The 71,829-nt window shown below is 32.9% G+C and overlaps 6 protein-coding genes, 1 non-coding gene and 1 pseudogene across 29 annotated transcripts in view; 4 read left to right on the top strand and 4 right to left on the bottom strand.

The window, feature by feature from the left end:
• The window catches only part of LOC130805408 (uncharacterized), an 8,661-nt gene extending 599 nt beyond the window's left edge, over positions 1-8,062 (top strand). Inside the window, exons 2-6 of the mRNA XM_057670179.1 lie at positions 988-1,214; positions 4,904-5,014; positions 5,441-5,596; positions 6,128-6,369; positions 7,423-8,062. Coding sequence (XP_057526162.1) covers positions 988-1,214; positions 4,904-5,014; positions 5,441-5,596; positions 6,128-6,369; positions 7,423-7,746 — 1,060 coding nt within the window. The 3' untranslated portion in view covers positions 7,747-8,062. The remainder of the gene's footprint in view (positions 1-987; positions 1,215-4,903; positions 5,015-5,440; positions 5,597-6,127; positions 6,370-7,422) is intronic.
• Positions 8,063-8,897: 835 nt separating this feature from the next.
• On the bottom strand, positions 8,898-10,413 carry LOC130806169 (germin-like protein subfamily 2 member 4). The gene is made up of 2 exons (XM_057671123.1): positions 10,206-10,413; positions 8,898-9,594 (listed from the first exon to the last, which is right to left on the bottom strand). The coding sequence occupies exons 1-2, from the start codon at positions 10,312-10,314 to the stop codon at positions 9,056-9,058; spliced, it is 648 nt and encodes a 215-aa protein (XP_057527106.1). The 5' UTR covers positions 10,315-10,413; the 3' UTR covers positions 8,898-9,055.
• Positions 10,414-14,044: 3,631 nt separating this feature from the next.
• Positions 14,045-23,410, top strand: LOC130805115 (uncharacterized). 11 transcript variants are annotated; one of them, XM_057669763.1, is made up of 10 exons: positions 14,045-14,415; positions 15,824-16,050; positions 16,740-16,850; positions 17,706-17,861; positions 17,956-18,194; positions 18,465-20,734; positions 21,025-21,489; positions 21,610-21,728; positions 21,981-22,137; positions 22,324-23,409. In XM_057669763.1, exons 1-6 carry the CDS (start codon positions 14,132-14,134, stop codon positions 18,786-18,788), a joined length of 1,341 nt encoding a protein of 446 aa, XP_057525746.1. In that variant the 5' UTR covers positions 14,045-14,131; the 3' UTR covers positions 18,789-20,734; positions 21,025-21,489; positions 21,610-21,728; positions 21,981-22,137; positions 22,324-23,409. The 11 variants fall into 11 exon arrangements, with proteins under 11 accessions (XP_057525746.1, XP_057525747.1, XP_057525739.1 ...); XM_057669764.1 differs by having other exon boundaries at positions 21,025-21,223; positions 22,324-23,408; XM_057669756.1 differs by having other exon boundaries at positions 21,610-22,137.
• On the bottom strand, positions 17,273-17,408 carry LOC130807177 (U4 spliceosomal RNA). The gene has a single exon (XR_009040542.1). It is a non-coding gene; the product is annotated as a U4 spliceosomal RNA (small nuclear RNA).
• A 2,364-nt stretch (positions 23,411-25,774) lies between the features above and the next one.
• Positions 25,775-35,240, top strand: LOC130806900 (ferric reduction oxidase 4-like). Its single transcript, XM_057672127.1, has 8 exons — positions 25,775-25,925; positions 26,812-26,914; positions 27,320-27,520; positions 30,453-30,687; positions 31,614-31,941; positions 32,352-32,589; positions 33,666-34,378; positions 35,101-35,240. The coding sequence occupies exons 1-8, from the start codon at positions 25,775-25,777 to the stop codon at positions 35,238-35,240; spliced, it is 2,109 nt and encodes a 702-aa protein (XP_057528110.1).
• Positions 35,241-37,052: 1,812 nt separating this feature from the next.
• LOC130805403 (germin-like protein 1-1) lies at positions 37,053-39,744 on the top strand (annotated as a pseudogene).
• A 1,067-nt stretch (positions 39,745-40,811) lies between these two features.
• On the bottom strand, positions 40,812-47,544 carry LOC130806687 (uncharacterized). 11 transcript variants are annotated; one of them, XM_057671865.1, is made up of 6 exons: positions 46,144-47,544; positions 45,928-45,986; positions 45,249-45,393; positions 42,983-45,149; positions 42,511-42,886; positions 40,812-42,398 (listed from the first exon to the last, which is right to left on the bottom strand). In XM_057671865.1, exons 1-6 carry the CDS (start codon positions 46,192-46,194, stop codon positions 41,036-41,038), a joined length of 4,161 nt encoding a protein of 1,386 aa, XP_057527848.1. In that variant the 5' UTR covers positions 46,195-47,544; the 3' UTR covers positions 40,812-41,035. The 11 variants fall into 11 exon arrangements, with proteins under 11 accessions (XP_057527848.1, XP_057527845.1, XP_057527849.1 ...); XM_057671862.1 differs by having other exon boundaries at positions 42,511-45,149; positions 45,249-45,547; positions 45,928-45,990; XM_057671866.1 differs by having other exon boundaries at positions 42,511-45,149; positions 45,928-45,990.
• A 6,199-nt stretch (positions 47,545-53,743) lies between these two features.
• On the bottom strand, positions 53,744-60,812 carry LOC130806686 (uncharacterized). 3 transcript variants are annotated; one of them, XM_057671856.1, is made up of 5 exons: positions 59,383-60,812; positions 58,466-58,610; positions 58,055-58,376; positions 55,861-57,976; positions 53,744-55,499 (listed from the first exon to the last, which is right to left on the bottom strand). In XM_057671856.1, the coding sequence occupies exons 2-5, from the start codon at positions 58,538-58,540 to the stop codon at positions 54,095-54,097; spliced, it is 3,918 nt and encodes a 1,305-aa protein (XP_057527839.1). In that variant the 5' UTR covers positions 58,541-58,610; positions 59,383-60,812; the 3' UTR covers positions 53,744-54,094. The 3 variants fall into 3 exon arrangements, with proteins under 3 accessions (XP_057527839.1, XP_057527837.1, XP_057527838.1); XM_057671854.1 differs by having other exon boundaries at positions 55,861-58,376; XM_057671855.1 differs by having other exon boundaries at positions 55,861-58,376; positions 60,402-60,812.
• Between the last annotated feature and the right edge of the window lie 11,017 nt (positions 60,813-71,829).

The raw sequence follows: 71,829 nt of genomic DNA, 5'->3' as shown, positions 1-71,829 counted from the left end.
ATAGATTTCTATAATTTTGACTTTATTTAGTATATTTAACACCTTGATTTCTAACATTCTGGAATTTTAGGAGTTTCTACGTATTACTTTTCATTGAATTGTCATTTGATGTTGCTTTTGATAATGAAGCATGTATGATGGAACTGTATGAATAACTCTAAGATTTTTTATTTCAAGTTCATGTCAAATTGTTCACTAGGAGGGTGGAGCAGTAAGATACATGTACTTCTTCCTTCCTATAAAATCTGCTACATTTGTAGAGTTGTACTTTTAAAATTTTTGGTTGGGTGTATCTATCAAAATAATTGGTTGGTTCTAGCGTGGAAATTAAGAAAAAATTGATATGTGAATGGAATGAAGAGACAGTTTATGAGTGGATGAGAGAATATGGAAAAAAGTGCAGGTGTAAGGTATAAGGTGACAAGAGGTCAATGGATTTATGATGCTGTATAAGGGCCAAAACATCATGCATTGACCGAAGAAACTTGTGTTTTTCTTAAATTAACTTATTTTGATCACGATATCTTAAAGTTTGTAGGAAAATCTAGCACATTATATTCTTAAGTCATATGACAGTAGCTGCTTTGAAGTCATGCTTCAGAATGTGTCCCAAAAGGAATTGTGTGCTGTTATGATATTGTGCCAAGGGCCTAAGACTATTGATGAATGGCACATATCTTAGAATACTTCTTTTAGCCTCTAGTTAATTTTATTACAATTAATTCAATATCCTTATCACAAAGTGGAATAAAAGAATTTGTACATTTGTTTCTCCTAAAGTGGGATAGTTTAGTGAATTTAGTTCCTGAGACCTCCAGATCATAACTTGAGGTAGTAAAAAAAATTGTGGATTATCATTACCATGTAATTTCTTTCCAAAATGTGCAATATATTAGAAAAGTCCTGAAGGTGTATGCTATGGAATATTATTTGTTTTGAGATGGGTATATTTGTTGTGAGTTGCGGAAGTTGTTATCATGGTTCCAGGTCAGAGAAGACCAAGATAGGGAGTGCATTAAGTGGTCCATTAGTTGCTACACTTGTTGGGCTTGCTGCAAGCAACTTGGGAATAATTGCTTCGGAAGCAAAAGCATATTCCGTTGTCATGGAGTTCCTGCTACCTTTGGCTGTCCCATTGTTGTTATTTAGAGCAGATTTACGTCGTGTGATACAATCCACTGGGAAATTGCTCTTGGCTTTCTTGATTGGTTCAGGTAATATTCTTTATATGTATGAATAGTTACTTTGATTTAAAAAGATTTCTGACAATTTAAATCTTAGGTAGTGGATACAAAACAATGATAACTTGTCTTATATGATAAATATCCTGGTTAGGGTGATCACTTTCGGGGTAAATTTAGGTATTTGTCTATTTGTTGTTTTGTACCCATACCTTAAGCATGCTCTTCTTACTAACCACTTGATTGCTTAGAACTTGGTTAATTATGTTAAATTTCTTTGGGTGGAAATGTTAGCTACTGTATTCTTTTAGCTAAAGGCAAGTGCATTGCAACAGAAAACTAAGATTTCTAAGAACGAGGAGCTCTCATCAAAGCAAAGCCAAAAGGTTAAGGGGATCTAGAATTAGGCTGCTGCAACCAAGAGGACACATAAAGTGATAAGTTCAAGGGTGTCATCTAAAATATATTGAGATATTCCCTTTCATAGGTTTGTAGGATTCTTACATGGCTATTTGTGTTTTTTCTGGTCTAATTTGATACATATAGAGAAATCATTTAAGTGAAGTTTATGTAGATCTTGTTACGAATTGAGATGTAAGACTTTGACCATTGATGGAATCTACTTGACATTTGCGAGTTTAAACAAAGAGTAAATAACTTATTAATTCTTGTCATGATTCTATGTCCTGCAACTTTATTCTAATAATACGAATGCTGCATCCCTTTTCTCTTTTATGCTGCCTTTCTGTTTACTCAATTAAGCTGCCTCTCAACTGGTTTGATCTTTGTTCATCAAGCTTATTTAGCTGCATTATGAACTAAAAACCGTCATGCCCTCTCCTGATGCCAATTCCTAGCACACCTTCAAATTAAGTTCAATATCTTTGACAAAAGAATAACGTGGATTTTTAATCGTTCGATGTCAGATCAATCTGGGATGATATATGGAAAGATTGGTTTCACTTGCCGCGAATTGTACATAACGAGACATTATATTTATTTGGGACTCCAAATCGGTGACTTGCAAGGAAAGTATGGTGGGAGCTTCGCTGCTCCTAGACATTACACAAAAATGATCTTCTAAAATTCTGTGGTGTATAGGCCTTCGAGGCCAAGGGGTAGATGGGAAATTTTTAGAAGAACTGGCAGATATTTAGGGTTATTGTTCACCTTGTTTGATAGTTGGAGGTGACCTTTACGTATTCCAAAATGCTTCAAAAACGAAAGGAGGAGGCAACCAAACTTCAAAAAGCATTGGACAGAAGAATAAGGCCAACAAAATTGATTGATATCTGCATATGGGTGGTGTGATGGTGTCATGCTTTCCGGATCTTTCTTTATTCTTGGGCTCAAGATTAGTTTATAATCATTTCCCACTATTGCTAGAATCTGTAAATTCAAGAATGGGCCCAATTCCTTTCAGATTTGAAAATATGTGGTTAGAGTACCCGAATTTTCAGACACAAGCAAGAAATTGGTTGAATGAATTAGAGGAGGAGGGATGGGAAGGTTTCAAAATAATAGTACGTCTCAACTTATTGAAATGTGAGCTGAAAGTATGGAATAAAGAAGAGTTAGGGGAGCCGAGAAAAAGAAAGATTTACAAGAAAAATCGGTGAAGTGGACTGTAAAGAGAGTGAAAAGTTTTTGTTGCAAGGGGAGATTGCAGATAGGGAAGGATGGAAAAATGAATCGGAACACTTGAACCTCCTAGAAGATATAAGAAGGCAACAAAAAAATGAAATTGAGATAGGCAAAAAATGGTGATGCAAATTCTAGACCTTTCTTTAAGGTTTTGAATGGAAGGTGAAGGAAAAACTTCATTGGCAAATTGGAGAGTGAAAATGGTCAAATTTTAGAGATGACAAAGAGATTGGGAGGGAGCTATCAAATTTTTATAAGCATATATTTTCAATAGATCACCATGAGAGACCTTTTGTGGATGTCCTGAATTGGAGCCCTATTGACTATAATCAGGCTAAATACTTGAAAGGCCTTTGAGTTGGACTAAATTTAAAAAGGTGTTTTTAAGATGAAAGGATATAAATACCCCGGTCTTGACGCTTTCACTAAAGAGTTTTTCAAAAGATATTGGGAGTAGATTAAAGACAATCTGCTTAAATATTTTTTATTAAATTTCATGACAATGGGATAGTTTGTCAAAGCATGAATTCAAATTTCGTTCACGTTATTCCCAAGAAGCATGGGGCTCTGAAGGTAGGCGATTTCTGGCCCATTAGCCTCACAACTAGTGTTTACAAAATTTTAAGCAAGGTGTTGGCGAGAAGATTATGTCATGTGATTTCAAACACGATTTTCAAAGAGCAGTCTTATGATTGGAGATCGTCACATTCTTGATGCAGTCTTAATTACCGCAATCAAAAGGAGATAAATGAATGATTTTCAAGCTTGATTTTGGGAAGGCTTATGATAAGGCCGATAGGAAATTCTTAAATAAGGTCATGGAAAAGAAGGGCTTTGGGAGACTATGGAGAATGGATCAATGAAGGCCTTAATTCTTCTGGCATTTCAGTGGTTGTGAGTGGTTCTCCTAGAGAATTGTCCCATTTGATTTTCGCACGTTTGCTAATGCACATATTCTATTATAAATGTCTCATATTGTGTTTAATTAAAATTATAAAATGTTGATGTTAATTAAATTTAATTGAGATGCATCAAATAAGATTTCACTTGGCTATATTTTAACTTATATATTAAGAATAATATACAAATTAAGAATAATCGATGCATCGATGAATAGTAACAAAAAATCAAATGAGACAATAATAGTGAATATGAGGGAGTATTTTGCTGCTATGTTGAATTCTTTTGGACATCATTGATATTAAAGATTGCTGTAAAGAGTAGTAGCTAAAAATGCAATTCTAAAGTGATTCATTTAGCTATTATGAAAACATGATTTTGTAGGCTCTATGTATCCATCAATTTGGGGAAGCTACATAACTTATTTCATGAGGTTTACCTTACTACTGGAAAATAGTACAATTGCTTGTGAAGCAGGTTTTGGTTCTCAATTAGGCATCATTGATACTTGTTCCCGTGGTTTGTCTTGTTGGGTTACCCATTTATATATGACATGTTTGAGTGTAAGTGCTCTCGGTTGCATTGAACTTCCTTATTGCACATTGTTCTTTCATACCTTATCTAGAATGTAACTATGATACTGAAATAGAAAAGATATATCTAGAGATTCATTTTCCTTTTCTTATTGTGCCAAATAAAAATTGTGAACACTGCCTCTTATATACCACTTTACAAACTAACTTTTAGATGAGTTCTCTTAAGTGTTTCTGACCTTGAAATGTGTAATATGACCGAATCCCATAACATTGTCATAAGGGCAAAAGGGATGGAACTAGTTTTGTTGGTCACAATTAATATCTTAAGTTCACGAAACCAGAAATATTAGTGCTAATTGAGCAAATCCTCCTTTAAGGTTTTATTTTCATAGAAGAAATTCAAAGGTAAACATAAGAGCACCACTTCTATTTAGCTTCTCTAATTTTCCTTCAAGTGGTAGGCTATGAGGCAACATGACATGAGCAGAAACTACCGTGTGAAGTCTTTATGTCTAAATTGTCGAGGATTTTCTCATCAATATGAAGCTATTGTGGAGTTGTTTTATTGGTTAACTTGCATCAGTAATCAGTTTTATGTTATAGGTTTTCATAAGACTAAAAGTTCTCTTTCATTCTGTGTAGTTGCTACTACTCTGGGCACTGTTGTGGCATTCTTTCTGGTGCCAATGCGATCTCTTGGTGGAGATGCATGGAAGATAGCTGCAGCTCTAATGGGTAGACATATTGGCGGAGGTAAGGTACTTGCTGCGTTACTGGTGCTTGCTGCTGTGTCTTTATAGTTGTTTAAGGCTGTTATTTCACCTGCATACTTAGCGAGTTTCTCTCAATGAATTAGTGTGGGGCAGTTTAAATTCGTCGTGGTTATTTAAATTTTGTAGTTTGTACCTACATTTTATTGTTTCTCTTAATTTTTAAGGAGCGGTTGTTTGGTTAAAGTAGAGGCTAACATGTTTTCAGCCTGAAAATTGGCAGTAGAATGATTAGAAAAATAAGATTTTATTTCTCGATGCACTTTCGAAACTTTGTTTGTCTGCTGTGGTCATTCTTATAGAAATTTAATGTTCATTACTGTGTTATTTAAATTTTGATGATTGAATGTCTTAGTTAGCTGTCAAATGTTGTTCATATAACCAATGATCTTATTCGGAATGGTTGCAGCTGTCAATTATGTTGCCATTGCAGAAGCTCTTGAGATCTCTCCTTCCGTGTTAACTGCTGGACTTGCTGCTGATAATGTTCTATGTGCTGTGTATTTTACCACACTCTTTGCTCTAGCTTCTCGAATACCTTCAGAAACTGAAGCATCAACTAATGGTATGTCATTATCATTATTTGTTCACTGAAACTAAGATTACACTTTTGGTATTGCAAAATTTTCTTTTCTCTCCTTGTTTATTGGAAATGGGGGCAGGGGAGGCCGTGGGGCGTTTTATTGTGGTTCTTAACATGCCCTTCTATAATGATGGATGTTCATTTGTGAAGATATTTTCGACCTTCAATGATAATGACATTTTAATTCCTCTCGTTCTCCTAAACAAGAGGAATACACTCTTGGAAAAATAACCCACATGTGATCCTAAATCAAAGAATTAGAGAGAGGTTGACCAACATATAAGCTTGATGGGCTACACCTCCTATTACCAATTAGTTTTTGGATGGAGCCTCATCGGCCTCATGTGTAGTTATCTCTCCTTTTATGTGTGTCTTGTTGTGTACAAGCCTTAATAACAAATTTATCATACACCTTTTATATTACAGCATCTATTGCAGCTTTAGAGATTATTGTAAATTTGTAATGCATGATTCTGAAAATTTCCCTAAATGAAGCTGCTCTACTCTGATCAGATGACACAATGGACTTGAGATCTGGTGCTGGTGACAGGCTGCCCGTTTTACAGTCTGCAACTGCCATAGCAGTGTCATTTCTTATATGCAAAGCTGGAAGTTTTATTACGCGATATTATGGAATTCAGGGTGGTATGCTTCCAGCAGTGACAGCAATAGTGGTTCTCTTGGCTACTATGTTCCCAGGACAGTTTAATCAGCTAGCGCCTTCTGGAGAAGTTATGGCTATGATTTTGATGCAGGTACTATGTTTCTATTTTGCTCTGATATTTTGAATATGGTATTGTTCAATTGTTCCGACTTCCAACTTCCGTTGATGTGTGCTCTTACTGACATTCTCCTTTGAAGTGGTAGAATTTGGTATTTCGCTGCTTGAAAATATGTTAGTTTTCTGATGTCTGTTTTTGCTTACAATGAGCATTGTCTTCGATGAAAGTGATCTGCATGTATAATTTTTAAGAGTATATCTTTTTCCCTTCTTTTTTTTTTTTTTTTTTTTCTGTATCTTTTTGGTACCTATGAAAATCTTGAGTGTTTCAGCTTATGGTTCCTGTTATTACCGTTTTTGTTCTGCTGGTTTTTCCTGCAATTCGATTAGACATGTTGCGTTCTCCTGTTCACTTCATTGTAAACTCTTTCATTCATGTCAAGACGTTTGGTTGAAAACTAATAAACTTGTAGCCAAGATTAGCTAATTTTGATGTCCTATTTATTTAGGCTCATTGTGTATCTGTAAAATAAAGATACGACGCTTGAGATAAAATTGTGTTTTGATGTGAAGAGAATAGGCTTAACTTTTTAGTTCATACCTCTAGAAAGGCATTACAGTACAGCAGATAGCTCATGTAGTTTGATGCGTCCATTCTCGATGGAGTCAAATATTTATTTTCTTTTGTTTCAAATTATGATGGAAAATAGTAAAATAGTTAGTTAAAATATGTGCACTTCTTATTTACTCAAAGTTAAAAACGTTGTTTGATGGTTAATCACAAACAACTTTTTTGTTTTTACAAGGGTAAGGGTGCATACGTCTACCCCAAAACCCTGTTTAGATAGCCTAGTTAAGAGCAATTAAATGCCATTGAGACTTGAGTAATGGAACATTCATGTCATCTGACATGGTATGATGGTTTGCACTTGTACACTAGTGGTGCGTGAATCATTTTCAACCCTTCTAGTCTTCTACCACATCTTAAATGAATTATTCTGACGAATACCAACTATCCCAACTCTCTGTACTCCAGTCAAGCTGTATGCATCAGCTGACATCTGTATTTCCCCTGCTCTATACACAGATATTCTTCACTGTTGTGGGTGCGAGTGGGAACATTTGGAGCGTCATTACAACTGCACCCAGTATTTTCTTGTTTTGCCTGGTCCAAATTTCCGTCCATCTCGCTGTGATTCTAGGATTGGGCAAACTGTTTGGGTTTGAATTGAAGCTGCTGCTAATAGCCTCAAACGCCAATGTAGGGGGTCCCACGACAGCCTGCGGTATGGCAACTGCAAAAGGGTGGCATTCCATGGTAGTTCCTGGTATTCTTGCTGGAATATTTGGAATCGCCATCGCTACTTTCTTGGGTTATGCATTTGGTTTTATGGTTCTTCAATACATGTGAACAAGTTTCTTAAATTTCGATCACAAGTACAAATTGGTGGCCTTAAACGCTAGGTTTGTTTTATTCTTCTAAATCTTATACATTTGATTCTTGTGTTTATTTCAGCCTCCATTTGAATAAGTGTAAAGACTGTTCATAAAGGCTGCGTTTTATTTATCGGTTGGTAATTTGCCCAAAAAGGTTCACACTCCGTCACTCCCCCTATGAGAGAGTATAATAGTACACGGATTTCTGTTAATACTTCATCTATCTCATTTTGCTACATTTATTGCAAAAAGCTTTATGATTAATTTTTTTTAACGATATAACAAACAAATTTGAAGGGACTTTGCTATAAGTATGTAGTAGTTCTACATTTGCCATGTGTGACTTGTAACTCCTGAGGTGGGAATAAGATTTTGTTTGCCCAAGCTACCTTCACACTTTGTCTGAGTTGAAAGGAATAAAGGAATTCGGAGATACAATATTCTTTGTTTTCTCATTGATTTTGTTTCAAATCACTATGGATTTAAATTGTCTTTGAGTTGTGTCTTTTTACCTTAAATTGAACTATATTATATTTTAGTTGAGTTTAAGTCTAGTCATGCCATATTTTTCATTCGAGTTGATTATAATTGCTTTAATTTTTGTTTTGTAAGATATCAAATCAAATAATTCTGAATTGAGATAACAAAATCATGTTTGATCAATTAAAAAAGATTTAGTTAATTTTATTCGGATCTATTATGTGTTGGGTGGATATCATTCAAGTTGAGTTGATTATATGTCTATTCAAATTAGATCTCAAAGCATTTGTTATTTGACAATTTTACACGTCATGTTAATCTTTTAAAGCCCTATATGATATCCTTCAATAATTTTTTTTAAAGAAATATCCTTCAATAATTCAAAAGTATAGAGATATAGTAATTATTTTATTGTGTTTGTCTCACTGTGAAATGACTTTATTTGGGTCAGTCTAAAAGTTTTTAAAAAATATTCTCTTCATGTATAAGTGAAAATTCAATTTTCACTATTTATTTTAATGTTTTTACTAACAAATCTTTTATATGAACTCGTCTCACAGTGAGACGGTCTCATATAAGATGTACCGGATAGATATAGATAAATGGATAGACAAATCATATAAAGAACAACAATAGTCTCAACAATTAAGAAACACATATGAACTCAAAACATTTCATTTAGTTTGTAAAGAAATCAAATAAACAAAGCTCAATAACCATTATTTTCAACCAACATATATTAAGATCCATAAACTCAAACTTTCATGAATATTTTTAACTTAAAAATTAGTGTAAAGAATAAATTAAGAAAGTCCAGCCCTAATCATTTCAACTTTCTTTGTATTGATGTTGAATGCCTGAGCCAATATATCGTTAGGCACATCAGGTTTAGACGTAAAAAGCGCGGCAGCAAATTGCTGAGTGCCGGGGAGTTGACTATTAAAAGCAGCTATAACAGCAGTTGGATATTTGGACAAGTTCTTCTGGAAGTGAGCCAAACCTCTTGGGAATACAAATGTTTCACCAATCTTAACAACCTTAGAAATGAGCTTATTATTGGTAGTTATAAATCCAACATACAATTCACCCTTAAGAACAAAGATCATCTCGGTGGCACGAGGATGAATGTGAGGTGGGTTTAGACCATAAGGAGCAAAATCGACTCGAGCCATCGAGACTCCTAACGTGTTTAGGCCGGGAATGTCTTGCACGTTTGCGCCGGTTACTTTGGATCCTAATATGTTGTTGGTGATTTTGCCTGGTTGAGCAATCCCAGCAAAGAAAAAGTCTTCTGCAGTTATCATACTTATGTTTTTGCAGGGAAATCCATTGACAAATATTCCTGTGAAATTGATCATAAAATGGTTTAAATCTTATAACGTGGATAAAATTAAAATAGAATTAAAATGTATGGATATAAGATTAAAAAAAAGTGGTGGGCTATTGTCCAAAAAAATGATACAAAATAAGTAAAACGGACTAAAATGACAATTGATGCAAAATAAGTGGAATATAGAGAATATAAGATTTTTCAATTTAAAAACATTGAAATTTTATTTTGCCTATAAATTACAAATTATTATTTAATTAGTGCACTAGTTATATTTTACTATTTTGCCTCCTAAATTTAAATTTTTAATATCATCCCGACGCCAGCCAATCTAAGTCGTGGATGTGGCTAAAAAATGTTGAGCAAACCAATGTGGAGACTGGAATCCTCAAAGCATAACCCGACATATAAAGGTATTATTAAGAGACGCACTTCATTCATACATAATTAAATCTCCCATCTCATATATGAGAATATAGACTTTTTATTCGAGGCCGTCTCACCGAGAAATATTTTCTCGATCACTAGAGTAGCTCAATATATGTTGAGGTTTATGAGTGCATCAACTCTAGCCCAAAAAAGCAAAAAATGTGGCATTTTAACCAAAAGATAAAGTAATTTACCCGATTCACGATCAGCAACACAAACATCTTGAAGCATATCAGAGTCATTGGCAAAGACCCCAATTGTAAATGCTAGTAGCACCAACAACACCGCCCCGGTCGCCGCCATCGGAAAGAAAGAACCACCGTTGAAATTAATTAATACTATATGTATATATATGCTAAGTTTGGACAACAATATTTGTACTCAATTTTGGTTTAGGCTGGTGATTAAATAACTAGCTCTATTATGCTATATATAACACCCACTTTGTAGAAGTCTATGCATCCAAATTTCTTTTATAATTCACTAATCAGGCAAGTAACATGCCTTCTTAAGCTTGACTATTTCAAAAAAAAAAATTAATAATTTTAGTAAAATAAAAAAAGTCAAATAAGATACAAATTGAAGTGTTCTTTTAGATGTTATTAGTGTAACTTCACAAATTCTTAAATGAAACGGTCTCATAGTAAGACTATCTATAGTGAGCTGACCCAATGTACATTTTTAGTTTTAAATTGATTACTTTTAACCTTAAAGTGATCACGTTTAATCTTAAAGTGACCAATTATAACCTTAAAGTGACCATTTTTATAGTTTTAATTAAATAATTACTTATAATCTTAAAGTGATAACTAACAATTTTAAAGTGATCAGTTAAAGAACTAGACTGATTGTATGGGTCCGTCTCATGTTGAGACTTGAGACGAACTCATATAAGATATTTTAAACTATGTCCGTTCAATTTTTTTTTTTGTGTTTACTGTATTTTTAACATGTCAATTTGATTTGATTTTAATGTATTTGTAAATTTTAGATTGAGTCATGTTTTTTAAGTTTGGATCAATTAAATTAGAAGTTGAACAACTCTAAATCAAAGATTTAATGATAAATGATCTAGGACTATTTTTCTAATTACAAATTCTACTAGTTAACCATATGATATTATTAGCAATTTTATCTTCAATTGGAAGAATTAAGATTTATACTTTTAATAACCTTAAAAAAATGACAAGATATAGGTTGAAGCTCGCCCTCACTTGTCAAGAATATTTTATTCATAATATGATATTCTAATATCCTAATGTCAATAAATAATTTCCATTAAATAAAATATTTAAGGACTGAATTTATACAAATTTAACTCTATTTTAAATTATAACAACATTATTTATAATTGATTTTTAATAACAAACAATATTTACAAGTTTAAAAGAGGGTAACACATTTAAAATTGTAGATTTAGTAGTAACTAATTTATTTAAAGGGTAATGATTAACAAGTTCACTTCCATTATGGAGTTGACCATGACCTAGCTTAAGCTAGCTACTCTACTTGCATTATAATTCGTTTAATGATTCTTGCTTTTAGCCGGTGATTATTAGTGGTAATCCCAAATTTGTGCTAAATCATGTGGCTAGATGCCTTTTTTTGGATAAGTATAATATAAGAAGCTTAAAGTATAAAAATATTAAAATTGAATAAGTATTAACATTATTAACTTATTGATTGATATATAAGAGATCATAGGCCGAGTCCTTACTCATTATTTTAAGTTTTCGGTTGACTTGTAGGGGAGGTTTTGAGCATTATTCGATCGCACAGGGCCTTAAAAAATTAGAGGCATCAATATTAAATTATGTAGTATATATTAAGTGTTTAAAAATACAAATTTGTTCGAAATTATTATATTTATAAAAAATTGCACAAGGCCTTCAATTAATCTGTCAATTTTTGCTCCACCTCTGTTGAGTTGGTTCCTTGAAATGGTATTAGGAGCTAATATGACAAAAAGTTACGGGTTCGAATCTCAACCACTCTTTATTTAAAGTGGATTATTTATTGTCAGGTATAAGAAGGGCATGTGCTGCATCCACACTTATAACCCAAAGAGCTCTCATATAAGGGGCGTTATAATTTGTCTTAACTGAGGAATACTAATGTCTATTATATGTCCAAGTAGAAGTGTCCATGTGTCCAAATAAAGGGTTACCTAACCCAAATCATTGAGGTTGAATATGGTTCAAGGTGTTTAAACATCTCCAAATTAACCTACAAAACGAGTAAAGGTCACTAACTCGTGGGTGACTCCCCGGAAAGCCCCTTCATTGCTTAAGTCAGATGGAGGTTTGATATGAACATGAAATTAGAATTGTTTAAAGAGAATTTGAAAAAACTTATTATTAATATTTATGACTCGTAAAACTTACTTCACTTGAATTTTTAAAGGTATTTATAGTTACTAGGCTTGACTAGAAAATAAAATTAAATGAATTTGTATTACGAACCAACAAATGATGAAACTGAAATGAGAGACACTCTCACTCACCAAAAATCACAAACTTAGAGTCTAGATGAGTGTTTTAGGTGTGTGTTAATGTAGAAATTAAATTTGCATGTATATGATGAATAACAACAACGAACAAACAAATTATTAAAGAGACAAGATTTAAAGTGGTTCATCAATTTTGTGCTATTTTCATATTTTAGCCTAAGATTTTATTAATGTGTTTACAGAACAAATACAAAACTTAAATGAATTACAAATGGAGATTTAGTAGTGTAGGAAGAGAAAACTAATAAGGGAGTAAATTTAGCAATAAAAGCTCTATACAATGAGACTTTTGGCACACTAAACAATCACATAGGGCCAGATCAGTTTATATAACAAAATGTAGGGCATAGAGTGTTAAGAGTGTTAAGGGGTAGACCAATAGCACAACACCAAAAAACGAGGTAGTGAGTGATCTGTTCCCTGTGTTTGTTCGAGTACTCAACCGCTCATCTGAGCACAAGGGCTGACAACTCTTGTTTTCTCCTTTGTTGTGTGCAACGTGTCCCATGTTCCCCATTTGATTCCCCTCACACCTTTAGCACTTGTCCTATGTCTGATGGGATACACTCCTTGCTTTGTAAGCCTTCACCCATATTCAATGTACTAATGTACTACCTTGATACTCCCTCAACCAATCCCAAAGGTGTATTTTGGTACTCTTCTTACCTACATTAACATGTTTGATTAATACTCTTAATGTTGTCCTAATTTTTTGGTGAACCAACTTGCCCTTAATCTTAACAAAACCAAACTGATATCATATTGAAAATTGGATTTTGACTATCTCATAGACTAACTTTAACTTGAGTTTGACCAAGTTGAACTTTTTTTTAATTCATAATAAGATCCCGTTAATATTGAAACTTTAAACCCAAAATAAGTATACTTATAAAATAAAATAAACTAGTTATAGACTATCTCATAGATTACATTAACATATGTTATTTCATATTAAAGTAGGCATTTTGAGTAGTTGATGAAGATATTTTGAACTAGCTATAATAAGTATTTTTGCACATTGAAGTAGACATATAAATGCCTATAACACATAACATTACATAACAAAAACACCTACAAAAAATAACCTAAACGCCAACAACAAATAACTTAAACCCTTATAGCAAATAACTTAAATACATACAACATATAACACCTATTTGACAACTTAAGCATGTTAAAAACACCTACTTAACATACTGTGAAACCCCTACTTGACATATTTTTAATGCCTACTTAAAATATACTAAATCCTTACCAAGTAAGCGTACAATTATATTATTTTTTTATTTTTAATCACAACAATTTAATCCCATTTTTGGAAACAATAATTTTATTAGAAATTTGAAATTGGCTTAAATTTATTATTTGACAAATAAAAAATTTTCTAATTTGAATTTAAATTAAATTCCACCATTATTTTTGAAGTAATTTAAGTTAAAAATTTGAAAAATACTACCCACAGGCCACATCTTACCATTGTTAAATTCTTCATTTAGAAATTTATAATTGAAATTCATAATTTATTCAAATCAATCCAAATACACACGTCCAGATCCAGTTGGAGACGGACGAAACTGTTTTGGTCTCTCAGCAAAAATCAACATCGAATTAATGGCGTCATTAAAAAGCAGTACACCATCGTCATTCTCTATCCTGAAACCTCCATTACCAACAGTCTTCCTCCATACTTCACTTCTTTCATCTTCGAAACTTCAATTTCAAACTTGCAATGGTGTTGCAGCTTTTTCATATGGGAGGAACTTATCTTCAAAACTCAATAATGGGACATGTTTTCGGGTGAAATCACAATTAGAATTCAATTTTCCTGTCATTTCGCCGGATGATCACTGGGGCATATGGTCTGTTCTTTTCTCCACTGGAGCATTCGGTCTTTGGTAATTCTTTCTCTATTTTGGACAACGTATTCCGCCATTACTAATTTCTTTAATTGAATTCATTGTGGTGCCGATTTTTTTATATTTCATTTGTGCGGTTAAAATGATGATATTTGACACAAATTTAGTTAAACTATGTATAATTTGTACCATTTCAACACTTGTATGTTTATATTAAATGACAATAATGATAATGAAATTTGAATGGAAGCGATTAGAGTGGTTGATGCAAGCAATGAACTATTAAAATTGTGTAAGTAATTGAAATGAAATGAGCAGTAGGCAAGCTAAACAAACAACAAATTTACGATGGTTCACTAAATGCTATCTCCTCATTCACTGAGTCTGGTGTTCAAAGGACACAAGAGCATAAACTCAGAAATATGAAGGGATGACAATGGTAGAGCTTCTAATTTGTGAGTAAGGAGTACGGAAGAGAGAAGAGAGAGAGAGAGAGAGGGACACCTTCATTACTAAAAGTAGTTCTCACTCTATTCACATAAAAATATTAGATAATAATTTCACCACCAAAAGTAGGTTTGTCTATTGTTCATTTCCTTCTTTTCCAATTAGTGTTTATGGCCATAGTAGCAAAGAAGTCATGGACAAAAAAGCATTTAAAGATAGAAAGAGTGTGAAAGAAACACTTTATTAAAAAAAGTGAGAGTGTAAACATTAATTGAAAACAAGCTAAAACTAAAAATCAAACTTCTATGAAAAGATCAGAGGGATTACTTGATTATTATGGCCTATCTTTAGAATTTCTTTTACCCAACTTTTCACATGGAAAAAAAGAAGATTTTTATATATTAATGGCTGAAATGAGTGAGAATTTATTATTGCTCGAGTTGGAAAAATGGACTTTGATCGAATTTTATCTACTAAAACAATTTGTTTGTTAATTCATGGTTTTGTGGGCGAAAACGCTTGAACCTAGCCTACTTGTTTCTAGTAATGTTCAGAATGAGTTAACTTTATCCAACATCTTTAGTTTCTCATTTTTTTGGTTTATCCTACTTTGATAAAAAGCGCGCACATAATTGGTTAGAGTAGGACAAACAAAAATGGAGGTAGTAATTGGTAGATAGCTAAACATTAACTGATGAATGGAAAAAGTTTCAACAAGGCTGCAATTCATATTAATGAACTAATCTGTTAGGAATGCTAAAATGATATTCTAAAGTCATATATGACATGCAATAACTCTACTTCGTTTAATCATACTCTTCTTGGTCCCATGCTCTGGAAGACCATGGGAATTAAAATGCAAAAGGAACTAAGTTAATTATGTTGACTTTGTTTGTAAGAACCAAGAAGTATATATCTTTAGGGAAAAGGTAATACAAAGAAATTTTTTCTATGTTTCATCTTCTATCAAATTGTGGCAAATGAGTATTTTGGGTTGAAGGTCGGAGAGGACCAAGATTGGGAACATGATCAGTTCTGCACTCGTGAGCATTTTGATTGGCCTAGCAGCAAGTAATCTAAGGATCATTCCTTACGAAGCAACAGCATATTCCATTGTGTTGGAATACTTGTTACCTTTGACTGTTCCTTTGCTCTTGTTTAGAGCTAATTTGCGTCAAGTTGTTCAGTCAACTGGGAGGCTACTTTTGGCGTTCTTGCTTGGCACAGGTGGTACTATGTTACACCAGATTCTTCAACTTATTTTGTATTTTTAAGAGAAACTAGTTACTTTATAGTATAAACTGACCGGAACTTGCTGAAAATTGATGGCAAATTAGGTGAGCTAAAGTTATATCTGATATTCAACTTTTGAAGACTGGATATGTTTATGAGTCAAAGAATTGAAGCTGGACTTGAGACTGATCTGACAGGGTCAGAAAACCTAAATTTTTAAAAACTTATATTAATTTTCATTGTGGGATTTTTGAAAAATTGCTTGATAATATCTTATTTGTCTTAGGATGAGTTATCACTTTTTGATTTGTGCTTTAGAATATATATTTTGGACCTTTTAAACCAGCATAGGTTTATGGGTTGAATTGTCGTAAATACTTGCAAATTCACAAACTAGAATTGTCTGTCATTTAATAATGAAACAAAAAATTTGACAACAAGATCTTAACATCAGTCTTTAAAGAAATTATGTGGTTGCTTTGCTTCTTGAAGAATGAGAATGAAGAAACTTATTTTTAATCAATCAAATTGATTAAACTGATTGAAGAATGAGAATGAAGAAATGTGTTTTTTACTATATTCTGGAATTTATGCATGATGTGCCCATTTTAATCAATGAGAATCTCGTTATTGTATCTCACCCTTTGAATGTTGCTTTGTTTCTTGATATAAATATATTTCAGTGGCGACAGTTATTGGGACGGTGTTAGCATTTTTTATAGTTCCCATGCGATCACTTGGTGCTGATGGTTGGAAAATTGCCACTGCACTTATGGGCAGCTACATTGGTGGATGTAAGTTATGTGAAGCTATTCTTTCAATCCACTTTCTGCTTCATTGTATTTTTCTGGACATAGATTTCGTGTGAACATCATCAGATATCAATATCTTAATTTGCATTATATGAGGCACCCCTATCTAGTATTCCTGTGTCAGTTGATTGTAGGTTTCTGGCTGAAGAACCTAGTTTTCCTTCAAATGCTGTATGATAATCATAAGCCTTTTGTGTTTGAATTTGTGATCTTTTAGGTTAAAACCTGAAATATCATTTGATGTCTTACTTGTAGCACTACCAAGATTGTATGGCATCTATTGCTGAATTCTTTTTGTTCTGTGAACTTCTCTTGATTGAATTTTGTTTTTACTGTCTAGAATCTAGATGATGTAGAATTTAAGATCCCACAAAAGAATGTAGAAATTGAGATGACCCATCTTTACTTGACAGCCTTACTTAATTTAAAGGCCATCTTTTCACTGGAAAAAGTGGAACTAATATTCTCAATTTTCAAACAGCAATTGACGCGCCTCGAATATTACCTCACTAGCTGCGTCATTGCGCCAAGTGCAAAGATAAATATTTTCAATTTGATATAATAAATATTTATTGGAATCCACTTCTCTGTTCTTGCTTCATTTGCAACTGATTTTCTCTATTGTGTGTAATGCAAGATGGGAGATGAAAATCAAGTTCTGGGTACCTCACATCTTTCATAGCGATGTCGAGCTTTGTTTTACTTAAGCATTTAGTGTCTTGGTGCCATAAATGAATGCAGCTTGTAGAGAATTAATAAAAAAATTGGATTTTGGCATGGAAGCTGTGCCTTTATCAGTCACCATTACTAAGTGTATTGTTATTCCTCGCTTTGCAGCTGTCAATTACATTACAATTTCAGAGGCTCTTGGAGTTTCTCCATCAAATGTGGCTGCTGGCGTAGCTGCGGATAATGTCATTTGTGCTATTTACTTTATGGTAATATTTGCTATAGCGTCCAAAAAAACTCTTGTACCCTCCACTTCCGCTACAGGTATGCTTTTAATGTTTTTGTTTCTGTATATAGGTATTTCCTTATTTGTCTCAATTCATTATTAGTTCTATTTTTCTTATATATATATAAATAGATATGATTACTTCAGAGAGTAAAGCTGCAGTTAAGCTTTTTACACTACCTACTGCTACGTCTATTGCTGTATCTTCTGCTATTTGCTGCTGTGCCGTCTTCATCGCTAAACTTTCTGGAATCCAAGGAGGCACCATTCCTGTAGCTACCGCATTAGTAGTGGTTCTAGCTTCTGTCTTTCCCTCAGTGTTCAATCACCTTGCACCTTCTGCAGAGGCTTTATCTTTGGTTTTGATGCAGGTAAAAATGATTTTTTTTAGTTTATTAATGTCCATGTATAACATAATTACATGCTATTTTCATTTTTAGAATATTGATTTCAAAGCAGCTCATCTCCCTAAATTTACTTCAGAACTCATTTGCTGCTGTTTGAATATTTTATTGTTTATATTCTTCTATTCTGCTTCCTGAATCGGATTTGTTTTGACTGAATTACTGAATAAAGTTTCCACAATCGGATTTTGTAATAATTTGACATTAAGTAACATATCTTTTTGAACTCAATGATAGGTGTTCTTTGTTGTGATTGGTGCCAGTGGCAATGTCTGGAGTGTTATCAGAACCGCACCGAGTATATTTTTGTTTGCATTTGTACAAGTTACAGTCCATCTGGCTGTCATTCTGGGTTTGGGGAAGCTATTTCACTTTGATATGAAGCTGCTACTTTTGGCTTCTAATGCTAATATTGGAGGCCCGACCACAGCATCAGGAATGGCTACGGCCAAAGGGTGGGACTCTCTGATCATACCTGGAATTCTTGCTGGCATTTTTGGCATAGCGATTGCTACATTTGTTGCTATTGGTGTTGGAATAACAGTACTTAAGCACATGTAAAATTATGAATTTGAGGTATGCACATAATGTCAGATTCCTTTTTGAGTATATTACTGTTCAACATGCTGCTGAACTTGTGAAGTAGGGAGCTGGAATCATTCAATTCTGATTCTAACGCAGAATCTCTAACCGCTAGCCCCCACTCTCTCTCCAAAGACCTGCGAAACAGAAGCTCGCTTAAGGTCATTCAATTACTTGGTTTTTGGCTATCCTAATATGTTACTTCCAGCAGAGGATGAGCTCTTTTCTCAATGCTCTTAGTTAACCTTTTTTAAGGAGTTTTTGTGTTATGACTTATGTGTTATTTGGTTACATATGCTTCGGGTTTCATTAGCCAAGTACAGGTTTTGTTTGCTATAATGTTAATAAGTTACTGTGCTACATATAGATAGATAAAGAAAGAGGTTCTACTTGTTTATCGGAAGTTTGAACTTCGATCATTAGTTTTCCTTTTTTTGCATTTTGGTCATTTAGTTTTCTTTTTCTTATTGCGTTTTGGACCTTTGTTTTTTTAAAGGTATGTGTTCTTGTTTGTTATTTGAAGCTAGTGGTTTTGTAGATGCATGGGTGCTAGCTTACATGGGAGTAGATATTTTATGCCATCATCACTGATTATAGTTTTGTGTTTACTTAAAATTAAACTAGATTTTCCTTAGTTTCATTTAGTTTCTTGTAACTTCAGTTGTCGAAAATGAAAGGGTGGCATCTTATAGATAAATTAATAAATAAATGTCTTTCAGTTTGGATTATGAAAGCTTATATGTCATATTCGAATTGACATCTGTTTTAAAAAAAATTAATGGCCTTGATCTTCTTTTTTATTTTTTGGTGTTAGTCTACTCGTATTTTACTTATTTCAGAGGTCCATACTGGGTCAATCTGTATTACCATCAATGGAAGTTGTGAATAATGGAGGTTCATATTATGATATGTTCCTTATTCATCAAATTAGATCATGTTATGCCCAAATGAATTAAGCCTATAGGAGTATAAAATAACAAGGAGGATTTTACTGTACATTTGCTTTCTTGCTTTGCAGCCTTGTATTGCTTATGTCCTTCATACAACTGGGAATTTCCATTTAGGTTTACACATTCTTTGTTGGTACTTGGTACCACTAGATTCATAGTTCTATAATTAATTGTGGATATTTGACCTTTCTTTCCAATTAGTTTATTTGTCCGTAAATGATTTCTTATACTTAAGGTGTAAAGCTGCACGAAACATGCCATTTAAGACTTCTAATTATCCTATTGTGTTAGATTTTTATATGGAACTGTCACATTACGTCATGTTCTGGAAATTGGCCACAGACGGGCAGAAAGAGACAATGAGTTATTGATGTTCAAGCAACTACTCTAGGCAATGACTCTTCGGTCTTCAGCCAATAATGCGTTGACTGATTATGGTTCAAAAAAAATAAGCGGATAATGCAATTGTGCAGATAGACGAGTAAGAGTTACAAGTTTGTTAGGACTTTGTTCTTGCGTATGTTGAGCTTTATTAGAAGTAGTAAGGTAGTTTTGTTCATGTAAAAGTATGTAGTATTTCTAGTTTGATTGTACTGGGTAATAAGTGAATTTAAAGCTTCATATACACAGCTATCTTATTGTGAATTCACTCAAGTTTCTAAGAAGTGAAATACAATACACGTTTATTCATATTGTTGCATTTGGTGAGTCAAACCATGTTTTAGAAACCAATTACCTTATTGTGAGTGAAGCATTGAGAGAAGGTGTCCAATTAGGTGTGAGCAATCAACCAAGGTCAATTGAAGAGTGAGCATTCGATAAGATAGCGAACCTTCATAAACAATCACTTTTATCTGATGTTCTTAAGTTGAGTTATGCTCAAACAAGTTATTCCGCATTCGCACGTTATCTAGTTGAGTAGTCGAGCAATCCTAGAAGATTGATGCAGAAGCAATACCAAGGCTCCTTGAGAAGGTTTCCTCTCTTTTCCGATTTGCTACATATTTTAATGCATGTCTTTTGCTACATTTCTATTTATGGACACACTTACATTTTTCTTCCAAAAGTTCAATTTCTCTCTTTTTTTTTTTAATCCATACATTTCTTTCATCTACTTGTTTATTGTCTTATTTTCCCTTTAACATTCAACGGAAGTTAATATTCTCCCTAAACATATATGTAGCTAACTAATGGGGATAGAGGACTGATGACATTTCCCTTCTCGTTTTTTTAGCCTCATATGCTTGTGTTAAATTTTTTTCCAGGTCTTCAACTCAGCCCACCTCCCTGAGACGCCCATTTCGCCATTCGTTTTGCTGGTGCCTCTAGGAATTGTTACATTAATGAAGCTCATTTTTCTTTAACTGGATAATGCCCTTGTGAGTTGGCATTTCTGCAACTACTATTATGTTCCTCGTCAAGCATCCATTCAGAATGCACGGCATGGAGCATCAGAAATAGCAAGTTAATGTTCCTTTCGACTTTTCTCTTTTCCATATGAATACATATTTTTTGTTGTCAGTTTGATCACGTCTATGCAGTAGTAATCAGTAAACATTTACTGTGGCTTTAAATTTTAACATGAATTCGGATAAGCTGAACATTGTCTTCAAAAGTGGAGGGAGTTGGAGGACAAAGATGAACAAATTTTTTTTTTTATTATCTTTGCTAAACAAGCTTGAAGTTTCTGTTGAAAGAGCGTATGGACCTTCATCAACCAGTTTCCCGAAGTATGGCAGAAACTTATCAAAATCTTATATTTGGTCTCTGTATTTTTTTTTTAAATTTTTTTTATTATAAATGTTCAAGCCTTTGCAACAAGATCATTCATTATAATCTGTCTATTGCAGATCTGAAAAGCCAATGCTTGGAATTGAATAAAGCTCCCCATAGTGTGTACTCGGCTACTCGCTGTTCCCTATCAGGCTATCTCCTACGACCTAATTTAGTTGAGGGGTTTCAGAATCAGGTTTAAAAGTCAGAACCCCAAAACTTGGCCCCTTTGTTTGAAAATTAGGTGATATTCTTGAAACTTAACTTGACCAATTGATGAATCAACCCAGAACCAACATAGGCAGGCTTGTAATTTGTTGAATAATTACGATGATTTATAATTCATTAGCCATGAGTTGGAATAAAAGACTTGCTTACCAGAGATTAATTAAGTTGATCATTCAAAAGCGCATTGATTAGATTCTCAACCCAAACCCGCTAATTTCAGGTGTGGTTCAGGTCAGGTTGTTGAGTTGGGTTTGCTTCTCTCGCTTGATTCTGAACTTGTGCTTTTGTTCTGTGCAATGGAGCCATAAAAGAATCACTATGATATTGAACTAGATAACAGTGGATTATGGGACTTCTTTTTGCTCCTTTATCAAAGGGTAAGGTAGTTCACACATCTATAACATTTTGGAAAAAGTTGATTGGAAACAGCCTCTAAATTACATAGGATATATGTTTCAAACAACTGATTTTTCACTACGTTGTCCAAACTAGAATTGTTTAAAGGCATTAGGGTTGATGTTATTGTATGCTTAAAGCTTGATTCATCATCACTTTTTCTTTAGGCGTTCCAGGCATGAATTGTTTGTACTTATCACTGGAGGCAGCTGGATAACCCCATTTATATCCCATACTTCAAGAGCTAATCTGTCGATCCAATGCAAAGAAAAAGTCCCACGAGATCAGCTCATCTGTGCCTTTAAGCATGCCACTGATCTCAACGTGCTCAATATCTTGCTTCCTACTGAATCCGACAGTTAGAAGCTCATCCGGACCAAATGGTTCAAGCCCAACCCATCTGAGTTGCTCATCACTCCAGTTTTGGGTCCCAATAGCTAGCTCTATTTTTGCCTCATTACCACATACTCATTCGTCCTGTTTCTTGTCCTCCTCAATCACTCCATCATATCTATCCTATTGAGCAAGGATCAGAACAAACAGTCAGTATTTCACTATTTCGGTTTGGTGGGATCTTTTGTAATATGCATCAGCATTATCCTCATCAGCCTTTTACAGAAAATTTGTCAAAATTCAAACAGCAAGACGTCATAGTCATGGCTTCTGAAGTCCCGACCTGCAAGCTTGAGACATGATGTTGCAAGTATATGTCCTTGTGGTGCAAAAAGTTTGCATTTTGAGTACCTTAGCTTCAATTGCTACTGTTCATCATTTTCTGTATCATATTTATTTGTATTATTTCGTTTTTTATGTAGTAATTGAATGCTTTTGCTTTAAGGCTCCATTAAAGTTCTAATTCTCATATAGGAATTACTAGAGAAGGGAAGTTCTCTTACAAGAGGCAAGAACCCTAAATATGGAGTCGAAAACCGGATGTCAAGGTCCTATAGGTTCTAATTCTTATGATTGGATCAAGTATAATTGTATATCTAAGAGTTTTATTGGTCGGACATTGCAACTAAAAGAACGGACAAAGTGAAGTACAGAGAAATCAACCACTAGGCCAATAACATATAGAATCGAGTTGGCTGGAATCTTAACTGTAGCAGAGATTTATATCGTCATTCATCGTTCTTCCTTTATATTTAAGAAACTTTTGTGGTGTAGAACTTGATATTGGACTATTTAAAATGATATATTGAATTATGTACACTTTTTATTTATGTGAAGAATTTTCTTGCGGCACAATGACACTGCTAAAAATTAAGAAAATGTTGTATGTTGACACTTTAATACATGATCCTAACCCTTTTCATAGATATGTCAATAAGTTTATGAGTCAATATACCCATGAATAAATCAGAAATATGTTTAGTTAACGTTCATTTGTTAAGTGAATTTAAAAAAGAACATTCAATTATCAAATGAATTTCGTTTAAGTTTGTTTAAAGTTTAAACTTAAAGATAATAAAAGTCGCAAATGAAAGACGTAATAGAAGAATTGAACAAACAATCTTCATTTAAAAAGAACTGACCTTTAAATATGATACGTTTGAGTGTAATAACGTATATAAATACGTTAAAATGTCATTAAGATCTCTCAAACAAGTATAAAATAAAAATTTATATTTTACATTAGCGAAAGTTTTGTATGGAATAGATCCACGCTAAAAATAGTGTACAACAATTTTAGCTATTAAGTATTTTTACTTAAAAAGTGCAATCAAGTACACTTATTGGGTAATACTTGCTATGAATTATTAGATTAGTGCACACTAAAATAGTATGAACCAAGTCTATACAAGACTATTACTTTACGTTAAGTAAGATATTGATTTTTTAGGTAGACATTACAGCAAATCACAAATCTGTCACAAGAGAATTTTTTTTACAGGGCACAAAATTAAAATTAATTGGTGACGTAGTATTTATATCTTAGACTATACATAATTTTTTTTGTCATATTTATTGTTTGTGCATATATGTTTGTTTTGATTCTATTTTTTATTTGCATGTCTTTACTGAATTTAGAATTTCACTGGCAGCAACCCCTTTAATTAGAATAAGGTTGTTATCTTCTATCTTTTTTAAATTCTGTTTATAACTCTTATGAACAAAATCTATTGGGTATAATTATAGATCTGGAAAAGCCTTTTCTCTAGCCTACATGTAGCATAAAAATTTGATAGTAGTTGCCTATAATTCTTTATTTTGACTATTAAAATAATTGTTATTAGCCTTGGCCAAATTAGGAGGATAATGTAATCTTGTTTGTCACTTCTCACACTATTGTAATTGATAATTTATTAGTTTCAAAGGCCATAAACTTAGTCAATATGTAAATTATCTTCCTTAACTTTGGTACTAATAATAGTACATGTCATTCAATAAACTTGGACATCCGTGGAAATACATAAATTAATGGGTCATTTTCAAATAAAATAATATGAAGTAAATGAGACTAAATTAATTTTATTCTGGGCTGTGCCCTAATTATGTGCAGTACAAAATCCATTGACAAAAAAAGTCAATTGTACTAACACCAATGGAAGGTGTAATATATTAATATGTAATCTTGATTGAGGGTCAAAGTAATTTTTTAATGCTACATGTAGTAGTGAGAAAATAGTGTACCGATTTTACAAACATAGAAGAAAATATTATTGTTAGTATATTTTTTATAGATGTGATGATTGGTTAGAATAAAATCATTACAATAATTTAAAAGTAAAAATCTTCAATAAAAATGCTACTTTGAAATTTTCAATTGTAAATATATGTATATATTGCTATATTCTATTCAAATTTTAAAAGTTTTCACAATAAAAATAAGAAGCTAAAAAATTCATGTATATAATAAAGTAATCAAGTTTATAAAATAATCATTGTCATCATCATCATACAATATATATCGTGCTCACAAATATTTTTAAGGTAATTCTAAAAAATTTCTACAAATAGATTTCAATATGATAATGTTTAAGGTAACATCATATTAGTAATATTACGATATAACATAAATATATAGAAGTATGACAACAATAATATTTTTTATTCAATGTCACTAAGTAGCTTCTAATTAGAATACAGTTTAAGGGATGGTCAGGTATATACAACCTTACCATTACTAGTAATAACACTAACAAAGAAATTATTTTCAATTGATCATGCGCAGTTTTACATGAATAATAACTGTACATAATTTAATAAGTCATTTACTAATCCAATATAATTTGAAATCAAAAAACAATATATGGTTGGCCCAACAAAATAAGCGTTATCACAAGTACATATTACTTCATATTAATAACCTTTTACGCAAATGAAGGGACTTTTATTTTAATTTGACTTAGCAACAATGTGTGTGTGTTTATATAATTTGATTCATTTTTACATTTGGAATCAGAAACTGCAATAATCATGCCTTTCTAACTTTCATAAACTGATGATGTATTTTACAAATGTGATATGTCTTATTTATATATATAAATAAATTACTTCCATATGATATGCCTTATAAATAAGAAATCATTTTCCTTGAAGAAATATAAGGAATATATACTTGTATATGTAAAACATATTTTTTTAATAATTAATTGGTAAAAAAAGAAGAAAAAGATGAGCAGTCTTGCATTGCTGAAGCTGATATGTACGGTTATCTTCCTTGGATGGATGGTGGTTTGGATTTTATTGCCTTTGGAAAAATTTAAGTACAATTGGCTTCCTATCCTTGATAAAAACTTCAATCCCTCATACATTGGAGCCCAAGGTTAGTCATATACTAAATTTACTCATTACAATGTTTTTCCCCAAGAATCTTTATACTAAGATCGGAGCTATATACGTCATGATTCAAATTCTTTAATTAGAAACCCTAACAATATTGAATTATGTAACATATATAATAAAAAATGATAATTAATTTGAATTTCACATATAATAATAAGTATTCAATCATCCAATTTTCATATGGTAATTCAATTGTGATTGTTGGTCAGCTTTTAAAACCAACCGCTCTATAAAATTTTCAAAAACAAATATTTACAAAGTTTTCATACTAAGTTGATATTATTGTTCGTTACATAAAATATTTTATAATGTGTGTGAAATGTATTTTTTTGCTATTTTTTATGTTTTATTTATTTTTTAGTGTTAAAAATTAATAGTTCGGATTTCATACTAAAAAGAATGTACAAATAGGGTTAAATATTATGGTGGTTGGCTTTAAAACCCAAACATTATATTTCATATCCTATATTCTCCCCTTACAACTTTGTCCATTCCAGAAGATGATAAAAATTTATAGTTTTTGTTCTTAAATTATGCTCACTTCAATTCAGACTATTTATTTTATTTGATTTTTACGCTCTATTCGATGCACTAACTTAATACTAAATGTCTCTTAATTAAAAATTATAACAAATTGATAATAATATTAACATTGATCAGGTGAATCAAACAAGATATCACTTGACTATATTTTGATATCTTAATTAAGAATAAAATACAAATTAAGAGTGATCGAAAAATAGTGTTAAAACCTAAAATACAATTATGATAAAATATGGGATAATGATGTGTTGTTTAATTGTTTTAGATAAAAATGTTCTTATTGTTATGACTACTTAATTTCTAAACTTAATATGTTTATGCAGGAGTAAATCTTTTCTTGCTCACATTTCCTGTGATGCTAATCTCTGTTCTTGGCTGCATTTACCTCCATATCAAGAACAAAAACAATGATTCCTCCTTCAAAAGGTTTTTTTTCCTCATTAATTCTTTACATATACATCATTTAAACTCAAGTTTAGTGATTTATATTCAAACAAGTGAATGGTATTATTTGGTCAAAAAGTGTGGATAAAGCGTAAGTCCTCCTCATACTAGACGCTTCGTATTCATTTAAATGAGGGGTGGTTGAGATTCGAATTCGTGACCTCTTGTCACGCTGGTTCGATACCATGTCAATGAACCAACTCACCAAATTAAAAGCTTAAGTTAATTATCTAACAACTTTGATCATTCGAATTTGTATAAATATACCCCACTCTTACATATGTCTAAGAATCCGACTAATAAATTTATGACTAAATCTCGTTAACATTATTGTTCATTAATTTGCATGGATGGTGTTGAACTAATGGTTGTTTTTGGCTATGGCAGTACTAATAATACTTCATCAAAGAAGCATAAGACAATGTTAAGACGTCCTCTTCTAGTAATGGGACCTCTAGGAGTTGTAACAACAATGGAGCTCTTGTTTCTTATTATGGGGATTGCACTTGTGTGTTGGCACTTCGGCCATTACTACTATGTCAGCGTTAAGCATCCTTTCATGGGCCATGGTCGGGAGCATCAGAAAAAGTACGTACCATTTATTTATACGGCATGTCTCGGGAGCAACCGTCTCATATTGAGACTAATAGCTCAATTGACTCGATTATAATCTTTTATAATATGCGATCAGTAATTGATCGATTTAAAGTCATAATTAATACTTTTAAGATTAAAATTGATTTAATTTATAAGGTATAGCTGATAATTCAATTGATCACGTTATATATAAGTATATAACTAATCACTTTAAGGTTTGAATTTGATCACTTTAACGTCGAAATTTAAAGACTTTAAAATAATTGATTAATTTAAGGTTGTAAACTTATGAGTAGAAATTAATCACTTTAATGACAAAACTGATATCACTTTTAGATCAAAACTAGGTGATCACCCGTGCTAAAGCATGAGACATTTAGAAATTATTATGCATAAATAATATAATCGTTACAAACAGATTAAATAAAAGTTAAGAAAGAGAACTACGAATAATAATTTTTAAAAAATCACAACAAAGAAAATTGAATAATGAATAACAATATTTACACATCATTAGAACATAATTGTTGATTTCTCGTGCTAAGCACGAGCTATTTAATAATCACTATTTAATAATCACTATATGTAAAATGTATGTATGTAATAATAGTTGATTACCCGTGTTAAACACGATATACAAAAAATTATTTTATCAACAATTGAATAGACTATAAATACTCCAACGTATGTAATGGAGTAGATACATAAGAAAAATGCATGGATACATGCTTTTTTGCTTTGTAGATCAAACAACTTACACAAAATGAAAATAAAGAGTACTTGTAAGCAAGGAAAATATATTCTTGAAAAACCCAAAACACAAAGCTTCTCTCTCCTTTCGACGTTTGAACATAAAATTAATTTCTTACCAATTTCCAACTTATCTTTTAATAATACCTCTCCTTGAGATATCTTAAACTTCTATACCATATTTAGTTTTTAACACTTCTAATTATTCAAATTCAACTATACTTAAAATATACTCCCTTCATTTACCCAATTTAGTTTTTAACATTATTCATAAAACTCTTAATTTGAATCATTTCAAATATATAAATTAAATCATAGTCAATTGGGGTCTTATTTGATTCGTTATAATGCAATTTATTAATATCGACTTTTTATAATTTTTAATTATGCATAATAGGATGCATTAGGATATTGATTAATATATTTAAAAATGTGCATAAACCAAGTGAAACAAAGATAGTGAAGTCATCATATCATATCATACAAAATACTAAAGAAAGAACCCTTAATTTTAAATGACGATTTTTCAATGATTGAGTACTTATATAATTAACTTAAATTGTTGATGTATTTTAATGAATTTCCACATAGTAATATTTATAAATGTAAAGAAGAATTTCAAACATAACAAAATTATAAAATTACAATTTTATCTCATTTGCCTTTCACTTTTCTAGGAGGACTTTTCTTTTAAATGCAATATTTATTTCCGGATGTTGATAAATAGGAATGGTGTATAAAATGCATAATCTTGCAAATAACGACATTTTATACACCTTTACTTTGCTGCTCACCTCACTTGAATAGCTTTAAGCCTTTGAGTTACCCATTTCATTTTTAATAATAATAAGTTTATTTATTTTTGTTTGACTTCTTTTGTCTTTACTTCGCAATAGAAGACAACTATTTTTGCAATTAGCCACTTACTCGATAAAGATATTTATCAACCTTATTTAGAAAAAATTTTAGTATATAGGATGATGACAAATAATATATAGTTTAAATAAAAGGGTATGCTCAATTTAGAGGTACGAAATGTCACAATGATTTGTATCAATATATAGAAGATACATCTTGAATAGAAAATTTATTTTCAATCTTACTAAAATCACATATAATATTCCAACGCATATAAAGGGATGAAAATTTGTTTTCAATCTTACTAAAATCACATATAATATTCCAACGCATATAAAGATTTAAATCTCCTTAAAACTTAAATAGGTAAAATTAATAGTCAAACCTATTGCTATAGCATGCATTAATCTATAGTAATCTTATCGTGAAAGCTACAATAAAGTTATAAAAAAAAGTGTATGTGAGAAGCTAATTTGAGCGGAAAAATTTTTACCAGAAACTGACACTGTCATTTGGTGGTCTTTGCTTTAGTATATATAATGATAATGATGATAATGATTAAAATTTTTTGTTGATTTCTTTTAAAAGTTATAACTAATTATTTAATTGATCGCTTTATATATAATTGATGATTTTAAGGTCTGAATTGATTAGTTTATCGTTGAAGTTGAAGACTTTAAAATAATTGATCCATTTCAGGTTATAAACTTAAAAGTAAAAATTAATCACTTTAATGTCAAGATTGATTATTTTTAGGTCAAAATTGGAATTTTTTATTTTAATGATATATATAAGGTTTACTTTACGTTAAAATTGATTACTTTTATGTCAGAATTAATACCTTTAAGGTCAAAATTAAATTTTTATTCTTTAACGTTTGAATTTTGGGCCATTTTTATTTTTTAAGTTTTGGCTTTTGCGCCATTTTTACTTTAACTTGTAATTGATCACTTTATTTTTGTGTTATTTATATGAACAACATTTCATTATTCTAGCACTATTAACAAGCTTTTGTGTAAGTGGGTTTCAAAAGGTCGGATGCGCATAACTCTAATTACACATGTACTTACTAAGAAACTAATTCTGATTGATCATTAATCAAAACATCATCTAGAAACACATAAATAAGAAGTGAATGAGTAGCAAATTTACTCTAATACTTCGAAACCCTAGTCTAACGTACAATAAAAATACTTCTAATATTAAGGTTTTAAAAAAAGTCAATTCCTATAGAATTACTTTACATTTAGGTTAAAATAACGGAATGATAAATTAAATGATATAATTGTAAAGGGATTTTTGTTGATTTAACCAGGTGGCAAATAACATTCCGGACTGTATCACTAAGACTTGGTTATGCATCAAACATATCATGGGCATTTGTATTCTTTCCGGTAATAAGATTATCATCAATTTTGCCATTGTTTGGTATGACTTATGAGTCAAGCATCAAGTACCATATCTGGATTGGCCAAGTTGTCATGATAACTTCTGCCTTACATAGTGCTGGTTTTTTCATCTATTGGGCTATTGTTAACACTATGAGTGAGGTAATTTTCACTTTTCTATAATTATATTTCGGAATTAGCTCAAATAACTTCTTGTAATTAACATTGAATTCTGATACCATATTATCTAACACAGATGGAAACCATAAGAAAATGTTGAAAAAAATATATTATTGATCCAAAAATCCATATGAAATTAGTGTAGTAAGACGTTCTTTTGAGAACAAATAACATCTCATATAGCTCATTCATGGCTAACTAATGGATTCAATAACTATTTCAACCAAAAGATTAAGCTAATAAGTAACGCAAGAAAATATATATTTTTCTTTCTAATGACTATTGAAAATATTCAGATTTAACTAATTTTCAAATGAGATAATTTCACAGTGAGACCATCTGTATTGGGTTGGTCAAATGTATACTTACTGATCACTTTTTATAGTCTAGGTTGATCACTTATAATCTTAATTATAAGTAATCACTTATAATCTTAAAGGTCATCTATTAGAAAAATAGACGAACTATATTGGATCGTATCATGGTAAGACATTCTTATACAAGATAATATATATATATATATATATATATATATATATATATATATATATATATATATATATATATATATATATATATATATATATATATATATATATATATATATATATATATATATATATATATATATATATATATATATATACATACATATATATACATATATATATATACATATATATATACATATATATATATATATATATATATATATATATATATATATATATATATATATATATATATATATATATATATATATATATATATATATATATATATATATATATATATATATATATATATATATATATATATATATATATACACACACACGGGTGTGTGTTTTCTCTAATATAACATTTTAGATGAATAAATTGGAATTTCATTTAATTGGGGTGATGTAGGCATTGGCTTGGAGCAAAACTCATGTGTCAAACATAGCAGGAGAGGTATCATGGGTATTTTTGATAGCAATGTGGATCACAAGCTTTGCATACACAAGAAGAAAGACATTTGAAGTGTTCTTTTATACACATCAACTTTACACTTTAGCTACATTATTCTATGTCATACATATAGGGGTTTCATGGACGATGCAGATTCTTCCTGGGCTTTATCTATTCACTCTTGATCGATACTTAAGATTCTTACAATCACGTTCTAACGCAAGGCTTCTCTCTGTTCGTGTTCTTCCTGGTGGCACTCTTGAAATGACTTTCTCTAAGGGTCGAGGTCATAATTATCGTTCTTTTGATAACATTAATTAACCTGTATGTCTAAATTGATAGAGTATATAACATATTTTCGGTTTCAATCATGAGTTTTCTTAACATGTTGGTATCAAATCTCAAACGCGATAAAAAATCACAATTTTTAATCTCATTTATGTTGGTTTAATTTGAACATTATGTGCAAAGAAGATTTAGAATAGGAAGTGATTGGTAAGGTAAAAATAATCGAAATGATTGAATAGAGTGAAAAGTACTTGTCAAGGAACTAACTCAACTAAAAGCTTAAACTGATAGTTGTATCTTCTGAATATGTTACATGCTCTATTATGCCCCCTCATAGAGAAGATTTTAGGTTAGAAGTATGGATACAATACAAATCCTCCTTATACATGGTGCTTAATGCTTTTTCAGGTGTACGTTACAACGTGACAAGTAGCTTATTTGTGTGTGTGCCAAAAATATCGTCATTACAATGGCACCCATTTACAGTGAGCTCAAATGATAATATGGAACCTGATAAAATCAGTATTGTTTTGAAAACTGGAGGTACCTGGACAAACAAGTTATACAACGAAATCTCTTCTTCTATTGATAGGCTTGAAGTCTCAGTGGAAGGACCATATGGCCCAGCTTCTACCGATTTCCTTAAGTAAGTGTATATTTTTTTGTCTTACTCATTTTGTAATAATATATCATAGATAGATTGAGGTTAAGAATGAATGAATAAGTATTGAAGAAAGTGTCGCGCAATCAACTCAATCAAAAGCTTAACTAATGGTTGAGGCTCTTGAATATATTATATATTATAACATGCTCCCTTATACGAGAGTCCTTTATTATAAAAGTGTAGATGCAACATAGATCCTTGTCATACCTGGTGCTGAATATTCCACTTAAAATGAGGGGTGGTTGAGATTTGAACTTATAGCTTCTTGTTGCATTGGCTTTTGATACCTTGTCAAGAAACCAACTCAACCAAAAATTTAAGCTGATGGTTTAGGCCCCAAAATATGTTATACACTCTAACAGAAAGAATATAGGCCCCAAAATCAGAGAATTAAACAAGAGAAGTCGAGGAAGACCTAGGAGAACGTGGGAAGAACTGATTAAAAGTGACCAGTATGAACTTCACCTCTCCAAGGACCTGACCAGGGATAGGGGCAGTTGGCGGCGCCTCATCCACGTCTTAGATTACTAAACCCTTCCCTTTTACCAATCGTTTGTTATTGTTCATTGCCTTTATTTATCGCTCTTTACCTCCTTTACTTTTATCCTTTTTAGTTATTTGTACGTATTCTATTTATTATGTTTGTAAAAATTGCAGGTTTCTCTCTCGTTGAAGACCTTTCTCGAGCCGAGGGACTCTTTGACCGCACTCTCCTCTATGGGTATGAGCTGTCGTCTTTATTCCCTCCCCAGACTCTGACCATAGTTTTCTATGAGCAGGATACACTGGGTATGATGATCATGATGAGAGATAATTTGACGACATAAAAAAATAATAAATATGGCGACAATTTTGATTATGACGGTTAATGTTGTGGCGATAGGTAAAAACTGTCGCCATTCTATCGCCAAACTGGTTTGGTGACAAGATGGCGACAATTTTTGTATGTAGCCATTTATTATTATTTTTGTAGCGAGTCCAAATATTATTAATTAGCAAGATATATATAACTTGATTGGAATAGATACTAAACAAATTTTCTTTGTTCCTTGTTACAGGCATGATTCATTGGTGTTAATTAGTGGTGGAAGTGGAATAACCCCATTTGTATCCATAATTAGAGAGTTAATACATCAATCAAATACTAAAAAGGGTCCGACCCCAAAAGTTGTTCTTATTTGTGCCTTTAAAACTGCAGCTGATCTAACCATGCTTGATCTCTTGCTTCCTGCTGAAAGCACTTCTGCTGATCTTTCAAACATCCATCTAGAAATTCAGGTTTATATAACCCGAGAAGACGCCCCGCCCGCACCCGACAACCAAACCATGGTGGTTCAAACCAAATGGTTCAAGCCAAGCCCATTAGACTCACCCATTACCCCAATTTTAGGCCCTAATAGTTGGTTATGTCTTTGCCTAATAATATCTTCTTCCTTTATCCTTTTCCTTGTTTTACTTGGTTTGGTGACTCAATACCATATTTACCCTATAGATAAAGGAACCAATAAAACATACCATTTTACCATTTGGGTTCTTTGGGATGTTTTTCTTATGTGCATTAGCATAATCTTTATAAGTAGTATTGTGTTTTTGAAGCAAAAGAGAAAAATTGGGCTAGAAGAGAAGCAAGTAAAAAATGTGGAAGTGCCAAGTGCAATCACTTCTCCGGGATCTTGGTTTGGTGGTGGTGGTGGTGAGCTTGAAAGTCTTCCTTATCAATCTCTTGTTCAAGCTACCCAAGTGCATTATGGTGGGAGGCCTAATGTTCAAAGTAAGTTATTTATCAATCTGTTTAGCAACCAACTCAAACAAAAACTTAAATTGATTATTGAAACATAACATATGTTATATACTCTATTAAAATCCTTCTCACCCGAGACTCTTTTGAGTTAAAAGTGTAGATGCAACTAGCCTGTGTGGTCTCCTCATACATAGTGCTAACAACTCCATTTGAAACGTAGAGTAGACAAGATTCAAACCCATCTGTCACGTTCGTTAATGTCTAATACCATAACAAGAAATGACTAACTCAACAAAAAATTTCGGAAAATGGTAATAGGTCATATATAATAAATAAGAATAAATATTGTTAAGAAAAAGAAAACTTTAAAGTTGAACAGACATAAATATAAATCTTCGCATGTGACTATCTATCTTTCTAAGATTAACTAAAATTTCACGACCATCACTATTTTATTAAACCATATAAAAAACGAATTGTTAAAGATCTAGTTAATTTCTTTCATATTATCTAAAATGAGTGTTACTCTCGAGTTTAAAATACACATGGGTGTACAATAGACATTTGATAGAGTATATAACATATAGTAAAAGTACAATTATAGCTTCTATTTTTGATTGCTGAGTTGATTTTTTGAAATATTATCTACTTGTTGGATGTATAGAAAATAGACTTTTTTTTTCCTAATTTGTTAAGTATGTCATTAAATGAAAAGGTATATTAAAACCTTTTATATTTTGGAAATTGGATAGAAATATTGTTAGATTGCAAAGGAGAGGATATTGGAGTCATGGCCTCAGGACCAAGGGGGTTGAGACATGATGTTGCAAGAGTTTGCTCAGGTTGTGGAGCAACAAATCTGAATTTCGAGTATCTTAGCTTCAACTGGTGATTAATTAATTTTAATTTATACAAAAAATTGGGACATTAAAAAAAGGAAAGAAAGAAAAAAGTGGGGAACAAAAACAAAGAAAGATATTGGAAATTTTTTTTATTTTGTTGACATAATTGTTATTTTTTTATCTTTTGGAATTAAAGTTCTGTTGTTGACGTGATTGCATTATTGTTATATTTTGTACAAATACATATTTTTTTGTATCTTTGTTTTCTTGATGTGAATATGATAATTGTGAATAGTGATAATGGCTTGGTTGTTCTTTGTTAAAGTTTGTTGAAAATATATTGTAACAATCTTTTATGGGCAAAGTAAAATAAAAAATTTCATCATAGCATTTGGCTCAATAACTATCTATAAGTGATAATGATAACTAATTATTAACTATCTACTTACTTTTAAAAACTAACAATAACTAGAGGTGTTCAAATCGAATTCAGCTTGATGAACATGCTTGAATCAAACTGATTTCAACTCGTAGTTGAACCGAACAATCTATAAAAATCAAATTCGTTCCGACTTTAAAACCAACTACAATTGAAATCTTGAAGTGATAATTAAAATTAACCTGAACCATACATAAACTGATCCAATCAACTAAACCCACAAAAAACAAATTAGGTTCAAATTAGATAACTAAACCTGATATTTAAAAGTTCGAAACGAAAATGGACTCAAACATCAACCATTTGAGATGAAACCAAACCTAATTATCAACCATTCATGATTAATAATGATATGCAATTTAAATTAAGAATGATATATAATTAACAAGATATTTGGACGTGTGTAATGTTGGGGTATTATTAGAAAATTGATTAGAAAGATAAGAAGTTAGAGCTCGAGAGACATAAAAAGAGAGCGAAGACGACCAAAAATGACTTCAAGAATAAGAGTGGAAAATGATATAAACCTACTAAATGTGATTATTGAAAATCTAAACGAATGCAAAATAAGAATTCATATAGACGATCATTGAAACTGATATATTGGTTTATGTAGTTAATTATGATCTTTTGGATTGGAGCTCTGATATTGTTGTTATTGTTGTTGTTGATATAATTTAAGGTTGATTGTTAAAAAGTAAAAAAGAAAATGAAAATAGTATACTACTTTATCTTGAACTTATACCAAACTCATATTAAACTTATCATATTATATATCATATAGTATATTCATATACTCCAATCATGCAATCATATAGAAGTATTATGTATAAGTATATCATATATAAGGATTAAGGAATATGCTATCGATGTTACCAATAATCATCATTATCATTTCTCAACCTTAAATTGGAATCTTTGTTACATTGTTTTGCATTGGACTGCCCAATTTACTATGGGTTCAATTGACAATTTTGAAAAAAAAAAAAAATTACATACAATTTTAATACCTCTCTAAATGATAATTACCCAACTCAATGATTAATTAGGTAGGGACAAAATATATAAGGGGTGGTTTTAAACATATACAAGTTACTCAATCGTACAAGACCTTTTAATATAAGGATCTTAAATATTGATTGATATTAGTTTAAGCTACCTTTAATTTAGTTTAATAATTAATTGTTTTTAGACCTTAAACCGGTGAAAAAACATAAATAGGACTTAAAAATTTTGTGAATTTTTGCTCCATCCCTAAACATTTATATAGTTATTTTTTTGCCAAAAATAGCTGTGATACCCCAGATTAGCATGAAAAAGGATTGATAGACTACTCATATCAACAAGGTGCATCTTCTTTTCATGAGAGTCCATTTGCTAAGAACTCAACAGTTAAGTGTGCTTGGTGAGGAGCAATCTTAGGATGGGTGACCTCTTGGGAAGTTTTTCCGGACTTGCACGAGTGAGGCTAAAGTGCGCTGGAAAGACTTGTGTTGGTCTGTGAGGCCAGTTTACAATCTCCATAAGTAGTCGCCGACGGTCCAAGGAGCCAGGGTGTTATAACAGCAACATGACAAGTAATTTGAAACGGTTAAATAAGAAAAGTGTAATAAGTATAATTGTAACGGTGGAAATTGATATTGTATTGTCCATTATTTGTTAGGTCAACTCACATAGCAAAAATTTTCTATGAATTATATATGAACAATATAAAATTTGCCAATTTGTAATATTCAATCATTTATTGAAGTGGTCTAGCCTATAAGAAGTAAGAAGCCATGTTCCTTGTTTCCCAATCATGTTTTGACATTTTCTATTGTAATACAACAAAGTATTATATAAACCATGATATCTAACTAATAATTGTTCACAACCCTAAACTTGACTTGTATAATTTGTGTTATACTTTATCTTCTATTTTACCACATTACATTGGTTTTCCTTGGAAAAGGGGGGTGTTAGAAGGACAATCCTTGTGCTTGTGCTAATGGCTACTTCAATTGGGGTCTTTGCCCAATGATTCTGACATGCTATAAGATGTTTGTGTTGCTGAAAATGCATCAGGTAAATTAATTCTATCCTAACTCGAGTTTTCGTTCTGTATACTTGCAACATTTTTAAATAGTATCACTTATTTCATATGCCTGTTGAAATATATACAGCCTAATTAAATAACAATTACATTTTCTATGTGACGTTGTTTTAGGCACTAAAATATGTTAAAACTCTATTCTTTTTCTAGAATTCATTATGCTTCTCAACCATTGAATTAACTCCGTTTTTTATTGAGGATGCAAGTAGGTACATTCTTAATAGATACATACAATCAGGGGCGTAGCAAACAATTCCAAGGCTCCGTTTATTTTTCATAAGTTTCTAAAATTGGGGCCTTTTATAATCAAAAAAAAGAGTTTGTTAAACTAAAATAACATGCACACAATTTTAATTTCTGAAACTTAAATTAAGTAGTTAAAAATTAAACTTTCTTCTCTAATGTTAAAATAAAAGAGAAAATAAGTAATACCTTGATGACTAATTATAAAAAGAGTAAAAGTTTGGAGGGATGAAAATTTTATAAATAAATTGTTTATTTTTATAAATTAAGTTGGTGATAATTGATGTTTTATGAATGTGTAAACATTAAATGGTGTAAGAGAAAATTATTGAAAGGTAAAGAGTTGTTTTCGAAAGGGTTAAAAAAAAAGAGAGAAAAAAATTTAATCAATGGGTTTTGAACATAGGACCATTAATATATTAAGCAAAACTCTTACCAACTACTCTACTACAATATTATGTAATTCTACTATAATTTTTTAATATGAGACCCTTTAGGTTTGGGGCGCTGTGCGGTTAGGCACCTTGCACGGCCCCAGAACCGTCCCTGCATATAATAACAAGTGAAATTATTTAAGAAAATCAAAAGATAGATTTATTTTTAAAGAACAAACAGTGTCGTTTTTGGCATTTTGTGGGCCCCTAGGCAAACAAAAAGAAATGAAAATTTTCTATATAGAGTCGATTCTGAACTTAAACGAATATTTGAAAAAATAACAAAGAAGGATCCTATATTATAATTATCATTATAAATGTACACATATCATATACTTCTTAATTGATAAAAGAACTAATCAAAAATTACAATTTTTAAGTGTCTATTTCATTAACTAGAATCATCAGATATTAGGGCCCTTTCTAATTATGGGCCCTAGACAAATACCTAACTTATCTATGATTAAAAACGACCCTGAAAACAAGCAACAAATTGAATTATTAATGTCAATTTTTTTTATTAAAAATGGCATATAGTAGTAAGTATGCAACATATAGTATACAACATTTTTGCAGAAATGTGTGTTGCAAATAAAAAAGGTAAGATGATTTCTATCTATAGTTCCATATATGAGGTCAATGAGGAACAAAAATTTAAACCAATTTATGATCAACTTCACAGGAATATTTGTTAATGGATTTCCCTGCAAAAACATTAATATGATAACTGCAGAAGACTTCTTTTTCACTGGGATTGCTCAACCAGGGAAAATCACCAACAACAAATGAGAATCCAAAGTAACAAGCGCAAACGTACAAGATATTCCCGGCCTAAACACGTTAGGGGTCTCAATGGCTCGAGCTGATTTTGCTCCTTACGGTCTAAACCCACCTCACATTCATCCTCATGCCACCGAAATGATCTTTGTTCTTAAGGGCGAACTATATGTTGGATTCATAATCACCACTAATAAGCTCATTTCTAAGGTGATTAAAACTGGTGAAATATTTATATTTCCAAGAGGTTTGGCTCACTTTCAGAAGAATTTGTCTAAATATCCGGCTACTGTTTTAGCTACTTTTAATAGTCAACTCCCCGGCACCCAGCAATTTGCTGCCGCGCTCTTTACGTTTAAACCTGATGTGCCTAATGATGTATTGGCTCAAGCATTTAACATTGACGAACACAAAGTTGAAATGATTAGGGCTGGTCTTAATTAAACACAAATATTGACGAGAAATAAATGATTGAATTGGTATTTATTCTATGTTTTCTAATACTGGGGGCAAGGACTGTTGTTTATTGGTGTTTTGTTGTGTGTATAATACTTGATCCTAAAATGTAAGGAACCAAAATTTGTATTCATTATATACTTGTTGAATTGAACTTTGCTCGGCTGATCACGAGAAATATTTGTTTCAAAAGTGCGGTATTTGATATTCCACTTAAAAATAAGAGTGGATGATATTAATAGACATGAATTTTTAGTCACGTTAATTTCTAATGTCATTTCAACAAAATTTTAAATTAATGATTAAAGTTTCATAATATGTTACATTTCAAATCTATTAATACTCCTAGTTTTTAACATAGCATATTAACAATTAAAGTTTTACGAGAACAAGAATGAAAATTTGAAATCTTTAAGTCAAAAATCTAAAAAATGAACCAAATAATTCAACTTTCAAACTTATTCCAAAAGTAAGCGTGAAATTCCCAAACCTGAGGTTTGGGGCTGTTCACAGTTACTAAATGCGAACAGGTCAAAAAAGACAAAATAATTATTCGCAGTTAGTAACTGCGAACAGCTCCAAACCTCAGATTTGGAAATTTTACGCTTACTTTTAGAATAAATTTGAAAGTTGGATTATTTATTCATTCTTTTGATTTTTTAATTTAAAATTTTCAAATTTTCAACAACAATGTTGATTTGCAATCAATAACACAGGTATGGACAATTTTTTTTTTTTTTTTTTGAGTTATGAACAATTATTTTCAATGAACAGATATATCATAAAGATTAGATTACACTTTATTGATGAAAGTTATTGTTCATAAATGTTTATATTCATATGCAAATGTGTTGCTCTCAAGATTCTTCTTACAACCCTATCAAGACGGCCAATTAATTAGCCTTTCACAAATTTTCAAATGAGACGGTCTCATAAAATTATGTCAATTTTTTTTATAATTTCAATGATTTTATCTCATTTTTATATTTGGTTGTAACACATTATTCTTTATTTCTCATTTATTCGTTTAACTTACTATTCATCTCATCTTAATCGAGTTTTTAGATCAAAATGAAACTTAATACTTACCAAAAGTTACTTGAGTACTAGTATAGTTTATTTACATCACCTATATAACTCTTCTATTGTTAGGCACTTACTAGTACTAGCATAAAGAATGTACAGCTGAACTTAAATGGCATTAAAAATAAATACTGTAACTACTACTCCTATCATTTATCACCTCAAAGCGGTTACAAATGAAAGCTGGCAGGAAAATGAAAACTATACAGAAAAAGATGGAACTATTGCAGGAATGTTAACATTTCCATCAATACAAAAGCCCCAGATCATAATACTCCTAATAAATAAGACTCACTACGCAGAAGCCGGAAGATCATGGTCTTATTCTCCTCGGAAGACTGTCCTTGTCTCGCGCACAGCGCCAAACTGCTTCGGGCCTGAGTAAAACATCCTCTCAGAATTATTATATCTAGCATGACCCCTTTCTTCTCTAGGACCTCTATTAAACTCTACGGGTCTCCTCTCACCGCCCCTAACGAAGTTGTTTTCAATCCTGCGAAAGTTTTGGTTAGGCACAGCCTCTTCATCGTCGTACTGAAATCGCCTGACATCTCCCTCTGCATCATAATGCCTTATTGGATGAATTCTTTCGAAAATGTTCCGAGGCTTCCTCCTGTATTCATCACCGCTGCTGTTACCATTATTGTTAAATTCATGGGCCCTTCCTGGCTGAGTTGAGTCGGAAAATCTTATTGGCCGCCTCATGGGTCTCAAGCACTCATCAGATCTTAATCTTACGGGAGAACCACTACCATCATACCTTTGATCTGGACGGAAAACTCTTGCAGGAGACCTTCGATCTCGGATTTGATCTACAGGTGGCTGGAATGGGACCCTCATTGAGCTTATTCTAGCATCAGGTCTGAAATCAGGAGAACAACTTCGAGACCTTGATCGAGATCTCCTATTGTTCCGCAAAAATGGTTTCCTCCTAAAATCATCACCCTCCTCAAAGTCATGACCCCTACCAGACGTAGTAGCATCATGGAACCTTATAGTGCGCATATTTGATCTTACGCAATCATCCGACCTCAATCTTCCAGGTGAATCATTAACATCAAATCTTTGGCCTTGATTGAAAACCCTCACTGGTGATCTCCTTTCTCTAGTATGCTCAGCAGAGTGATTGGCTTGCTGAAACGGCAACCTTCCTCTTCCCATTCTACCTTCACACTTGAAATCAGGTGAGCGAGTTCTTGATCTCGATCTGGGCTTTCTATGGAACCTATCACCAACTGGAGAGAAGCTCCTATCCCTTCTGCTAAAACGATTCAACATGGGCCCACCGAAACCAGACTTTGGACCTTCATAAACACCAGGTCTTCGATATCCCTCTCTGAATCCCCCCCTACTAATACCATTGAATCTCCTAAACCTGCTGCTCGAATTATTATCTGGGCTAATGTCTCTACCCTTTATCATTCCCATACCATAATCGCTGTAGCCACCTCGAGAAGTGCTTATGATTCGAGGCTTGCGACCTCTAAGCGGCGAAGTATCGCCTGAACCTCTAGGAATTCTCTCCCCATCATCTTCTGAGGTAGAATTGGCAACAACACTTTTCAACTCTTGTTGATTCCAAGAACGACCACCAAACCGACCCGTCTTCTGTAAAGAATGCTGGCTCCTGGTCAAGGATTCATCAGGACAATCGCCATGATGCATAGAATCAAAGTTGCCAGATCTGAATATAATGAAGCTCACACATAAGTATACAATGAATGCATACACAAAGAGATTAGTAGAACACAATACCTGCAATATGTAAACAATACCCACAGAAATGAAAGTAATACCTGCTTCTTCTCATAGAATCAGTACAAATTCTATCTGAAATCTGCAGATCTCTTACACTTGCAGAGGCGTCGCTGGCATTGCATGGAGGTTCATTATCAACATCTTTTCCTGTGCTATCAGCTTCCACACTTGACCTGCAATCTGTTTGCGTCATCTCTACCTTTTTAGAATCATTGGCTCCTGGACATGCCTTCAAGGATAAAGATTCTCTCTTTTCACACACCGCTTCTGTGGCATCCACTATTGACACACAACCTTCAATCAAAGAAGAGCAGTTTTCTTCAATACTCTGTACAGGATTTGGCTTATCATCAACAGAATTAATAGTATCCGGCTGAAAACTTTGGTTCTCACCCTCCCCAACCAGCACTTCTCCTGACATTTGGACAGATTCATTAGCAGTTTCATAAAAAACAGCACCATCCTTATTATCAGAATCATAATCCACATGTTCAGTATCCCCTTCCTCACCTTCATTATCCTCCCAGTAGTGTGACTCTCTCAACTCTCCATCTTCCAAATGAGATTCATAACCTATTTCCATTTCAGTAACCATTCCAGCATTTACACTAATTTGATTTGAATTGTCATTAGAAATATAAGGTCTCTGGCCGATACCCAAAGAATCCTGAACAAGATGGCCATCCATTGGTTTGTAGCTTACATCAACAGCTACATTTCCATCCAATGCTTTAGGTATAAGAGAGTCAAATCCATGGTCATTCAAGGGGTCACTTTTGGAGACACATGTGACAGTAGGTTTTTCTTCAAGTTCTTTTGTAATTACTCCTCCAATGGCTAGATCACTACCCATAGTCATTGAAGTAGTAACCATATCCTCAAGTTTGCTTGTGCATAGGGGGGCATTAAAATTTTTCAACTCTCCCATTTGATTTTCAGAGCAAGGCTGACATTCTAGTGGTAGACCAATGACTTCTCCATGTTTAACTTCACAGTCAACCAAAGAGATCAGATTCTCAGATGCTTCAGGAACCTTACAGTTAAGATCATTGACCTTGGAAGAAACCTCCCATGATTTTAATGAGACTGAAATTTCACACTTACTGCTACCAAGGGATTTGGTTGCAGTAGGTTGGCAGGTCGTAGTGGCCACTTCATTATTACTTCTTTCATTTGTTTCTTTTAGATCTTCAACATTTATGCAGTCAGCATCCTTTCCGTCCGAGAGGGCACTTTCTGTGAGTGGTGCAAAAAAACAAATGCCAAGCTCTTTAGACTGAATGGGTTGCATAGAACAAATAGTTTCTTCAGCAACTTCATTTACAATATCAGAACCCGTCTCATTACAAGTCACTTCAGCTGCTGGTTTTTGTGTGCCATTTAACCCCAAAGAAAGAGAGTGATCAATAGTGGCATCTTCACTAACCAACTCTGGTTGGATTGCAGAATCAGTGACACATATTGAGGTTCCTACCACATGATTATTGACATTGGAAGTAGAGGAAGTTTCCTTTATGATGTTAGTCTCAAAGCCAGACGATACTTCTGAACAATGTTCCATCTTGCTGGCTGTGGGAAGTACACTAATAAAATTAGCATTATTTGGCAATCCCAAGCATTCAGCCTCTTTACAGGCCTCAAGTTGGGAAGTAACTCTTTCACCTTTCTCAGTAGCTTCAGATCTCTTTTCCCCCAAACCTTCTCCATCCTCTAAGTTCTGGATCTCATATCTTTTTGCCTGAGAATCTTCCTCATTATCAGAATTTTGGGACTCCATAATATTCTTTGGTGGAACTTCCACAAAACAAGTACTAGAATCAACACATAATTCATCATCCCCAGGATGATCTAACTCATCCATATACACAGTATTCAAATCCCAGTGAAATCTATAATCCCGAGTTGAACCTGAATTCTTAGTAGATTTATCAGAAGCTTCATGATGATCTTTCGCAATAAGATCTTTGTTAACATGTGCATCATCACTTTTATCCAACTTGAGTACATCAATGCATTCAACACTTACTTTATTGACAGATGTAACAGCAACAAACTCATTTTGTTGTGCTAATTGACACTCATTTATTTGACTCAGACCAGCATCATCAGTGTCATTGTTTGCACAAACCACTTGAGAATCATCTTTTCGCATATCTATAGCAAATACTCCATTAACACGTTGAGTATCCTTAACACAAAATTCAGGTGACTGAACACATATATTACTTTCTTCGACATTGGACGCGGGAGCAAACGATTCATCTTGCTCCTTACCTAAAATGTCAAACATCTGAATTTGACTCTTTCCAGCATCATCAGTACAATTATCTAATCGATCACTACAAGCTGCTGCAGCAAGTATGGCAATACCTGAGAAATCCTCCCCGGAACCTGGAGCTTCAATTGGGGACTTCTCATCAATATTACAATCAGAATCAGAAAGTTTTGATGTTGGTCCACTAGAAAAATTGAGGTGCACAACTTGAGACTCTGTGGTTACGTCGAAGTGTGTGCATTGATCCGAAGTGCACTGGGCAACTACAAGCCCGCCAGAATCTGTCTGGGGAGTGGGAGATTGATGGGGAGGTGAAGGAGATCTATATAAAAACTTCCTCTTCTTGATAGGAATACTCTCCATGTTACCAGAAAAATGGCGCCCATCAACCATTTCATTAGACTGCAGAATCCAAAGTAATTGACATAAGAAAAAGCAACGAAAATAAGAAAGACAACAACCTACCTGAAATAACCACCAGAAAGTAATACAATTACAAACCTTCTCAGACTCTGAAAGCTGCATGCTATTAGGTCGTTTTGGGCTTCTTTTCTCCTGTACCTGGATCATTTTCATGCTTTTTGATGCTGCCCTCCTTGAACGCCTTGATGTATTCCTCCCTTTGGATACTGTCTTCCAAGTCAAGCTGGGATCAATAAAACGTGTAAGTTCCAGTCCAACTGTGGTCATGCTTTCAAAACGGGATTCAATCCCATCAACAACAGATCTATTGACAGAACGCTTTCCAAATGCCGTCTCTAACTGTTTTAACTACACAGGCTAGATTGCCCAAACGGAATCTGCAGGGGAAAGGGAAGAGGAACAACTTTTAGAACACAATCACCACAGTACAAACTATAATCACATAAAGCCATGGTCCGCTAACCCACATCACTACTCTACCCTCTAAGTACAATTCTGATTCCAAGTAGATATCTTAATCACTGGGTTATTTACATTGCAAACTCCCCAAAATGTCTAACACCACAGTACATTATTGGCATAAAGCCAGGGTCAAACGGTGGTCTGTCTCAAATTATCATTTCCAAGGGAAGTACAAAAACTAACCATCTATGCATAACAGAGTTGTGTCTGTTGTAAATTTTAATCATCGACCACAAAAGATAACTAATTGTTCACTGAATCAATCAAAGGCAGAAAGAGCAGGGCTAGAACTCACAAATAAATTTGAGCACTACGAAAAGGATAAATTGATGCAGCTTCTATGGCACCAGTAGCCTACCTACCACAACAAGATAAATCAAAATTATCCAACAAAGTATTTCAAGGAATCCAATAGAAGCTGAATATAACTACTTAGCAGCCATTTACAAAAACACCAAAACCGATGTAGCTCTCAACAAGATGACAAGCATAAGCCACCACAGGTCATTACCTTGCGGCAAACAGCGTGTGAACCTGATTGTAAGCCTGTGTGATATTCCATAGGTGCAAACTGAAGCCTTAACACTCCACAGATACCACATATTCAAGGAATTTGTGGTTAATCGAACCCCAAAAAGATAATGACTAAAACAAATAAATAAACATGATAATTTTGAGGTAAGAGGTCCAACCGCCCAACCAGTTTTTTTCCCCCAACAAAAAAAGCACTACACAGGAACACAAAGTAGTGGTAGATTCATCTCATATATCTCATAAGCTCCATTAAGAGGCAAATCAAGGATCTGTTTCGCTACAAAGCGGACATAGAGTCATAGACCTAACTAATTAAGAATTCACAAGCGAAGGCACCTAACGTGTAGTTCAAGCTATCCTTTTCAACTTCGAAGAAAGATCTGAAGCAATATCTTAAAAACTACAATTACTACATCATAATCTTCAACTAGATCCAATCACTCGAATCACGGGTAACATGATCCACAACTAAACAAAGGAATCCATCAGATTTCTTGTGATTTTGCAGGTATATATAATCAACTCAAAGTTCAAAAACCCTATTTTACTAACTATATTGAATGATCTGATCTTCCCTCTGCAAAGCTGATAATCCCTGCTGGTTTCTTGCTCAAAATCATATCATACAATAAAAGAGCACATAGAATTATAATAAAACCTCTCATCCAAGTGTTTAAAGATATTTCTTTGCCACCATAGAAGAAACGCAGCTTATTCGCTATAATAACCATCAAATCATGTAGATTCTTCATCATCTCGCCAATTAAAATGCCGAAATCGCTTTTTAAGAGAAAAATCCCTAACAAAATTTCTCGTCACAAATCGACCAAAATTTTTTTTCAATGATGAACCTTCAATTTGATTTCAACACCAGATTACAAAAAGCGTGACAAATCAACAAAAAAACTAGGGTTTACAAATACCTGTAAATTATTTTTTTTTCTTTAATCCAAAAACACAATTTCTCCTCCACTTCCGAAATAGCAAATCAATTGAATCAACAATGAAACTTCACCATAAATCTTCTGGAAACTCTTCAAATTTCAACACTCGGAACCTCGCTTTCTCTCTACTACCACGCCGCCAACAAAACAAAATGATTTACAGCCGTCGGATTACAGAGAAGAACAATACTGGAACAATCAACAGCCGTCGGAATAATCAATATAGAACAACCAAACTTTCTCTCTCTTCCCTTGGAAAAACCTCGCGTGTATCTCTCTAATGGCGGAAAACAATCAAAGCCGTTGGATAATCAAAACAAATCTGGACCGTCGATCGGCGATCAAAGTAGAAAACCTAAATTATTCTATTGGAGTTGTGATGTTTTTCCCTAAAAACTTCTCTAATGAGTTGGGCGATATGGGGAGGAGGGATTACCACGTATTTATTATCCTTTTATGCCGGAAATACCCTTGAGTAATTGATTTAATGTCGAAATTGTCCTTATTCAAGTCTAAATTGGACTCGTTGGAGTCTACAAGAAAATACATTTATAAAGTATGTCTTGGACGAGACCGTCTTAATATGAGATGGATAGTCTAATCAACTTAATTATAATTTTTTTCAATATGCATTCAGTACTTTATCTATTTAAGGTCATAATTGATATATTAAAAGTTAAATTAAATTTTTTTATAAGCTATAACTGATCATAATTAATCACTTTAAATTTTGAATTGATCATTTTTAAATCAAAATTGAAATTTTTTTTAACAAAGAGCTTTGAACTCTTGGTCATTTCTAAGAGCATTCATTGAATTAATTGTCAAACATAATTAGAAATTTAAACTTCCTCCACCTTCACATCCAAGGTAAACAAACATTACACCTACAACTTTATTTCCAAATTGATTAGTTTAACGTCAAAATTAATCACTTATATGTTCAAATTGAATTTTTTTTTTTACTTTAATTGACCTGTTTAAGTTTTACTTTACGTTGAAATTAATACCTTTAAGGTCAAAATTGATACATTTAAAGTCTGCCTAGAAAATGGAAAAAACGAGGAAAAGCGTGTGATGCTGTTACACGCGCGAATTAAGTCGACCCAAACTAACGATCTCATAATGAGATCGTCTCATCCAAGTTTTTGTGATAAATTATACGTAAATAAATCAGATTGAGTCGAGTTTGAATTTGGGTTCTGGTCTTATATAAACAAGTTAGAAACTCATTGACTTAAACCTAACTTGTTTAGCTAATTAGGTCAAAAATCACAACTATGAGAAATAGGAAAACATTAAACGAATAAAGTTTAGGTTATATTTATTGATTTAACTATGAATTAACTCGTTTAATTAAATGAGTTATACATGTTTGTTTCAGGTTTAAAATTTTAACATCACCTAACTCATTTAGTAAACAGATTAGGACAGATCGACATAATTAAATAATAGATCAAAAGTCTTAACTCAAACCACTTATTTCGAGTTAAGTCCATATCGAGTAAACAACTCGGGTCAGCTTTTGTTAGGCCTAATAGTATTTGACCGACAAAAATGAAAACAATCATTCAAATTTATTGATTCTTTTTAAATTGTAAATGTTCCATCTTTTTCATTTTATTGGTTATATTTAAACGATTTTTTTAACCTATGCACCTAATCCATAGGTTTAGACAATCAGCTCGTCTCTTGAGAGACCGTCTTTTTAAGAGACGTCTCTCAAGGCCCAGCCCATTAAAATTTAATGTCTGTTTATATTGTCTTTAATGCTTACGTACAATATCTTAAATGTCGACTTACAATATTTTAAAAAACATATACTGGGCCGGTCCAATTAGAGATGGTCTCTCAAAGAGATGGTCTCTCACAAGAATTTGTGTTAGACAATAAATTTGGTAATTATTTTGAATTCAATAATAAATATCTTTCTAAATAGATAAAAATAATAGAGTTAACATTTTATAGAAGGAAAAATTGCCTAAAATAATTTAAGTTTTTCATGATTTTTCTATAATAATCCCACCTATTGATTAACTATGAATAATCTCAACTTTAGGGGGTATTTGCCTGGTTAAGCTTGGGTAACCCAATGACCTGCTATACTAGGTAATTCACAAGAAAAAAATAAATTGAAAATTAATGTAAAATTAGAGAAAAATTTTGAAAATTCACATAAAAAATTTTGAATAATTTAAAAAATCAGATATTTTTTAAATATTTTTTTCACATTTTTTCAACATTTTATTTTAATTTATCTTTTTTTAAAAAAAAAATTAAACTTGCTATAAAAGTCATCAGGTTACTAGGTTTACTCTAGGAAACTACCTTTTAAATTTGGGATTATTCGTGATTAATCAATAGGTGAGATTATTGAAGGAAAATCATAAAAAGGTTGGATTATTCTAGGTAATTTTTCCTTTATAGAATATAAATTTAAAAAAGTTACCAATTTTATTATCTAAACCTATACACTTGCCACTTGGTATATAAGAGAAAAACCAATATTTTGAGAATGACATGTATAGAAATTTTAAAAGCCTTTTATACTCTCTATTTGTCTATCTTTCCATAACCAATAGTTTTAGAAAGTTTGATGACTTCAGAATAAAAAATTTTAGCAGATAATTATTATTACCCACATAATGTTGGACATAAATATCTTTATTGTGCATTGATAATTTGCATATTTCACAATTTATGTAACCATTGTATTTTTAATTAAAAAATTATTTTTTAGCTATTTTCAATTCTATTATATTATCACCTAGGAATACACTATGTAATATAATAACAAATTAAAAGATTAATTTCCTTAATATGTTATATGTGTATTAATTACATTGTATATAAACAAGCCAACAGAGGAGGTATATATAAAAAAATTTAATAATTCAAAATTTACTTGATCGGTTGAATGTATATTTTCATAATATCAACTTTATTAATTTTTAATGATATATAATTAAATATGTTAACAGATAAATTGGTTGTTGAGTCAAGCTCCAAATCTCACCTCGATGAAGGTGAGTTCGATCACCTCGATGGAGGTGAGTTCGATCACCTCGTTGCTTACTCAATGGCTTGCACTATTGAGAATGTTGATGAGCATGAATTGAAGGATGGAGCAATACGTTTTGGATCACTTGATGAAGTGAGTGTTGGTGATGATTTGGGGTGTCTTAATGTTAAGAAGACACGAAGAATGGAAGGACTTCAAGGCTGCTCGACCCATCGAGCAAGAGGGGCTCAATCGAGCCAACATGCAGCAATAACCCAGTAGCTTCTGGAAGTTAGCTCGACAGGTTAAGCATGCCACGCTCGGTTGAGCGGCTGGTCTGCTGGCAAACAGAAGCTTTTCTTTTCTGTATCCCATTTTGTTTGGGCTTTTAGCTATTAGTCCTAAGGCTCCCTATATGTCATGGGACTATATAAGAGGTCTTAGGAGTTCATTAGGGTTTAAGAGAGAGTCTAATACTAAGAGTTAACTAGGGTTTTAGCCAAGAGAGTTTTCTCCACTACTATTAGAGTATTTGAGGGAGATTGACATCAAAGGTTCAATATTTGCTTTGAGAGGTTGTTCTTGAAGCTTGTAAGGTGAGTCATTAATGTATTGTTGATTATATTAATGATAAGATACTTTGTTTGAGGGGGAGATATCCTTAGGATACCTCATATATCTTGTGTTTTGCTTCTTCCATTGTTGTACTTTGTTTTTGTGGTTGTTCTCTGCATTTGTTTTGATATTGTTTCTTCACCATTGAAATAGCCCATTCACAATATTGGTAAATCATATAGCGTAAAAATAAAAAGTACAACAACAAATTTTAACTACGTATCGAATTTTTATTTATTTGTCATTTGTTTTTTTAACTTATTTACGATAAAAGTTTGTAGAAAATTTATAAAAACTTAAAAAAAAAGATACTCTTATTAATGATGACTGATTATATGAATCCTTCTTATGATGAGACCATACAAGACGACGAGCTGCAATTGTTAACATATACTCGTTCCTTAAAGAAGTTCCCATTTACAATTTTGGGATGTTTTATTTGTTGTTCCCATGAAGAACCATAAAGAATATTTTTATTTATATCACAAATTTTGTACAAAAATAATTTTGTTAATCATTATTTTAATATTTTATAATTTTTATGGTTCCCATATATTTTCCACTAACTTTATTTTAACATTTTTATATTTTTTATAGTCTCCCCATATTTTCCACTAACTTTATAAAAACATATTTTTATTAGTTGTAGTTCTCATATCTTTCACTAATTTTCTATTAAAAATTTTTGATGTTTATAATCCTTACTTTTTCTCCATCAAATTTATTATTTAATAAATAATATATTTACTATAAAAAAAATTAAGCATTGAAGGAAGTACGAATGACTAATGCCTTTTATCATAGTGGGTTTGGAATCTTTTGTCGTGTAAAGTAAGGGAGTAATAAATTGTGGCGAAATTTCGTTGATAAGGATTATGGAGTTAAAATTTTTTTATTATTAGGTGATGTTTGCATTCCTAATAAATATTTATGCAAAAAAAAAAATTAAAAAGGTTAAGGTTATTGAAATAGAAAAATCAGAGACTAAAAGTAAGATAATTTTTCTGTTCTATTATATTTGCAACTGATAACGTATAACATGAGTCTAACATATTTTACTAAAAGACTATTATATACTCCTTCCGTTCCTTTTTGATCTTCCACATTACTATAACGGGTAGTTTCAAAAGTTCTTCCACTTTAGAATACTTTCTATTTTTAGAAAGTTTTATCTCACTTTTACCCCTTAAAATCCCCCTTTTCTTTTAATGTACCCATTTTCTTTTATTTATAATTATTTTCTCTCTCATACTTCCAATACAATCATTACTTCACACTACTATTTAATTAAAATAATACCCACTACAACCTCATACTTCCAATACAATCATTACTTCCCACTATTATATAATTAAAATAATACCCACTACCACCAAAGATTCTCTTTTTCTTAATCTTTGTGAAATACCCAAATAGGAAGAATAAATAGGAACGGAGGGAGTATTTACATTTTTAACCCTAAAAAATTACTTGATTTCATCATATTAATTGTACCCTTCTTCTCAGTATAACTTTTTTCGCTTTTTACTAAACATATCACTCATTTTTATGTATTACAAATTACAATCAACGTTAATCGTTATTCATTTTAATTGATAGTAACTTTGTGAGAGACAGTCTCTTTGAGAAGCCATCTTCAATCGAGCCGGATCATTATATATTTTTTAAAATATTATAAGTATACATTTAAGATATTGAAAGTATGCATTAAGAACATAGTAAGTAGGCATTAAGAATACAGTAAGTAGACATTAATCTTTAATAAATTGGAGTTGAGATAGTCTCTTAAAGAGACGGTATCCTAAGATACTAGTTGTTAATAGAATATTGTCTAAGTTTTATCCTTGGTTTCTTTCCATTTACAAAAAGATCGAAGAGAAGATAAAATTGATCATTTTTCATTTCTTTTATTTTACTCATACTATTATATTTTTTATCTTTTTTTCTCACTTTTATATAATTTAACTTTATTTTTGAGTTAAATATTTATCCTAAATACAATTATTTTCTCCAACTAACCAATCAATGTGCTTCTATTCTTTTCATCAAATAATTGAACCTACTTAATTTGTTGTGGTTTCGAACTTTGCAAAAAGTCTTGGTGACAGCTGTTTCAATAAAGATAAGGAGTAGGGTTTTGTGGCCCTATATTTTTGACTTCTTTCGAAAGACATGACACTCTTTGTGTGATTTTACTTTATTTATGACTTGTTTTGTTCCACGATATTTAAAATATTTCATTTTATTACATAGTTTAATACAATGATTTAATTTTTAATATACATAATTATTTTCAATAAAAAATATATAATTTGATTTTTATAATCTTTGCATCAAAATGAATCAAATAATATCTCATTTGATTATATTTTATCTTATAGATAGATTAAAAGCTAATAATAAGTTAAAGATGATAAATAAATATTGCAATACTTCTAATATTGCAAGTAATTTAAGACAGAAAAACCGAAAAAGTATTATCTAGTCTAGTACAAAAATCCATTTAATACCAATAAATCTTAATGTTAAAAAATTTACAATTGCATAGTATTAATGTAATTAAATTTTTATATCTTCAATTTTTTTAACATCAGAATCAGTATGAAATATTATAACAACATAGTAATTACTTGTTTGAGTAAATAATATAGGGTTATTTACCTAATTTAAAACTTTTTCACAAGAAGATTGTCTTGAATTTAACTTTTTATCTAATGTCAGTTCCGCTAATATAGTTAATAATATCAAACTTATCTCTATTTCAAAGCCACGTAGATCTAAAAACCCCTCAGAAGAGGCTGTATCAAATAACGATGTGATAGAGGAAAGACTTTAATGTTATATCCTCTTTTTAATTATCGTAACTTTTTCTATATCGAATTTTGTTTGATTAAAATTGTTATATATTTAATTGATGATTAATCTATTGTACATGTTATATGACATTGTTATAGGTTTTTTTGAAAAAACATTGAATTGGGCTAAAAACATCAACGCATTTAGCTAACACGAAGTGGTGAAGGTATAACCATTTCTTTCTATAAGAACTTTGAAAGAAGAAAAAGTAAGTAAAGGGAGGCACGATTTCGGCCGACATCAATGAAAATCAGCCATTACTCATATCCACCACCTACCCGCTACCCACTGATTCTCAAAGACAAAGCTAGCAGCACTAGGCACTTGGGCATTGTGGATTGAAGATAACTATAATCAATTGCACCAAGAAATAGGCTGCAATTACTAATACACAACGGACAGAAAAATCAAAACTATAAAAAAAATAAGAACTATTGCAGGCTTGCAGCTATGAAAAAATTTCCATCAGTATGAGCCTCTAGATAATCAAAATCACCAAGCAGACCCAGAATTCATGGTCCTATTCTCCTCGGACGACCGTCCTCACTGCCATATTCTCGCATACTGCCAAACTGCTTTGGACCAGAGTGAAACATCCTCTCAGAATTATATCTAATATTACCTCTTTCTTGCCTGGGCCCTCTATTAAACTCCACCGGCCTCTTCCTCTCGCCGCCCCTAACAAAGTTGTCATTCCTGCGGAAGTTTTGGTTAGGCAAAGCCTCGTCATTGTCGAACTGAAATCGTCTAGAATCTCCCTCAACATCATGTCTTATTGGATGAATTCTGTCAAAAATGTTCCGAGGCTTCCTCCTGTATTCATCACTGCTGTTATTACTATTATTATTATATTCATGGCCCCTTCCTGGCTGAGTTGAGTCGACAAATCTTATTGGCCGCCTCATAGGTCTCAGGCAATCATCAGATCTTAGCCTTACGGGAGAACCTCTACCATCATACCTTTGATCTGGACGGAAAACTCTTACAAGAGACCTTCGATCTCTGATTTGATCTCCTGATGGTTGGAATGGGACCCTCATTGAGCTCATTCTAGCATCAGGTCTGAAATCAGGAGAGCAACTTCGAGACCTTGATCGAGATCTCCTATGGTTTCGCAAAAATGGTTTCCTCCTGAAGTCATCACCCTCCTCAAAGTCATGACCCCTACCAGACGTAGTAGCATCATGGAACCTTATAGTGCGCATATTTGATCTTACGCAATCATCCGACCTCAGTCTTCCAGGTGAATCATTAACATCAAATCTTTGGCCTTGATTGAAAAACCTCGCGGGTGATCTCCTTTCTCTAGTATGCTCAGCAGAGTGGTTGGCTTGCTGAAACGGCAACCTTCCCCTTCTCATTCTACCTTCACACTTGAAATCAGGTGAGCGAGTTCTTGATCTCGATCTGGGCTTTCTACGGAACCTATCACCAACTGGAGAGAAGCTCCTATCCCTTCTGCTAAAACGATTCAACATGGGCCCATCACCATCAGACTTTGGACCTTCATAAACACCAGGTCTGCAATATCCCTCTCTGAATCCCCCCCTACTAATACCATTCGATCTCTCAAACCTGATCCTCTGATTATAATCAGGACTCATATCTCTAGCCTTTACCATTCCCATGGCATATTTGCTGTCCCTCTCACCAGGTAATCCTCTTCTCACAAAATGGCAGCCACCTCGTGAGGTGTTTATGATTCGAGGCTTGTGACCCCTAAGCGGTGAAGTATCACCAGAACCTATAAGAATTCTCTCCCCATCATCTTCTGAGGTAGACTTAGCAACAATGCTTTTCACATCTGGATTCCAAGAACGACCACCAAACCGACCTATTCCATGTAAAGAACGCTGGCTCCGTGTCAAGGATTCATCAGGACCATCACCATCATGCATACAATCAAAGTTGCCAGAACTGAATACAATGAAGTTCACAAATAAGTTCAAGGCATGCACAAACAAACAAGACAAAGGGTGTGTTTGGCAATTAGCTTTGGACTTTTTAGTAGGTCAAATCAGACAGCAAAAAGCTTTTGGTGAATAAGCTAGATGAAATACTGGATTTTTAGCCAATACCATAAAACTAAAATGACTAGCTTTTTTTAATCGTTTTTGGCTTTTTGACCCACTTCTCTTGAGAAACAATCAACAACCAACAATCAAATTTTACGAAATATCATTTCAGTCAATACTTCCAGCAAACCAGCCAACAGCTAACTGCCAAAACGTAACAAGTGAGAAAATGACAATTTGATCTAAAAGAATGCAAGTAATACCTGCTTCTTCTCATAGAATCAGCATATATTCTGTCTGAAATTTGAGGATCTCTTCCACTTGCAGAGGCTCCTATGGCATTGCGTGGAGGTTCATCATCAACATCATTTCCAGTGCTATGAACTTCCACACTTGACCTGTCCGTTCGAGTAGTCTCTACCTTTTTAGAATCATTGGCTACTGAACATGCCTTCAGAGACAAAGACTTTCTATTAGTACATACTGCTTCCAAAGTATCCACAGTCGACACACATACTTGAAACTTAAAAGAGCAGTTATCTTCAACGCTCAGATCAGGATTTGGCTTATCAACAGAACTAATAGTATCCGGCTGAAAGCTGTTCTTCTCACCCTCCCCAACCAGCACTTCTCCTGAAAATTGGACAGAATCTTTAGCAGCTTCATAAGAGACAGCACCATCCCTATTATCAGAATCATAATCCACATGTTCAGTATCCCCTTCCTCACCTTCATTATCCTCCCAGCAGTGTGACTCTTTCAACTCTCCATCTTCCAAATGAGATTCATAACCAGTTTCCATTTCAGTAACCATTCCAGCATTTTTGCCAACTTGACTTGAATCGTCGTTAGAAATATATGGCTTCCGGCCAATACGCAAAGAATCTTGAACAAGATGGCCACCAGTTGGTTTGCTGCTTACATCAACATCCACGTTGCCACTCAATGTTTTAGGCACAAGAGAATCAAATTTATGATCATTAAAGGGGTCACTTTCAGAGACATATCTGACAGTAGGTTTTTCTTCAAGTTCTTCTGTAATTACTCCTCCAATAGCTCGATCATAACCCAAAGTCATTGAGGTAGTAATCATATCCTCAAGTTTGGTTGTGCAAAGGGAGACAATAGAATGTTTCAACTCTCCCATTTGACTTTCAGAACAAGAAGGCTGACATTCTAATGGTAGACCAATAACTCCTCCATGTTTAACTTCACAGTCAACCAGAGAGATCAGATTATCAGATGCTTCAGGAATCTTAGGGTCAAGGTCATTTACCTTGCAGGAAACCTCCCCAGATTCTAATGAAGCTGCAATTTCACACTTACAACTATCAAGTGATTTGGTTGCAGTAGGTTGAAACGTCACAGAGGTCACTTTATTATTACTTGGACCTTTTGAATCTTTGAAGTCTTCAACATTTTTGCAGTCAGCATCCTTGCCTTCATAGAGAGCATGTTCTGCAAATGGTGTAAGAAGGAAACCAATGCCATGCTCTTTAGACTGCATAGGTTGCATAGAACAAATAATTTCTTCAGCAACTTCATTTACAATATCAAAACCCGTTCCATTAAAAGTCGCTTTAGCTGCTGGTTTTTGTGTGCCATTTAACCCCAAAGAAAGAGAGTGATCAATAGTGGCATCTTCACTAACCAACTCTGGTTGGATTGCAGAATCAGTGTCAGATACTGAGGTTCCAACCACATGATTATCGCTATTGGAAGTAGAGAAAGTTTCCTTAATGATGTTAGTCTCAAAGCCAGACGATAATTCTGAACAATATTCCATCTTGCTGGCTGTCGAAAGAACACTAATAAAATTAGCATTATTTGGCAATCCCAAGCATTCAGCTTCTTTACAGGCCTCAAGTTGGGAGGTAACTCTTTCACCTTTCTCAGTAGCTTCAAATCTCTTTGCCCCCAAACCTTCTCCATCCTCTAAGTTCTGGATCTCATATCCTTTTGCCTGAGAATCTTCCTCATTATCCAAATTTTGGGACTCCATAATATTCTTTGGTGGAACTTCCACAAAACAAGTACTAGAATCAACACATAATTCATCATCCACCGCAGTATTCAAATCCCAGTGAAATCGATAATCACGAGTTGAACTTGAATTCTCTCGGGATTTGTCAGCAACTTCATTAGGAAAGTCCGCAAGAGATTCCTTGTTAACATGTGCATCATCATTTCTATTCAACTTGAATAAATTAACGCATTCAACACTTTCTTTATTGACAGATGTAACAGCAACAAATTGAGACTCACTTACCAAAGTCATTCCAGCATCATTAGCATCATTGTTTTTGCTAACCACTTGAGCATTATCTTTTGGTGAATCCATCGCACAAACGCTATTACTACACTCAGCATCCTCAACATCTAATTCAGGTGATAGAATGCACATATTACTTTCTTTGACATCCGAAGCAGAAGCAATTGATTCATCCTGTTCCTTACCTAAAAGACCACCCATCTGAACTTGACTCTTTCCGGCATCATCGGTACTAATATCTATTCGATCACTACAAGCTGCAGCAGCAAGTATGGCAATACCTGAGAAATCATTCCCAGAACCAGAAGCATCATTTGACTCTGTGGTAAAATTTAAGTGTGTGTACTGATCTGAAACGCACTGGCCAACCACAAGCCCATCAGACTCTGTAATGGAATTGGAAGATTGAAGAGGAGGAGGCAGAGATCTATATACAAGCCTCCTTTTCTTGAGAGGAATACTATCCACGTTGCCAGAAAAATGCCACCCATTAACCATTACATTAGACTGCAGAATCCAAGGTAATTGACATAAGAATTAAGGAATGAAAATTAGAAAGACAATAACCACCACATCCAAAAAAAACTAATACAAACCTCCTTGGCCTCTAAACACTGCATGTTATTCAGCCGTTTAGCTATCCTGTTTTCCTGTTTCTGGACGATTTTCATGTTCTTTGAAGCGGCCCTCCTCGATCGTCTTGATGTATTCGTGCCTTTGGATACTGTCTTTCACGTCAAACTGGGATCAATGAAACTTGTAAGTTTGAGTCCAACTATAGTCATGCTTTAAAAATGGGATTCAATCCCATCAACAACAGATCTATTGACAGACACTTTCAAAACGCAGTCTCTAATTGTTTTAACTACACAGGCTAGAGTGCCCAAATTGAATCTGTAGGGGAAAGGGAAGAGGTACAGCTTATTGGAGCACGACACTACAATATATACTGTAGTAACAGAAAGCCATACCTCTCCTAACCCCCATCACTATTCTTCCCTCTAAGTACAGCTCTGATCCTAAATGAATATCATCTTAATCAATGGGTTATCTTATCTACATCGGAAACCCCCAAAAATGTCACATTACAGTCCATTTTTGGTATGAAGCCAGGGTCAAAAGCTGATCCTCTATATCAAATTATCAATAGCAAGGGAAATACATAAACTAACCATCTAAAAGTTAAATGTTGTGTCTGTAAATTATAATCTTTACCACAAAAGACAATTCAATGCAAAGATGCAAATCCATCCAAGCATCAAACAGATAACCAATCTTCCTTGAATCCATAAAAGGCAGAAATAACAGGGCTAAAATTCACAAGAAAGTTTGAGCACAACAAAATTATGCAAGCCTAATGACCATGATAGCAATATGAATCACTGTTATCGAACAAAGCATTTCACTTAATCCAATACAAGTTGAACCTTACTATTAGCAGCCAAGTACAAAAACATCAAAACTTATATAGCTCTCAACAAGATGACAAGCATATGCCACCACAGGTCATTACCTTGCAGCAAACTGCGTGAACCTGATTGCAAGCCTGTGTGATATTCCATAGCTACAAACTGAAGCCTTAACACTTCAAGCATCAACCCCCCCAACAAGATAATGACTAATACAAATAAATATACATGATAGTTGTCATTCAAGTCATGGAGATTTTAGAGGTCCAACCACCCGATCTGGTTTTATCCCTAGCAAGAAAACTGGATTCCGGTTTCAAACCAACCAACCCAAAGGCACAACATAGGAGCACAAAGTAGCTATTCATCTCATAAGCTCCATTAAGAGGCAAATCAAGAATCTGGTTGGCTACGAGGCGTATAAAGGCCTAATTAATTAGGAACTCACAAGCAAAAGCACCTAATGCTAAGTTCAAGTTATCATCTTCAACTTCAAAAAATGATCTAAAGCAATTTTAAATCATTGTGCTGAAGAGACTGAAGCACCAGTATGAAAGCAGCTAGATCCAATCACAAGAAACAAGGGCAACACGATCCAATTACTAAATAAAGGTTTCCGTCAGAAGTATTGTGATTTGCATGTATTTATAATCAACTCAGAATTCAAAATCCTAATCAACAAACTAGTTTGAACGATCTGATCTTCCATCTGCAAAGCTGATATGCGGGTTTCTTGCTTAAAATCATATCATATATCATATAATAAAAGAGCACATAGCAGTACAAGTACAACAAAACCTCTCATCCAATCTTTTATAAATTTTTCTTCGCCACCAGTGAAGAAACACAGCTTATCCACTTCAATATCCATCGAGTAAATAATCAAATCATGTAGATTCTGTATCATCTTACCGAAAGAAGCCGGAATCACGTTTTTCAAGAGACAGAACCCTAAGTAAAATTTTTATTTCATTCAACCGACCGAACAGGATTCCGATGAAAAATTCGCGTCAAAAATCGATCAATTTTATGTGTTTTTCAATTGGCGAACCTTCAATTTGATTTCAACACCAGATTACAAAAAAGCGCAACAAATCAACAATATACTAGGATTTTCAAATACCTGTGGATTCTTCTCTGTCCTCTTTAATACAAACCCACAATTTCTTCTCCACTTCCGAAAGCAAATCAGTTAAATCAACAATCAACCTTCACCAAAAATGTTCAGGAAACTCTTCAAATTTCAACACTCGAAACCTCAATTTCTCTCTGTTAGCTTGCCGTCGAACAAAAGAAAATATTTAGAACCCTAGGATTACAGAAAATAACAAAACTGGAATACCAATCAATGAAAGGACCTATCTTCCTCTCTCTTCCCTTGGAAAAACCTCGCTTGTATCTCTCTAATGGTGTAAAACAATAAACAGCGTTAGATTATCAAGAGAACAAATCTGGACCGTTGATTTGCGATCAAAGGAGAACATAACTTTGTCTCTGTAAACCTCGCTTGTATAATTTTAAATTGGACCCACAATTTATATTATTTCTAACATATCTAAAAAAGTTAGAATATAAATTTCTAAGAATAAATTGGTAGTGTACGAAGTTAAATTTATTGATTAATTATAATTTTTAAGTTCCTATTTTTTAAACCGGATTATATAAGTATATTTTATTTTAATAGAAGTAATAGTTATAAATATATGGATGGATAGATGGATACATAGATAGATAATTGTATTTAAAATTCTCAACTTTTTCTCAAAAAAAAAACAATAATAAAAGTTTTAACTTTTTATCTCTAAAAAAAAAAGGTATCACTTTTAATTGCTAATGTTTGATACATCATTTGACATGTTAAACTTGGCACTTTAAATATTATATCACTTATTTTTTTTAATGCTAGCATGAACTACGAATATTGTCCAGTGGTGAAAGGGTCTCATATAAAACCTACTCTAATTGGTTCATTGTCGTGACTAATTACCCTTTTTATCCTAATAAATACATTTAAATTGCGCTATATAGCTTAACTAAATTAATCAAAAATTCACTAGAGATTTCAATTGGATCCATTTAATTGTAAGAATAATTTTACATTTTGGCGAAGTAAGATGAAAGTCTGAAAATGACTAGATCTTTAACTTAGGTTGTTCAAGTCACCTATGTGAAAGGAAAAAAAGTTTTTCATCTTTAGAGAAGTGTGAAGATAAAAATATGACTCTACCCACCAAAGAAGAGGTGGAAGTTGCATGAGTAGGACTAGGAGAAGTGGAAATTGTTCTTTACAATGGCTCTAAATCAAGTAAGGTATGCACCTAATTTAGGGAGAAATTTTATCTCTTAAAGAAGGGTGGAGAGTTACGGTATTATATTGACATAATAAATAGATGGATCATGATTACTAGTGGGCTCTCGGTGATTATGATTGGTAAATAGAATAAGAGAAATCTATATTTTTTTATGAACATAGTAGTGACATTTACGTTCGAGGGAAGACATTGTTGCAACAAGTTCGTCAAAAATGTGCTTTGATGACTCATTAATTTGAGTTGATAGCCCTATTGGGTTTAAAGAAAGGTTTGTTAAGAAGTACGGGATATTATAATAATTTGATTGATTTTATATTATTATTACCTGATAGTAATTGAAACGTGGAGGTCAAATATGATTAGGAAAAACAGTTTTCTTGATTATGTAATTTTTCTAAAAGTGTCAGAATAATAATTAGTTTTCTAATAAATTTATAACTTATAAGTTTAGGGTTTTGAGAGAGGGCCTTTGAGATTATTGAGAATTCTCATAAATTGTGAAAGAGTTTAACAATTCTCAAATCGAGTTTTGTATCTTTTAATTTTTGATAATAATATAAGGGTGAAAGATTAATTTCACTAAAACTAATATAAATTTTTGTTTTTGTGTATCGTTATTACAAATATCCCATTTTAAATACTTATTTTTCCTAGCAATACAAAATAGTTCATTTTATTAAGTTTTGAATAACATGAAAAAAACTTGTTTGATTACCAAATCTCTATGTAATAACTCTAATATGTTCCCTTTTGTCTTCTCTTAAGTGATGATTAGTGATAGAAATTGACGGGTGCGATACCCCTCTTCGTATACTTAAAATTTTCATATTCACTCACTATTTTTTACTACTAAAATTTGTACGTACATTCACTCATGATTTTTTTGTTTAAACTCATCTCCATTCAATGTACCTGTTCGAAGAATTGGTCAAGCGGATTTCGGATATTGTCAATTTCGATTGGGTTGACTCCGGGCAGGATCCAAGTCTACACAAAGGAGGTAAAGACTTTTTTATTTTTAGTTAATTTTTTAAAAATATATATAAATTATTTTTTAATTTTAAACAAAATGTGTTCTTAATTAAACAAAAGCTCCATATACAGATGTTAAAGTTACAACAAAGATTGACCAAAATACAAAAATTGACTCGAAATATAGTGATCGTCACTAAAAATGATGATGAAAACTAAAAGGTTGACAAATTTAAGAAAATTGGTCAATACAATCAGGACTAGATTCGAATTACAGTCCTGTTTGACCTAATTTTTTTCAGTATTTTCTAGTTGGATTATTTTTATTTTCCGGTTAAACATTTTAGTTATGACTTACTGATTTTCAGTGGGGTTTCAAGTTTAAATCGGTTTAAATTTTAACAAATCTACCATTCACTATAAGCCAACTCGATATACACATTACGGTTAACGTCTTATACCAGTCTCACTCACTCAATATTCGTAATATATTGTGGCCTTACCATCATCATTCTTTATAAACTTTATTTATTAATAGCCTATTGGCTTTTTTTCAATTTTTTATCATAATTATAACTATATATAGATCTTAATAACTTTTATTTATTTCCCTTTTAAAATTTTCCCTCCATTTGGCCTTAGCCTAAAAGTGTACATGATGGAATTGACTTGGGTTCAACTAGACCCAAACGTAGACTAATTTATCATGCATAGACCAAACCTCAACCTAATACATTATGAAATTCACCAAGTTTTGCATGAGTTACTCTCATTATAAGACGAGCTCATACAAGTAATTCATTAGTAAAAAAAACATAAAAAAAAATAAAAAAAAAAAAAACTGAAATCTAAATTCACACTGTAGAGAATTTTTTTTTTCAAGAGTTTGGGTTGATCCAATTGAGGTCATTTCACGGTGAAACGGTCTCAATAAAGAATTGTGTTTGAAAATTTTAGACACATTATCCTGACTTTCTAGGTTTAAAGGGTTCTTCAGTTTTCTATGAATTTTAATAGGGAAATTCCACATGGTAGCATCCAGTTTTCATGAAACGTCATTGGTAGTACTTTTATAAGATTTTTTCCACATGGTAGCATCCAGTTTATACACTATCTAACTACCGTAGCATTTTTCGTTAAATTCTTATTAATTTCCGTTTAATTCATTATTTTGTAAGATTTGTCCACATGGTAGCATGCAGTTTTTGCTCTCAAATATTTAATTCACCATTTTAACGTTTAATTCACCAATTAATTTATCAACGCCCTTAAATGTTGTAACGATTAAGTAGATATGTATTAGTACTTGAAATGCACCTTTTGAACTTATGAAATGCACCTTTTGAGCTTAAAAAATGCGCCTTTTGAATTATTTATTAGTGTTTGTAATGCACCTTTTGAACTTTATAATGCCAATAATTTGAATGACAATAAAATTGTTACAACATTTAAGGGCGTTGATAAATTAATCGGTGAATTAAACGTTAAAATGGTAAATTAAACATTTGAGAGCAAAAATTCAATGCTACCATGTAGAAAAATCTTACAAAATAATGAATTAAACAGAAATTAACAAGAATTTAACAGAATATGCTACGACAGTTAGATAGTGCATAAGTTGGATGCTACCACGTGGAAAAATTTTACAAAAGTGCTACCACCGGTGTTTCACGAAAACTAGATGTTACCATGTGGAATTTCCCATTTTAATATAATTGTTCATATTTTACAACTTTTATAAATTTTAAGTCTATTAATATCTAATTTGTGTCTAGTGATCGCATATAGGTCTAAAATGGGCCAAAACGTGAAATATGTCTAAAATGACTCTGAAAATGATAGTTTACTTGAGTTTGGACTTACACCCATATATGACTCAAACCCAGATCGAGATCATTAGGGTCTAAAAAAAATCAAACCCAAATTCAAAAGTTAGGGTTATATGATTTGTAACATATTAAATCCATGACCAATTTACATGTGTATGCTATACCATATGTTTAAAAAACTAAACAAATCTATTAACATATGTACTACTGGGTATGGCAATGATGACGACAACGTTCAAAAATTAAATAAATAACAATGTGAATCAAAAATAAAAATTCATCATGAAAGTACATTATAATATAAAAATCATATGATATGGTATAATTTTACAGTATGGAAACAAAAACAACAATAACTATTAAAATACAAGAAATATGCAATCATAGGCACACAAACTAAAGAAAATAAAATTAAAATGACAAATATAGAAAATTAATCGAGACAAAGAAATAATACGTTGATATTTAGTCGTCGATGTTCTCACAATAGTATTTAGGTGGGAATGCCATTATTTCTTGTTGTACACGCTCGTAGTCGCGGACAACATTACGATAATCAATTCGAGCTTGCTCGTAAGCCTCCGTTTGTTTGTCCAAGTAATCTTGAGCCGCTTTTAAAGACTTTTCATTTGCGGCTTTATGCTCATTTATGCATTTTTCCTTGTTTGTTTCTTGCAAGATCATATTTGCAGCAGTACTACATCTCACCACCAGCATTAAAACAATTATGAATATCATCAACGTATTAACTCTTTTATTAGTATTCATCTTGTTGGGATTTTATGACTCGAACCAATCTAAGATCGGGTTTTAAGATGAGTCAGGAGATGGCTTGAAGTGTGCGGGGTGCGGAGTACTACGCGGGGCGCAGAGTAGTTACTGGATTGGAAGACATCCAGGTCGCGGGCCGTACATTTGGTCGCGTGTTGCGAGTTTCTGAAGGAAAAGCTACTGTTTTGGAAAACAAGTAGGTCACGGGCCGCGACCTAGTACGCGAGCCACGACTTGTGCAGTTTTTTGCAGGTTTTCAGTTTTCGTACGTTCTTTTGACGGTTACTTAGTTTTTAAGCCGGTTTCTTCGTAATTGTTAACCTAAATTCTTTTTATTAAGTGACATATTATATAAACCTCTCTTGTAATTAGAATTAGGATATGATGCATAAAACACAAGGTGAGGAAAACTAAGAGAGAAAAAGTTTGGAGAGGCATTGTTGTGGCTTCTCGTTCATCTTGTAATCTCCCGGTTTATAGTGAAAATTTTATTCTCGGTGCCGGTGGATTTAGCTATCACGTTGATAGTGAACCAAGTTAATTTCTTGGTGTGATTTTCTTTATTATTTGTTTGAATAATTGTGTTGAGTTTAGTGATTTGTTTGATAGCTGGATTCTTGATTCTGGTAGTTCATTCCATATGAGTCCTCGTCAGGATTGGTTTGATACTTATAAGTCTTGTTTTGGGGGTTTAGTTACGGTTGCTAACAATACTCCATGTGCAGTAGTATGTATTGGTTCCATGAGACTTTGGACTAGAGATGGGAGAACGGTTACTTTGACTAAGGTGAGGTATGTTCCTGCATTGGGGAAGAACTTGATATCGCTTGGGACCTTAGATGATTTGGCGCTCAAGGGTGACTTTAGCAATGGGGAAGTGAGTGTATTTAAGGGTTCAGATTTGATACTTAGGGGTATCAAGGTGAAGTCCCTATATGTCTTTCAGGGTATTACGCTGCTTAGTTCTGCTATTAGTGCTTCTACTAGTCACCGGGATATGACGGTTTAGGATAGGCATTGTCATATGGGTGAGAGTAGAGGGATGAAACTGTCCATTGGAAATCGTCTTACATATGTCAAGGATGCCTACCTTGAGGATGACAAGCATTGGGTGTTTGGGTTTAAACACGGGTGTGAGCTTAACATTGAAGCTCATGACCACTTGTATGGTAAGATGGTTAGTTGGTTACGTTTGGGCTGTTAGGGAGAGTTTTATGCATGCTCTTTAGTACATGGTTGTTGAGTAGATACTGGATTAGTTTGTTCGATCGGGGTTTACACACGAGATTAGAGGTGACCGGTATGCGTGTGGTTTGGCTTAGTAGGGTATCGTGCTATCTCATGTTTAGAGCCTTGTTAGGGCTTTGGTGTGTTGTTGTGTATTTTACAGCAATTGGTTATGGTGATAGTGGTACCGAGTTTGAGGTGGAGTATGAGGTTAACCCGTTATCCATTTTTGTTCGACCCCAGATTGATGGTGTTGATGCTGCCACAGGTATCTCTCTGACTGTGATTTCTGGTGCTATCTTTATCTCTATGGATAGTTTAAAGGAGTGAGAACATTCCGCCGATCTAAAGGGTTTCAAGAAAAGCCTATATGTGTTATCAAGAAGTCTAGGTTGGTTTTAGGGAGTGTTGTTTTGGTTTCTATAAGTGTGGTAGGTTATGCATTGAACCTTCTGGGATTGGCAAGGTTGGTAGCTGTTTTTGTGGAGTCGCTTGGACCTCCAACTTATAAGCACGTTGTAGAGCGTAGTGAGCGGGCGCAATGGTTTGCTATGACTTTACGTATGAACAGAGTATGGGAATTGTGGTATAGACTGGTAATGTTAAAGCTCAATTATATCACCTCAGGTTTGGTGTTTGAAGCACGCTGTGATGTGTACTTGTTTTGCGCATGCCAAAAGTGTCATTTGCAGGTTTGTGACTCAACCTGGGTGGGGGCACTAGCAGGTAGAGATTTGTTCTCTCTACAGTTTTCTCGGATCAGCTGTTGTGTTTCTTACGTACGGGAATGATGTTAGGTGCTTAGTTACATCTGTTGAAGCTTGGGTTGTGTTCGCTGAGTTTGATTGTGTCTTGATCTCGGTGATGGTTCTTTGTGATCAACCATGATTATTTGTTTAGTGATCAAGTACTTGATGTTCGGGAGAAGCACGGTGTAGTTAGATTTCATTCGGAATGCACGTACATGAAGATAGAGGTAAAGAAGGTAGGATGGTTTGACAGTCCTAGTAGATTCTTTACTATGCTGGATTCATTAGTATAGGCCCTTAAGGGCGGTGTTGAAGTAGCTCACAGGTGGAGGTGTGCACAAACTCAAGGTGGAGCTTGCCTCGTGATGCAAGTGGAGCATTATGAGTGAACTTGTGATGCTAGTTGAGCATTATGAGTGGTTATACTTGGAAACGAGTATGTGATGGGTCTTAGTTGAAGACTTATCGGGATGGGTCTTAGTTGAAGACGTATCGGGATGGGTCTTAGTTGGAGACTTGTTGGGATGTATGGCTTATGTTTGAGCTTTGTATTGGTTTTGGCTTGAGAATGGTTTTGTTTCACTATGGTTTGATGAGGTAGTTGTTGACTACGGGTTCTCGTCAAGATGGAGATTGTTGGGATTTTGTGACTCGAACCGAGTCTAAAATCGGGTTTTAAGATGAGTCAAGAGATGGGTCGAAGTGCGCTTGTAATACCCCAAATTTAGCTTGAAAAGGAATTGATAGACTACTCATATCAACAAGGTGCATCTTCTTTTCATGGGAGCCCATTTGCTAAGAACTCCACAGTTAAGCGTGCTTGGTGGGGAGCAATCTTAGGATGGTGACCTCCTGGAAAGTTTTCCCGGGTGTGCACGAATGAGGCCAAAGTGCTCTAGAAAGACTTGTGTTGGTTTGTGAGGCTAGTCTACAGTCTCCATGAGTAGTCACCAGCGGTCCGAGGAGCCGGGGTGAGGAGTACTACGCGGGGCGCGAAGTAGTTACTGGATTGGAAAACGCCCAGGTCGTGGCCGTGTCGCGATTTTCTGAAGGAAAAGCTACTGTTTTGGAAAACAGGTAGTTCGCGGGTAGCGGGCCGCAACCTAGTACGCGATCCACGACTTGTGTAGTTTTTTTGCTGATTTTCAGTTTTCGCACGTTCTTTTGACGGTTACTTAGTTTTTGAGCCAGTTTCTTTGTAATTGTTAACCTAATTTCTTTTTATTAAGTGACTTACTATATAAACTCCTCTTGTAATTAGAATTAGGGCATGATGCATGAAACACAAGGTGAGGAAAACTAAGAGAGAAAAAGCTTGGAGAGCCGTTGTTGTGGCTTCTCATTCATCTTGTAATCTCCTGGTTTATAGTGAAAAGTTTATTCTCGGTGCCGGTGGATATAGCTATCACGTTGATAGTGAACCACGTTAATTTCTAGGGGTGATTTTCTTTATTGTTTGTTTGAATCTTTATTGCTTTTTGTTATTGTTTTCGATCTTTGCTTCCGCTGTCACACAACAAATCTTTATTTCAGCCTGTATAAATACAATTATTATTGAAGAACATTATTTGTATTCATTGTAAGTTTAAATTTGTCAATACTAGTGGCTGAGAGGCAAACAATGTAATGACAATATAATTTTTAATGTTTATAAAATTAAGGCCTTTTATCAACAATAAATAACAAATAAAAGCTAAATTTTTGCAAAAATTAAAAATTAATAAGTTTCAGACTCCTAACAAACAATATTACAAAAGAAATATTACAAATTGAGTTATTAATGTCCTTAAAATTCTCCCTCAATTTGGCCATAGCCTAATAGTGTATTTTCATATCCAAACCATTATTAGCGAGTAGCGACGTTCTTACTAGTTACAACTTAATTTTGTTCCTCTAGTCGATTAGCTTTTTTTTGGTTTTCGTGAGTGTAATTCAGAGGCCCATAGACTTGCTAAATGGGCTTCCACTGGTGTGTGTGATGAAGTGTGGGTAGATGTCGGTCCTGTTTGGATTGAAGGCTTTGTCCTTTCTGATTTAATTTAATGCTAATTAAGCCTTCACCTTAAAAAAAATAAAAAAATTACCGTGAATGGTACTATCTTTTATTAATTTTTCTATAATAATACCAACTATTGATTAATCATGAATAATACTAACTTGGGAGTATTTTCCTTAAATAATACCGACTTTAGTTTATTAACTAATTTACCAATTTTTTTTCTTATAATCACCTATAGTTAGATTTTTAATATGTTAGGGACTTTCTAGGAAAACACCCTTTTAAGTTGGTATTATTCATGGTTAATCAATAGTCGGTATTATTGTAGGAAAATTAATAAAAAGTTGTATTATTTACGGTAATTTTTCAAAAAAATAGTAAACTTTGGGGAGTTTAATGACTAAGTTTATCATGTACTTGTGTAACAACCGTTTTCTTTTAAATAATAATAATAATAATAATAATAATAATAAATAATAAATAAATAAATAAATTTCAGAAATTTTAAAAATAAAAATAATAAAAAAAAAAAACATAACTCCCCGTTAACAATAACTTCCCACTCCTCCCTCTAAACCTTATAACCAACCTCATTTACCTATTATAAATTAAACCAATTACCTTTAATTTCATTCACATTATTACTCACACTTCCTTTTTCTTCTACAAACTCTTCCTCTTTCTCCTACAAACTCTTCCTCCATCTCCCATTTGCTTAAAAATTCAAGTCAAGAAAACGCAAGATTTCGATATTAAAGACAACGAATTCGTAGACAGAGATTATTAGAAGCGTACGTTGTCTAGGATCGCGTGACAAGGTAATTCTCAATGTCCATCTAATTAGGACTATCCCGTTAGTATTATGTGCTAAGTGATAATTAATGTGTTTAAATGGGTGCATAATTTGATATGACATTATTTTGTATGATATTGTGTTTTATATATTCTCAAATTATATTTAGTATTATTTCTTTGGTCAAACTTGAATTTATAATTATTATTTCGATAAAATTTATATTATTATTTTGATAACGAAATTTGATACAATTTATTTGGAAGAGAAATATTTATGATATTAATTCCTATTGCCACCGATTGATGTTAGAATGGTGATTTGAAAAATGAAGATTTCCGTTGGATATTTTTGAGATATATTTTTCTTGGGAAAACCTATGATCATTAAATAAAATAAATAATGTATGTTTGATTATATGTTTGCGTGATCGCGACTAATTATAAAAATCTATTAAATCACGTAAAGTGTAACTCGAGGGAAATGAAGCTCTTATATTTATTGTGATCCAAGCATAAGGGTGATGAACAGGTTGCCCTGTTTGGTTAGTATAGCTGCCGACAGGTATTATTATTATTATTTCTGATACTTGATACGATGTTTGGTCTTCCTTCTATTTGTTGTGATCCAAGTAGAAGGGGTGTGCATACTAGGGTTCCCTGAGACTACTCTGCTGGCCTTGAATTATTTGGGGTGACGATCTCTTGATGAAGTAGGTATAGGGGTAAAGCCTCGGCCTACTGGCGTTCTCGTTCCCTCAAATTAAAAATTAATTATGTGTTTGTCATTATTAAATATCAAATTAATAAATTGGTTTATGTGATATTATATGTATTGTTTTCTCAAATTGTTTTCTATTAAACTCAGCTATATGTTATTTTCTAAAATTATTTTCAATTTAATTATATTTTATTTTCTTAAACTATTTTCAAACTTAATCGTTTTACGGGATGGAGTTGGAATTACTCAATTTCCTGATTTTAGGAGTTTTGCCCTTGTTTTTCTTGCATTCTTATATTGCAGGTCATTGATTGCGTGGGAATCGTAGAGTGAGGATCACCTAGAAACATAGCTTTTGTTAGAGTTGTATTTCAGTTTAAATTTTACCTTAAGTTGTTTAAATTTTATATGGACATAGATTGCGTTTCAGTCTTCTCTTATGTTGTAAACCCTCTTTTGGATTTAAAGTTATTAAGTTATTTCTTAGTCGTTAAGCCTTACATCTATTTTATTAGAAATAGATGTGGCGGTAACACTCCCATGAGTAGGTTTTGGTTCATGTTTTCATTAAAGGTGTTTTCAAAAGTTCGACCTATTATGAGGGTGTTACAACTTGACTTGGGTTTAATCAAACCTAAATTCGGACTCATTTATCATTTATAGACTAAGATGTTAATTAGGCTGGACTTATTGCGAATGCCAGCATATTAATGGGGAAAAACGAGGTGCACACACTTTATAAGCTAAGGAGATATATAACATTCCAAAACCATATGACAATGAAAAGAAGGTCTCCAATAGCTTATAAAGTGCGCACACACCATCTTTTAATTTGTCGATGTGGGATATATAATCCTAACACCCCCCTCACATGGGAACCCCGTCAAGTTCGCATGTGGGAGTAATCAATTAGGGTAGGAACGCCATTCTTTTCGGACCTATCATTTTTTAATTTTTTATTGCGAATGCCAGCATATTAAGGGGGAAAAACGAGGTGCATACACTTTATAAGCCAAGGAGATATATAACATCCCAAGACCATATGACAATGAAAAGAAGATCTCCAATAACTTATAAGGTGTGCACACCATCTTTTAATTTGTCAATGTGGGATAAATAATCTCAACCCTAAGACCTCAATCAGATCTAATAGAGTATGAAAATTTTAGACCCATAACC

This window comes from Amaranthus tricolor, chromosome 2 (assembly GCF_026212465.1).
Source record: "Amaranthus tricolor cultivar Red isolate AtriRed21 chromosome 2, ASM2621246v1, whole genome shotgun sequence".
Classification (NCBI taxonomy): Eukaryota; Viridiplantae; Streptophyta; class Magnoliopsida; order Caryophyllales; family Amaranthaceae; genus Amaranthus; species Amaranthus tricolor.
The sequence above is the reverse complement of the archived record's forward strand: the minus strand, read 5'-3'. Positions and strand labels throughout refer to the sequence as shown.

Coding starts and splice junctions, on each gene's coding strand:
- LOC130806686 (XM_057671854.1), bottom strand. CDS start 58,540: ATGAAAATCGTCCAGAAACAGGAAAACAGGATAGCTAAACGGCTGAAT. Junction 58,377..58,465: donor AGTGTTTAGAGGCCAAGGAG/GTTTGTATTAGT, acceptor TGGATTCTGCAG/TCTAATGTAATGGTTAATGG. Junction 55,500..55,860: donor GATTCTATGAGAAGAAGCAG/GTATTACTTGCA, acceptor CATTGTATTCAG/TTCTGGCAACTTTGATTGTA.
- LOC130805115 (XM_057669763.1), top strand. CDS start 14,132: ATGGCGTCATTAAAAAGCAGTACACCATCGTCATTCTCTATCCTGAAA. Junction 16,051..16,739: donor GGCGTTCTTGCTTGGCACAG/GTGGTACTATGT, acceptor AATATATTTCAG/TGGCGACAGTTATTGGGACG. Junction 18,195..18,464: donor TATCTTTGGTTTTGATGCAG/GTAAAAATGATT, acceptor ACTCAATGATAG/GTGTTCTTTGTTGTGATTGG.
- LOC130806169 (XM_057671123.1), bottom strand. CDS start 10,314: ATGGCGGCGACCGGGGCGGTGTTGTTGGTGCTACTAGCATTTACAATT. Junction 9,595..10,205: donor TGTTGCTGATCGTGAATCGG/GTAAATTACTTT, acceptor TCAATTTCACAG/GAATATTTGTCAATGGATTT.
- LOC130806687 (XM_057671859.1), bottom strand. CDS start 46,194: ATGGAATATCACACAGGCTTACAATCAGGTTCACACGCTGTTTGCCGC. Junction 45,987..46,143: donor CACACGCTGTTTGCCGCAAG/GTAATGACCTGT, acceptor TGTGGTAGGTAG/GCTACTGGTGCCATAGAAGC. Junction 42,399..42,510: donor GATTCTATGAGAAGAAGCAG/GTATTACTTTCA, acceptor CATTATATTCAG/ATCTGGCAACTTTGATTCTA.
- LOC130806900 (XM_057672127.1), top strand. CDS start 25,775: ATGAGCAGTCTTGCATTGCTGAAGCTGATATGTACGGTTATCTTCCTT. Junction 27,521..30,452: donor GGTCGGGAGCATCAGAAAAA/GTACGTACCATT, acceptor TGATTTAACCAG/GTGGCAAATAACATTCCGGA. Junction 31,942..32,351: donor GACTTTCTCTAAGGGTCGAG/GTCATAATTATC, acceptor ATGCTTTTTCAG/GTGTACGTTACAACGTGACA.